Source organism: Chiloscyllium punctatum, chromosome 4 (genome assembly GCF_047496795.1).
Source record: "Chiloscyllium punctatum isolate Juve2018m chromosome 4, sChiPun1.3, whole genome shotgun sequence".
In the NCBI taxonomy this organism is placed as follows: domain Eukaryota; kingdom Metazoa; phylum Chordata; class Chondrichthyes; order Orectolobiformes; family Hemiscylliidae; genus Chiloscyllium; species Chiloscyllium punctatum.
The window spans coordinates 106,101,644-106,173,732 of NC_092742.1; the positions used below are offsets into that span (position 1 = coordinate 106,101,644).

Consider the following 72,089-nt stretch of genomic DNA (forward strand, 5'->3'; position numbering starts at 1 on the left):
GCAATGACACTGGGAAGAGGTTCTGGAAATGTGAGGAGTGCGGAAAGGAATGTCTTTACCCATCCCAGTTGAAACTTCATCAACGCAGTCACACTGGGGAGAAGCCATTTATTTGTTCTGTGTGTGGGAAAGGATTCACTCAGTCATCCCAGCTGTTGACACATCAGCGAACTCACACTGGGGACAAACCATTCATCTGCTCTGTGTGTGGAAAAGGCTTTGCTGATGTATCCCACCTGTTCAAACACCAGCGACTTCACGCTGCGGACAGACCATTCACCTGCTTGGAGTGTGGGAAAGGATTCATTCAGTCATCCGATTTTCTGAGACACCAACGTGTTCACACTGGAGAGAAGCCATTCACCTGCTCTGTTTGTAGGATAGGATTCACTCGCTCATCCAGTCTACTCAAACACCAGCAAGTTCACACTGGGGAGAGACCATTCACTTGCTCTGAGTGTGGGAAAGGATTCACTCGCTCATCCTACATGTTGATACACCAGCAAGTTCACACTGGAGAGAAAAGATTCACTTGTTCTGAGTGTAGAAAAGGGTTTGCTGATTCATCCCATCTGCTGTTACACCAGCGAGTTCACACTAGGAAGAAACTGTACAACTGCTCTGAGTGTGGAAAGGGATTCATTCAGTCATCCAACCTACACAGCCACCAGCGAGTTCACACTGGAGAGAGACCATTTGCCTGCTCCACGTGTGGGAAGGGATTCACTCAGTCAGCACACCTACGAACACACCAGCGAGTACACACGGGAGAGAGGCCATTCACTTGCTCAGTGTGTGGGAAGGGATTCACTCGATTACCCCACCTACTAATACACCAGCAAATTCACGAATAACCACAGCTGAAGGATTTGCTGTTCATCACACCAAGGAATGAACTATGGTCATTGGGCTGTTTTTACTGATGTTAATAAGTCTTGCTCTACTAAAGGTGCTGTTACTGGAGATATAATTGGAATTGAATTTTGTATAGTAATGACTGCGTCACTGCACATCAATATATAGCCACAGGGTAGAGACTATTCAGCTGGGAATTCACAATGGAATTTTCTGATATATCTGGTCTGTTGAAACACCAATAAGCAACTACAGGATTTGGAATTTAATCGATTGATGTATGTTTTCTGGGGTCTGTTTCAGATGATGTGTTTAAGCAGCACTAGTCTGGTAGCAGATTATTTTCTTTCAAATAACTCTACCTCCCCTCTCCTCCACTCTCAACTTCAACAAGTATGAGGATCTGACTGAGCATCTTTCTTAAAAAGATCGATTTAAAGCAGTCTCTGTAACTGAAGTGGCAACAGTGAAATTACCATTGAAAAGAAATGCAGATCTTAACAACAGTCTATCTTACTAAATTACTTCAGGGAAGGAGGTCTTCAGAAATTGTCTAGTCAGGCCTATACGTGACTCCAGAGCGCAATTGTTTTCTCTGAAAAGGCTAAACAAACCACTCACTTGAATAAAACTACCCAAAATTGCATAAAAGACTCGAGGAAAACCAAAAGAAACACTGGCATCAACCTGAACACCTGAAACAAGAACAACAAACCCAGTGCCATTGACTATGCAAAGTTCTCCTTCATAATACCAGAAAATTTGACACAAAATTGGGAAAGCTGTCTCACAGATTGGTTAAGTCACAGCCTGTTAGAGTCACATTCATGACATTTAACAGTACAGACAATGCCGAATTCAGTAATATAGACATTTGTCGGACCACCTACAGCGTATTGATTTAGATTTTTATTGTCACATGTACTCAAGTACAGGAGTATAGCAAAAAGTGTATAATGTTGTCATAGATGGTGCCATCTTAGATACCTACCTTGGTACCTAAATCTTCAAAAAAAAGTTATGTACAAAGTAGTAAGTGAAATGTGACTTAAAAATTACTTCATAGAATAGTAGAAAAATAAAGAAATAGGTTATAGACTACATTAAAGTCTTTTGTAGTGGATGTACGTTTGCTCGCTGAGCTGGAAGGTTCATTTTCGGACGTTTTGTCACCATACTAGGTAACATCATCAGTGAGCCTCTGGTGAAGCACTGGTGTGACGTTCTGCTTTCTATTTATGTGTTTAGGTTTCCTTGGGTTGGTGATGTCATTTCCTGTGTTTGTGATGTCACTTCCTGTTTTATTTCTCAGCGGGATCCAAATCGATGTATTTGTTGATAGAGTTCTGGTTGGTATGCTAGGAATTCTCTATTTGGCTTGTTCTAGGATGGGTGTGTTGTCCCAGTCAAAGTGGTGTCCTTCCTCATCTGTATGTAAGGATACTAGCGATAGTGGGGCATCACCGCAGGAAATGACATCACCAACCCAAGGAAATCTAAACACATAAATAGAAAGTGGGATATCACACCAGTGCTTCACCAGAGGCTCACTGATGATACCTTGTATGGTGACAAAGTGTCTGAAAATGAACCTCCCAGCTCAGTGAGCAAATTTATATCCAGAACCTCAACCTGAACTACAAATCTTCTCCAGTCTTTCATAGCTTCAACTCTGAAAATAAAAGAACAAACTGAAAGTTCCACAGGCTTTGATGAGTCCTCCACTTATCTGCTCTTCAGGAGACCTCAGCTGATTGTTCTCAGCACCAGTGCTGCAATTACTGTCACTGCTGCTGAAACTGCTGCCCTCTCCGATCTTCTCTGGCACCTCGAGAACACACCAAGGCAGGATCTACTTTCACGCCAAGTTGAGACCAGCTGACGTACCGCCAAGAAACCAGGCTGACAGTCACCAAGAATCCAGGCCAGGACCTTCCACGAGCTGCTGAGAGACCTGCCCGGCACCCATCATGAGAGTCTAGGCTGAGACTTGTCACAAGGAAGATAAACACCCAGAAGGAGAAAATACAAGCAAGGTTGAGAAAAAAAGGAAAAATGAGAAGGAAACAAAAATAAACAGAGTGGAGAAGCCCATTTTGCAGCATCCTACTGTGCTGAGTGTGTGTTCAGTTCTGGCACCTTCAGGATTTTAAATTTGAAGGTTCTGTAGTTGTTTCTCCAAAACCTTTGCAGAGTTTTGACACTAACTCACAAACCTGCACTCTCCACATATGACAAGGACAAGGGTAGCAAGTTTATGTGAACACCATCACGTCCAAGCCTCAGACCATCAAATAGTTGATGAGCTCATTAAGTGGACAAATTAAGATTGGGAAGGCTTAAAACCACTGCCATCGTATCCCACTAGAAACTGCACTTCAGTATCACTATTTTACCTCTCTCTCTTTGGCAGCTGTCTGAGGCTGAATTTGATTGTTCACAAAATATTTCACCCTACGATGACTTTCCACCTATATAATCCCATCATCACCAAGTTCGCCTATTTCCATCTAAGTAACATCATAGAACCCCACCTTAGTCTCAGCTTATCAGGTGCTCAAACTCTCATCTGTTCCCTTGTCACTACTGGACCCAATGATCATAACTGTTATGACTCCAGCTGACCGTTAACTGGACAATTCACATCTGGCTTGATAAATGTTTCTCATGTTGATGAGCATACTAGTCTATCACTGCTCCATATTCGTATGAGGCAGCAGTTTTACACAACAGAACAGAGTGTATTCCATTAAAGTTGAAAGAGAACAAGCCATCCAAACATCAAGGACAATTCTTCCTTTTCTGCTGCCACACTGCCACATCAATGTGACATTTGATGTGAAAGGCTAACACAGGTTGTCTGCATTCTGAAGAATGGGCAGCAAGTTTCCCTTAGTCATTCCTAACATTTCCCCTAGAAAATGGTGATCACATATCTGTATCAGTGCCCCCAATCAAGATGATAGCTGTTATTTCGGGCCTTGTCTGTGGACGATAGCTTCCATACTCCAATGCATCCTTGCTCTGTGCAAACAGCACAACAAGGATTTACACCTTATATACTATGTTCACGGAACCTTTCCGTCCACTCACCCAATCCATCTCACCTTTCTGTCTGCCTCATTCCTCACATTTTTGGAGATAAGAAACACTATTGTCAGTGTTTGCTCCACGTGTGCTCTATATACTATCAATTCTGTGCCTGTGCAATGAGCTCAGATTCTGTTAGTTGGACACTTGCTGAACCATGTGGAATGCTGAGTACAACAGCTGCTATGAGAACTGCAAAGATTTATCTGCAGACTTGCTCTTTTGAATGGGATGCAGATAATAATACAGATATCCATCAAACCAGAGATTAATATCATAATATATTAATTAAGAAGGAATCCATCAGTACATCATTTTTGGAGTGTGGTGTGCAAACAGCAGAAGAGTTATTATTATTTAATCAGATTCTCTAAGATCATAACTGATCTGCCCTAGGCTTCAACTCCTCTTTTGTGCCAATTCGACATAGCCTTCAACTCCTTGATATTTCAAGAATCTAGCTGCCACTTGTATAAATGCTTTTGTTGATCTAAACTCCACGATTCTGTGGTTGAGAAATCCAGGAGTTCATTTCACTCATAGCAGAAATTCTTTTGCAAATCAGTTATAGTTTAATGTACGTTCCTTAGTAAGTTGGTCCCCCAGATTGGGATTCCTCCACTAGTGGAAAGATCTTCTCATTTTCAGTCTGTCAAGACTCCCAGGAATTCTGTATGTTTCAATAAGATCTCCCTTCATTCTTTTGAAGGCTAGTTAACACATAATTTCTTGAATATATGGACAAAAACTGTAAATAGTATGCCAGAAGCAGCTTCAATAACACCTGTACAGTCATAACAAGACATCCCTAGGTTTAAGTCCAGCCCTTAGCAATTAAAGGCAAAATGCAATTTTCATAAGTTGCAGCACCATGCATTAAATACTGTCTGTTTGACGACTTGAGATAACAATGGTGCAAGCAACATATAAAGTAAATCAGCTTGCAGCCAAAATTCCCACAGGACTGTGTCGTGGAGTATGGTGATTGAGGAGTAAAACAAAACAATGAAGTTTTCTTTCCTGACTGGCCTATGAACCACTAAGCTTTTGGTTAACAGCCGAACACATTGACCAACTGTCCTATCCAAACACTTCACTTCCCACTTGTCCACATTGAATTCCATTTGCCATTGATCAGTCCATCTGACCAAGTTATGTATATTATTCTGTATGTATATTCTGTTATGTATGTTGTGTATATATATATATATATATATATGTTATGTATATTATGTATGTATATTATTCTGTTATGTATATTATCCTCTTCACTATTTAGCATACCACACATTTTGTATCATGGCATCATAGAGACTGAAAGCACAGAGTCAGGCCCTTTGGCCCAAACTGGTCCATGCTGACCAAAATGTCCATCAACACTAACCCCATTTCCCTGCACTTGGCCCATATCCTTCTAATCCTTTCCTATCCATATATTTGTCTAAATGCCTTTTAAATGTTGTTAATGTACCTACCTCAACGACTTCCGCTGGCAGCTCATTCCATATGCATACCACCCGGTGTAAAAAGGTTGTCCCTCAGGTTCCTTTATTCTTTTCCCTCTAACCTTACACTAATGCCCTCTAATCCTTGATTCCCCACCTCTGGGAAAAAGACTGCACCTGGGAATTAATAGATCAGCCTGCCCAACTTTCAAGTTGAAATCATTTATATAAAACAGTAATAGCAATAGTGGCAACACTAACCCCGATAGGACCAATGGGACACAGACTCCATGTTGGGAAAACATTACTCAACCATTACCACTGGTTCCTGCTACCTGGGCAAACTTGGTTCTAAATTGCCAAATTTCAATGCATTCCATGAACCCTTACCTTTGCTGTCAGGTCTCCAATGAAACCTATCCAAACACTTCACTTCCCAAAAGCCTTGCTTAAGTTGAAGTAGACTACAAGAAAAGCCTTGTCCTCATGAACACACTTGGACACCTTTTCAAAATATTGTGTTAAATTGTTCAGACTTGACCTCTTATTAACAACACCATGCTGACTGTTCTTGATTAATCTCTGCCCCTTCAAATGCAAATTAATTCTAACTGTCCTAATTGCTTCTAATAGTTTCACAACAACCAAGGTTAGACCGAATGGCCTGTAGTTTCTTGGTTCATACCTTGCTCCCTTTTGTATAATAACCATGAAATTGGCACTCCTCCAGTCCCCTGGTACCTCTCCTGTAGCCAGAAAGAAATTGAGAACTTTTGCAAATGCCTGTGCTCTTTTATACCTTGCCTCACCCAGCAACCTGGGATACATTCCATCCAGTCTTGGAGATTCATCTACTTTGAAGCTTATCAGACTACTGTCTATTAATTTCTTTAATGTTATCACAGAACCTAACCCAGATTTCCATATTCATATCATCTCTCTCTAGTGAACACTGAGTCAAAGTATTCATTTCAAACCAGGCCTGCATCCTTTAGCTCCACATACAAATTCCCACGGTGATTGACTTTACTCTTTCCTTCATTATTTTTTCATCATTGAGATATCTGTAAAACAACTAAGGATTTTCTGTTGTTTTACCTGTCATGCATTATGTCCACCCTTTTAGCTTCCTCTTGCACATTTGTCTGAAAGTGTCTGCTCTCAGCACATTCTGAACCAAAGCAAAACCCTTCATCTGTGGTTTCTTGTGAATTTACTGGTGTCTTAAAAGTTTGAATGACTGAGTAAATCCCTTCCCACACGTGGAGCAAGTGAATGCTTTCTCTTCAGTGTGAACTCGCGGGTTGAATGACCGAGTAAATCCCTTCCCTCACTCACAACAGGTGAATGAGTTCTCTCCAGTGTCAACTTGCTGATATAACGGTAAGTTAGATGAACGAGTGAATCTTTTCCCACACTTAGAACAGATGAACAATTTCTCCCCAATGTGAACTCGGTGGTGTATCAGCACAATGAATGACCAAGTGAATCCCTTCTCACAATCAGAGTAGGTGAATGGTCTCTCCCCCCGCGTGACTGCACTGGTGAATTTCCAGGTTGGCTGGAGAAAACGCCTTTTCCTTAATCCTCACATTTCCACAGTCTTGTTCCAGTGACTGCACTGGTCTTGGACATTCATAGACTCTTCCACACAGAAACCAGAAGACAACACAGATTGTGAAACTGCGAGAAATTAATCTGGTCATTCTGGAGCTGACACCTAGGGAAACTGCTAGATTGTCAATGAAACCAAACTGAGAAGAAGTACAATTGTTTAAAATCTTCGGAACATGCTGAGAAAAAAATAATCTTCACATTTTCATCCTGCCTTATTTGCTAATTATCTGAAAAAGCATGGATGGGAACATGGCACTGTCATATCATAGCCATTTCAGGAAAATGCCTGAGGGATAGACAGGACTGGCAACTCAATGTTCCAAGTACAGATGCTTTAGGACAGGTAGAAGGGGAGCAACGATTTTAATTAGGGAAAATATCATGGCAGTACTTAGAGAGGATATTCCTCGAGGGCTTGCTCAGTTAAGTTATATGGGTATAACTGAAAAATATGAAGGAGATGATCACTTGATGGGACTTGTATTGGTTCTCCCAATTGACAGTGAGAAATTGAGGAGCAAATATATAGGGAGATTGCAGATATCTGTAGGAATAATAGAGCTGTCATGGTAGGCGATTTTAACTTTCCAAACCTATACTGGGACAGTCATAGTGTTAAGGGTTTAGATGGGAGGAATCTGTTAAGTGTGTTCAAGAAAACTTTCTCTATCAATATGGAGATTGCCTTGCCAGAGAAGCAGCAAAACATGACTTTCTCATGGGAAATTAGACACAGCAAGTAGCTGAAGTGTTTTAGGACCAATGACCATAGTTCTATTACTTTTAAAACAGTTATGGATAAGGATAAGCCTGTTCCACAAACTAAAGTTCAATACTGGGGCAAGGCCAATTTTAGACAGGAACTTTCAAAAGTTGATTGGGGGGGGGGAGCTGTTCACAGGTAAAGAGGCTTCTGGCAACTGAAAAGCGAGACGAGAGTTCAGGGACAGAATGTTAGTGTGAAGGGAACACTGGGGGACCAGAGATATTGGAGGCTCTGGTCAAGAATAGGAGGCATGTGTCAGGGATATGTGTGGGTGGCACAGTGGCACAGTGGTTAGCACTGCTGCCTTAGCGCCAGAGACCCGGGTTCAATTCCCGCCTCAGGCGACTGACTGTGTGGAGTTTGCACATTCTCCCCGTGCCTGCGTGGGTTTCCTCCGGGTGCTCCGGTTCCTTCCCGCAGTCCAAAAATGTGCAGGTTAGGCAAATTGGCCATGCTAAATTGCCCGTAGTGTTAGGTGAAGGGGTAAATGTCGGGGAATGGGTCTGGGTGGGTTGTGCTTCGGCGGGTCGGTGTGGACTTGTTGGGCCGAAGGGCCTGTTTCTACACTGTAAGTAATATACAAACGGGATCAACTGAATTCCTTGAGTACAGAGGGGAGAGGTGTACACTTAAGAAGCACAAAAAGGGGACACGGGAAAGCTTTGGCAGATATGGTAAAGGAGAATCCAAACAGATTGTGCAAGTAGAAAAGATGAAAGAGTAATGAGGAAGAGAATGGAGCCCCTTAAAAATCAATGAGGTGATGTGGAACCACAGGGTATGAGTGAGATCCTAAATTTCATGTGAGTATTTACTGTGGAGAAAGACATGGAATGTTAGAAACGAAAATTGCTTCTTAATAATCGCTCTAGACAAATTCAGGAAAACAAAGGTTTATTAGCAAGTCTGCAGAAATGGGCACCCTTCTGAGTAAAAGGCGCGCTGAGGCTTACAAAGTTTCTCATTATATACAGTACAAGTCCCTCCCCTCCTTGGTTCTAACGAGCCATGAGGTTCACATTCTTAAAAACATCATTATTCTCCAACTTGTATCCTTATCACAAAGTCTGCAACAAATGTCTCCAGACCCTCCCCTTCCTGGCTCTTAACGAGCCATGAGGTTCACATTCTTAAAAACATCATTATTCTCCAACTTGCATCCTTATCACAAAGTCTGCAACAAATGTCTTCAGACCCTCCCCTTCATGCCTCCAGACCCTAGAGGTGTTATTTTTCTCTCCCTGTAGTCTTATCAGTCAAAGACTTATTCTTCTCTGTGCTGTAGCAGATGTCTCTGTATCAATCTGTAGCAGATGTCTCTCGAGTCGTTTCCCTGTCCTGCAGTCTTTATCAGTCAAGGACTCCTCCTTCCCTGCCTGTGTTTATGGTTTCATCAATCAAGGGCCTGCTTGTTTTACTCTGCTCACAAACTGCATGCACTATTTTAAACTATTCTAATTTTGAGTATACAAAATGTTTTAAGAAAGCAAAAGTCTAATGTTTTAGAAAAGGAGCAAAAGTTTTATCTTTTATTATAGATCAGTCTGTGGTCTAGGCACATCTTAAAGTTGCAAACCGAAATTACCTCTCACAATTCCACCCTTTTCTTTTTTTAAGATGTGCCTAGACCAAGATAAGCCCCCCCTTCTTTAAGGGCCCGGGAAATCTTTGGACTTTCGCAGCAACATCACCTTAAGTTCCCGTGTCCCATGTTGTGGAACCACCACTGCCTGGAGTTGGGAAATATTTTTCTGAATTAGAAGCTGAATACAGGGGATTAGGCAGGGTAATACGAGAAGAAGAATCATGCCCCCCCCAACCATCAGTAGCGCCGTGCGCCACCAACTACCACCTAGGAGACCATCCCACCATCCGATGCCACTAAGAGGACGCCAAGATTGTATTGGCACATGGGCCAATTTCCGAATTTCATCGGAAATTTCCAAAACCGCTTTACCATTATCGTCAATTTCTAGGCAGCAGTTAGTCAGGTTAAACTTCCCGCACACACCCCCCTCCGAGGCCAACAGATAATCCAAGGCAAGTCGGTTTTGATATATAGCAGCCCTCATCTGATCCTGCTGCTTAGCCAGCAGCTCCAGGGCCAGGGCAGTCCGGTTAGTAATAACCTCTACGACTGCTTGGAGCCTGATAATTCGATTTAACATATAGATAGGAGTACGGTATCCCCATGATCCGTCCTGTGCCCATGTAGCTGGCCCGTAGTATGCAATAACCCGGGCCGGTGGCCACTCATCCCCCCAATCACCGACTTGGATATCCCTTGGCGACCTACGGAGAGAGTCAAAGAGCTTAATTCCCAAATCGTTGCCTTCCTTCCGGGGTAATAGGAAGAACGCAGGTCGTATTAGACCTAGGAAGCATACCCCAGCCCATCCCATGGGCAGTTTGGAGTATGCCTGATTACCGCATATCCAAAATAGGCCATCTGGGGCAGGCCCTCCCTGCCTCACAACGTTATCCCACAGCTCCTTCACCCCGGGGACGCCCTCATAAGGACCGGGACCACTGCAATTCCAGTAATCAGCCCCCAGCTTGTCAGAGGAGGAATCAGTACGTAATGGAACGCACGAGCCATGATCTCGGTTTGCAATGTACCAAGTAATATCCTCAGGCCACCATACTCGCGTGGTCGCATCCAATACATTCTGACAGGGACTAATCCCTACCTCCACGGTCCCCTTGCCTTCAATACAGAACTGGCCCTCAGGGCTGTTTGTCAGTCTCCACCCCTGGCTTTTCCTTTCGTCGACATGAGTCCAAGTGGTTTGCAGCAATTCCCCTATGTCTAAGCTTTGGCCAGTCCACGGCCATTGTTCTGACATATGCGGCCCCCCACAAACCCAGCAATTGCTAACATTTAAAACAGTGGCTATTCTAGAGGTGAGATCAATAAACAGGTTTTGTGTAATATCAGGGAGTTCAATCTTTTCTTCTACCTGTTCGTATACAGATGGCACTTTAGAGAGCACGACCGTTCCCTGACGGTCTTGCTCTTTCCCCAACCCCCGATCAGTGTTCTGTATCTTGGCCTCCTTGACTCTGTCAACCTGCTCCCTGAGCAACACGGAAGATGGGTCCCACCTTCCAGTTTTGCTAATACATACCCAGCGCTCATTTATAGGGCATCCACGGATTTTGCCACCGTATCCCTTATTATACACCTGATAATAGGGTCTTCCGCCCTCCCAACATTCATGGCGTGCACTCACATCATAACACCAATCGTCCACATAGGAATGGGACACAAATGATCCCGTGTAGATTCGAATCCCAAGTCTTACTATAGTTCGACATTTGTCACATCTCCCCTCACCCTCCCCCACATACAGGAGTAAACTGATCAATATCCCCACCAATACAGTCCAAGTAGAGTTCATTATTGCTGTCTTTTCAGTTTTACCACCAACGGCTTGTCCCCTTGCTCGCATGTCCAAGTGCTTTCTTCTTCAGATGGAACAGGACCCTTTATCCTTGATGCGTGGACCCACCCTTTTTCTTTCGTCCGAACAGCTGCTTCAGTTGTTAACAGAACCAGGAACGGTCCTTCCCACCGCGGCTGGAGCTTTTCGGCTTTCCAGGTCTTAACAAGTACCCAATCTCCGGGCTCCACCTTATGCAGGAGGAAGTCGAGCGGTGGAGTCTGAGCCAGGAGACCTTTCCTCCGGAGTTCTGCAAAAGAACGGGATAAGGCCAGTAAATAGTTTCTGATAAATATATCTCCCCCTTGTAAAGTGGGACATCCGTCAACCTTACTCCAATATGGTAATCCGAACAGCATTTCATAGGGGGAAACCCCGAGATCCCGGCGAGGTGCCGTACGAATCCTCAGTAGGGCAATGGGCAGGCACTTCAGCCAAGGTAACTTAGTTTCTAACACCAGCTTAGTCAATTGGGTCTTGAGTGTGCCATTCATTCTCTCAACCCGACCCGAACTCTGAGGATGCCAGGGTGTGTGGAATTTCCATTGGATACCCAGGGCAGTACAGATCAAATGGTGTAGTTTAGAAATAAAATGTGTCCCGCAGTCGGAGTCGATAGATTCCATTATGCCATATCTCGGGATTATATTCTCTAACAACAGTCGGGCCACGGTTGGTGCATCGTCTTTGGCAGTTGGGAAAGCCTCTATCCAGTGAGTGAAATGGTCTACTATTACTAGCAGATATTTCCATCGCTGCACTGGGGGTAATTCTGTAAAGTCAACTTGGATTCTCTGAAATGGCCTGATCGCGAGGGGCTGACCACCGACTGGCATAGAACGCATGGCTTTCTGGTTAATACGCCGGCAAGTGGGGCATCCGACTACCTCTTGTTGGGCTAATGTGTGTATCCCCCTGCATACATAGTCTCTCAGGATCGTGTCGCACATGGCTTGCACCCCCCAGTGGGTCTGATGGTGTAATCGGTGCAGAATACCCCGGGTGATCTGTTTGTTCAGTACTTGTCTCCCATCAGGAACCGTCCACTTCCCGTTAGTTTCTAGCCGGGCACCTAATTGATCCATTTTATCAATCTCCCCCTGGTTGAAGACGGGTTGTTTAGCGAGCCCTTCCCTCAACGGTATTAACGTTAACAATTGGACGGATTTTTCGACCGCTGCCCGCTTGGCTTCCTCATCTGCCAGCCGGTTTCCCACCGCTTCCGGTGTCGACCCCTTCTGGTGACCGGGTACATGGACTACTGCGAGTTCCGTAGGTAACGCCAGGGCCTCCAACGTTAGGCTGATCATTTGTTCGTGAGCTAACTCTTTTCCCCGGGAAGTTATCAATCCTCGCTCTTTCCAGATTTTCCCAAAAGTATGAACGATCCCGTATGCATACTTTGAGTCAGTATATATGGTTCCCACCTTCCCTTCCAACAACTTCAGGGCCCTATGGAGGGCGTACAACTCACAGGACTGGGCTGACCACTTCCCGGGCAGTCGTCCGGACTCGATCGTCTGTTAGGTTGCACCATCTATGACAGCATAGCCACTGTACCGTATCCCACTGATGCACCGGGAGGACCCGTCGATGTACAGTTCCAGTCCTTCACCCAGCGGGGCTTCCTGCAGGTCCTCTCGGCTCTTGGTCTGCAAGTCTACAAATTCCACACAATCATGCTCCTGTTCTCCATCTGCAGGACGTCCGTATAGAAACTGGGCTGGGTTGCAACTGAGATCTTTTGCAAAATTGAGATCGTCCCCGGTCATCAAAATCGTCTCATACTTCAGGATGCGAGAGTCTGTTAACCAGCGGTGAGCCTTCTGAGCCAGTATGGCACTAACCGAATGTGGGGAATATACTGTGATCCTTCCTCCAAAGGTAAGTTTTCGGGCCTCTTCCACTAACATTGCCGTAGCTGCCACTGCCTGTATACAGGTCGGCCATCCACATGACACAGGATCTAACATTTTTGACAAAAATGCAACCGGCTGACGTTTCCCTGCCCGCAGCTGGGTAAGCACGCCCTGGGCAATTCCGCCGGCGCTATTGACATATAACTGGAACGGTTCCTTCAGGGTGGGTAAAGCCAATACCGGAGCTCGGATCAGTTTATTTTTAATAATATTAAATCGCTGCTCCTCCTCATCTGACCAGTCCACCTTTTGTACTTCTTGTCCCAGTTTGTCGTACAAGAATTTTACTAAAGTGGTGTAACTTTCAATCCATATCCGGCAATACCCTACTAGCCCCAGGAATTGTCTGATTTCCTTCTTCGTCCTGGGTATTGGCATACCCGTAATCCCTGATATTCATTCTGGCGTGATACGGCGATGCCCCTTACTGACTTGATGGCCCAGATATCTTACTTCTTGCTCCACAAACTGGAGTTTTGTCCTGGAGACGCGTAGGCCCTGTTTCCCCAGGAAGTTCAGCAGGGCAACGGTGTCTGCCCGTACCTCCTCTTCTCTTGGTCCTGAGAGTAAGAGATCATCGACATATTGAAGCAATTGATTTTCCGCGTTACACCGAAATCCTCCTAAGATCTGCTCCAGTATTTGTCCAAACAAGTTGGGTGACTCCGTGAATCCCTGCGGCAAGACCGTCCACCTTAACTGTCGCTTTCGTCCTGTGAAGGGATTCTCCCATTCAAAGGCAAAAAGGTTCCGACTTTCTTCGTCAAGGGGGCAACTCCAGAAGGCATCCTTCAGATCTATTACGCTGAACCATTCGTGTTCGGGTGAAATTTTACTCATTAACGTGTAGGGATTGGGTACCACCGGGTACCTAGCCTGGACTACTTCATTCAACCCCCGCAAGTCTTGCACCAGCCTATATGTCCCATCCGGCTTCCTCACAGGGAGTATTGGAGTATTGAAAGGGGACATACATTCCTCCAGTAGTCCATCTGTGATTAATCTTTCTATCACAGGTTGTAACCCCTCCCGTCCTTCCATAGCAATCGGGTACTGTTTCCTTCTCACGGGGCCTCTTCCTGGTAACATGGTGATTTGGAGAGGTTTGATGTTTAAACCCCCTCTGTTCCCTTCTCGGTACCATACTTCCGGGTCTATTTGTTGATCATCTTCTTCGGTGAGGGCGAACAACCTTACCACCATTTCCCCGTTACTTGGTACCGTTCCGATCCCTAGTTTGACCTGCAAGTCTCTTCCTAACAAATTAAACCCCGCCGATGGCAGTAGAAGGAGGTCTCGTTTAGTAGTTCTGTTTTCATATCCAATTTCCACGTCCTCCACCACTGGAACTTGTAATTTCTGTCCTCCAATTCCAGATACCCCCATAACTTTTCCTCCTGTTCGGGTGCCGGGGGGTATTTGGATTATACTTGATCTTTCGGCTCCCGAGTCTACCATAAATGTGATCTCCGATCCTTGGGGTCCTACTTTCAAGTTTACCAGGGGTTCCTGTCTATAGTCCTTTTGCCCCAAGGGTAGGAACCCCCGACCTCCCTAATCTTCCTCCATCAGTGCATACGACCGCACTTCCCGCTTGTAGCTGGGGCACTCCCGTTTAAAATGTCCCTCTTCATTACAGTAGTAACATCTGAGTATCCTCTTCGTTTCCCTGTCGCGGTCTCGCGTTCCTCCACTCTTCCTTTGTTCCGGCCATGGTTCTCTTTTCCTCTGCTCTTGCCACGACTCTCCCTTCTCCTGTTTCTGCCACGGCTCCCCCTTTTCCTTTCTTCCAGCTGTCATTTGTTGCACCGCTTGCATCATTATCTTTGTCGCCTTCTTTTGCTTCTCATCGTCCCTTCTCACAAACACCTTTTGCGCCTCCCGTAGTAGTTCACTTAGAGATTTACTATCCCAATCATCCATTTTCTCTAACTTCTTGCGTATGTCTGGCCAGGCTTTTGATACAAACTCTACCCGTATGAGTTGTTGCCCCACGTCCGTCTCAGGGTCCACCCCAGCGAACTGCTGCAAGTTCTTCCTAATCCTGTCTAGGAAGTCCGTAGGGGTTTCCTCCGGGTTTTGATGATTACCAAAAGCCTTGGTAAAATTGTGCCCCTTCGGGGCTGCGTGTCTTATTCCTTTTATCCAATATTCCCGCATGTCCCTCATGTTGCGCCGTCCTTCCTCCGTGTTCTTATTCCACTCGGGGTCGGTGAGGGGAAACTTCTGCTCCCCTCCTTCTCCCCCCTCTTTCTCCCAGACCAACAGCGCAGCTTGTCGTATCATCTGTCGTTCCTGGCTAGAGAACAATGTTTTCATGATGGAACACATCTCTTCCCACGTGTAAGTATTCGGACCCAGGAACTGATCTAATTGTTCAGCCAGGCCCATGGGGTCCTCTAGTAGACCCTTCATCTCCCTCCTGAAATTCCGTACTTCAGTACTCGTCAAGGGAACGTTCACATAGCCCGTCCCTCCTTCCTCGCCCCCCATGGGCACTTCCCGGAGTGGATTCATTAATGTAATTGAGGTAGGGTTTTGTCCGTGACCCCTTCCAGCTCGAGATCTGGTCTGCACCCCCGAGGTAGTCTGTGATTCCTCCCCATTTTCTTCCCCTTCCTCTGACTCGTCGTCACCCGGAGGAACATTTTGTGGGGCAGACGGGGTCACGTAGGGCGGCGGTAAGTGATCTAAAGGTTCCCATTTTTTCTGCCTTCTCGAGTCTTCACTATTTGCCTGCATTTGGCAAGATATCGTAACCGGTAGCCAACAAAAGGCATAATCACTTTCTTCCAGATTACCATCAGGTTTTGAATTGACATATAAAATGAGAGCTTGCCGGACCCAGTCTTCATCAGTACCGAATCTAGGCCACCACACGGAATCGCCCTGAATAGGTTTCTGGGACCACTTCTCACAGTATTTTACCATCTTCCTTTTAGATTTTCCTTTTCTCCCACCCTGATTCCAATCATTTAACATTCTTCCTAACGGACTATCATCAGGTACCCCGGGGTATGTGTCATTGTCCCTGTTTAAGCCTACCCTTCCCTTACTTGCCTTGGATCCCCTATTTCCCATTGCCGAGGACTTCGTATTTCTCGTATTATCCCGTGATAATCTATCACAATTTAGCCAATTCCCGGACCTTCAGTCCCGTGATCGCCCAGGTTCCTTTGCAGGCACCCCCGGTTTTTGGATTCCTGTGTCCTACGTCTCTGTGACACAGATCACAGGTACCCCGTAGGTACACGTTCCTCCTCAAACACGGTCTCTGCAAAATCCCTCACAGGCAAGCCCCGGTCTCTAGATACCTGAGTCCCACGTCTCTGTAGAAGAATCCACAGGCACCCCGTAGGTCCCCAGGCCTCCGGAAACACGGTCCCCGCAAGTTTTTTTCTTACCTGGGTTCGGTGCACCGAAATTACTCGATCGTTAACCGTCCCCACTGCCTCGGCTACACCCCTCCTTTGTTTTCCTGAGCCTCCCGGGTATCACTCGCTCAAGCCGCGCGGGGCGACAAGCAAGGAATCAGGGACTGCCGAAATCGGCAGGGTGCACCTTCTCCGATGTCCTTCCTCAGCTCCCCTTGCGGCCGGAGTGTTGACCGGATGAGCCCCCAAGTTGTTAGAAACGAAAATTGCTTCTTAATAATCGCTCTAGACAAATTCAGGAAAACAAAGGTTTATTAGCAAGTCTGCAGAAATGGGCACCCTTCTGAGTAAAAGGCGCGCTGAGGCTTACAAAGTTTCTCATTATATACAGTACAAGTCCCTCCCCTCCTTGGTTCTAACGAGCCATGAGGTTCACATTCTTAAAAACATCATTATTCTCCAACTTGTATCCTTATCACAAAGTCTGCAACAAATGTCTCCAGACCCTCCCCTTCATGCCTCCAGACCCTAGAGGTGTTATTTTTCTCTCCCTGTAGTCTTATCAGTCAAAGACTTATTCTTCTCTGTGCTGTAGCAGATGTCTCTGTATCAATCTGTAGCAGATGTCTCTCGAGTCGTTTCCCTGTCCTGCAGTCTTTATCAGTCAAGGACTCCTCCTTCCCTGCCTGTGTTTATGGTTTCATCAATCAAGGGCCTGCTTGTTTTACTCTGCTCACAAACTGCATGCACTATTTTAAACTATTCTAATTTTGAGTATACAAAATGTTTTAAGAAAGCAAAAGTCTAATGTTTTAGAAAAGGAGCAAAAGTTTTATCTTTTATTATAGATCAGTCTGTGGTCTAGGCACATCTTAAAGTTGCAAACCGAAATTACCTCTCACATGGAAGCTAGGGAGCTCGAGGAAATAAACAGTATAGAATTGAAAAGACTCCACATTACAGCAGATTGGGGGTTGCAGGTCTTAAAACATATAAGGAAATCCCAGCACTTGATCAAGTATATCCAGGACATTGTGTGCAGCTAGGGAAGAAATTGTGGGGGTAAAAACAATGACTGCAGATGCTGAAAACCAAATCCAGTATAAGAAATTGTGGGGCCACACACACAGTTGGGAAGACAACTTTTCACTTTATACATTAATGGTATGTATGAAGGAACATTTTGGTTAAGTTTGCAAATGATAAAAGTAGGTGGAAGGGCAGGTAGTATTGAGGAGACAGGGAGGCTGCAGAAAGGTTTAGACAGGAGAGTGGCAGATGAAATACAATGTGGCAAAGTGTGAGGTCATGCACTTTCATAGAAACAATAGAGGCATGGCCTGTTTTCTAAATGGGGAGAAAATTCAGAAATCTGGAGCGCAAAGGGAGTTGGGAGTCCTAGTCGAGGAACCTCTTAAGGTAAACTTGCAGTTTGAGTCCGTAATTAGGGAGGCAAATACAATGTTGTCATTCATCTTGAAAGGACTAGAATATAAAACAGGGATGCACTTCTGAGGCTCTATAAGGCTCTGGTCAGACCACATTTAGAGTATTGTGAGCAATTTTGGGTCTCATATCTCAGGAAAGATGTATCTGCCCGAGAGCAGGTCCAGAGGTAGTTCACAAGAATGATCCCAGGAATGAAAGGCTTAACATACATGGTGCATTCGAGGACTCTGGAAAGATACTTGATAAAATTTATGAGATGAGGCAGGGATCTGATTGAAACTTACAGAATACTGAACGGCCTGGACAGAGTGGACATTGGGAAGATGTTTCCAATGGCAGGAGAGATGAGGACCTGAGGGCACAGCCTTAGAGTAAAGGGAAGACAATTTACAGTGGAGACTCTCAACCATGATTCAATAGCAGGGCAGATTTGATGGGCTGAATAGCCTAATTTCTGCAGCTATGACCTTATGCTGTCTTATTTGTATCACCAAAAGCCACAGGTGGTACGCTAAAAGACTGAATGATGGGTAATGTCATTATTAAAGAAAGGCTGCAAGGAAAAGCCAGGGAACTACAGACTGGTGAGCCTTACATCAGTGGTGGGTAACTTAGAGTCATAAAGAAGTACAGCATGGAAACAGACCCTTCGGTGCGACTCGTCCATGCCAACCTGATATCCTAATCTAATCTAGTGCCATTTGCCAGCACTTGGCCCATTTCTCTCTAAACCTTCCCATTCATATACCCATCTGGATGCCTGTTAAATGCTATAATTGTACCAGCCTCCACCACTTCCTGTGGTAGCTCATTCAATACATGCACCACCCTCTTACTGCTTAAGTCCCTTTTATATCTTCCCCTTCTCACCCTGAACTTATGCCCTCTAGTTCTGGTCTCCTCCACCCCAGGGAAAAAGACCTTGTCTGTTTATCCTATCCATGCCCCTTGTGATTTTACAAAGGTCACCACCTCGGCCTCCGATGCTCCGGGAAAAAAGCCCTGCCTATTCAGCCTGTCCCTCTCGTTCAAATCCTCCAACCCCGGCAACATCCTTGTAAATCTTTTCTGAACCCTTTTAGGTTTCACCTAGATTCCAAAAGTTACCTGACCAATGTCCTCTACAGCGACAACATGACCTCCCAACTCCTATATTCAATGTTCTGACCAATAAGGAATGTATACCAAATATCTTCATCACTATCCTAACTACTTGTGACTGTGCTCTCAAGGAACTATGAATCTGCACTCCAAGGTCTCTTTGTTCAGCAACACTCCGGAGGGAGCTTACCATTAAGTATATAAGTCCTGCTCTGATTTGCTTTTCCAAAATGCAGCACGTTGTATTTACCTAAATTAAATTCCATCTGCCACTTCTCAGCCCATTGGCCCATCTGATTAAGATCCTGTTGTAATCTGAGGTAAACTTCTCCACTGTCCACTATACCTCCAATTTTGCTGTTATCTTCAAACTTACTAACCACACCTCCTATGATAATATCCAAATCATTTATATAAATTATGAAAAGTAGTGGACCCAGCACCGAACCTTGTGGCACACCACTGGTCTGAAAAGCAACCCTCCACCACCACCCTCTGTCTTCTACCTTCCAGCCAATGTTGTACCCAAATGGCTAGTTCTCCCTTTATTCCACATAATTTAACCTTGCTAACCAGACTCCCATGAGGAACCTTGTTGAATGTCTTACTGAAGTCCATACAGATCACGTCCACCATTCTGCCCTCATCAATCCCCTTTGTTACTTCTTCAAAAAACTCAAGTTCATGACACATAATTTTCCATGCACAAAGCCATGCTGACTATCCCTAATCAGTCCTTACTTTTTCAAATACATGTAAATCCTGTCCCTCAGGATTCCCTCCAATAACTTGCACACCACTGATGTCAGGTTCACTGGTCTATAGTTCCCTGGCTTTTCCTTACCACCTATGTTAAATAGTGGCACCATGTTAGCCAACCTTCAGTCTTCCAGCACCTCACATGTGACTATCGATGATCCAAATATCTCAGCAAGGGCCCAGCAATCATTTCCCTAGCTTCCCACAGAGTTCTAAGGTACACCTGATCAGCTCCTGGGGATTTATCCACTTTTATGCATTTCAAGACATCGTGCACCTTCTGTAATACAGACATTTTTCAAGATGTCACCATCCATTTCCCAAATCCTATATCTTCCATGTCCTTCTCCACAGTAAACGCTGATGCAAAATACTTGTTGGGTTATCTCCTCCACCTCCTATGGCTCCACATATAGTCTGCTTTGCTGAGCTTTGATGGGCCCTATTCTCTAGGAGAAAGTGAGGACTGCAGATGCTGGAGATCAGCTGAAAAATGTATTGCTGGAAAAGCGCAGCAGGTCAGGCAGCATCAAAGAAGCAGGAGAATCGACGTTTCGGGCATAAGCTCTCCTTTTTCTCAACCAAAATCTCAGTTTCTTGAACCAGCATTCACTACACCTACTAGTCTTTCTTTCAACCTAACTGGAATATAGGGTTTTTTTTCTTGGACTCTCATTATTTCATTTCTGAAAGCTTCCTACTTTCCAGCTGTCCCTTTACCTGCAAACATCTGCCCCCAATCAGCTTTTGAAAGTTCTTGCCTAATACCGTTAAAATTAGCCTTCCTCCAGTTAGGGACTTCAAATTTTAGATCTGGCCTATCCTTTTCTATTACTATTTAAAACTAATAGGATTATGGTTAGTAGCCCCAAAGTGCTCCCCCACTGACACCTCAGTCACCTCCCCTGCCTTATTTCCCAAGAGTTATGCATCTTCTCTAGTAGGTACATCCACGTACTGAATCAGAAAATTTTCTTGTATACACTTAACAAATTCCTCTCCATCTAAGTCCTTAACTCAATGGCAGTCCCAGTCTATGTTTGGCAAGTCAAAATCCCCTATCATAACCACCCTATTATTCTTATGGATAACTAAAAATCTCCTCTTAAATTTGTTTCTCAACTTTTTGCTAATTATTAGAAGGGGCTATACTACAATCCCAGTAAGGTGATCATCCCTTTCCTGTTTCTCAGTTCCAACCAATAACTTCCCTGGATGTATTCCCAGGAATATCCTGCCTATGTACAGCTATAGTGCTATCCCTTATCTAAAACACCACTCCCTCTCCTCTTTTGCCCCCCTTTCTATCCTTCCTATGGCATTTGCATCCTGGAATATTAAGCTGCTGTCAATCCCTGAGCCACATTTTTCTGTAATTGCTATGATATCCCAGTCCCAAATTCCTAACAATGCCTTGAATTTATCTGCTTTCCCTGTAGGGCCTTTTGCGTTGAAGTAAATGCAGTTTATTTTATCAGTCCTTTGTTCCTGCCTGCCCTGACTGTTTGACTTGACCCCTTTCCAAACTGTACCAGTGTCAGGTTGATGTCTTTCCTCACTATTTCCCTGGGTCCTAAACACCTCCCCCCCCCCCCCCCCACCCAAACTTACTAGTGTAAATCCTCCCAAGCAGCCCTTGCAAATCTCCCTGCCAATTAGTCCCTTCCAATTCAGGTGGATTCTGTCCTTCTTGTACAGGTCACTTCTACCCCAGAAGAGATTCCAGTGATCCAAAAATATGAAGCCTTCTCCCAAACACCAGCTCCACAGCCATGCATTCATCTGTTCTCGCCTCCTATTCCTACCCTCACTAGCTCATAGCACCGGGAGTAATCCAGATATTACTACTCTTGAGGACCTCCTGCCTAACTTTCTATATTTTCCCTTCAGAATCTTATCCTTTTCTCATCCTATGTCATGAATTCCAATGTGTACAATGACCTTCTATTGGCCCATCTCCCCTTTGAGTACATTCTGCACCCCCTCTCTTCTGAGCACCAGGGAAGCAATACACCATTCCATGAACCATTCTGATAAATCTTCTCTGCCCCCTCTCATGGACCCTCCCACCCTATACAAAGTGTGGTGATCTTTTGTTTGCACAGACCCAGATCATGTGTCATCTATTCTAATACTTCCTTTTCTGACCTGGTTTCAGATGCTGCATGTGATATGTCTAGTGTCTGGGAGTTCGATGTTACGGAAAAATGCTCTGTGGCCCATCGAGTCTGTGCCCATCAAAAACAACCACCTAACTATTCTAATATCATTTTCCAGCACTTGGCCCATGGCTTTGTCTGCCTTGGCATTGTAAGTGTGCACCTAAATATGCCTTAACTATTATCAGGGTTTCTGCTTCTACCACCCTTACAGACAATGTGATTCAGTGCAATTGTCACTGCAAGAGGACATCGCATCACACACAGGAATACAGAACATCTCAGTCTGTGCAAACAAGATATCACCACACATTGTAAAGGATGGAAGTGTCCCTGAAGTGGGACAGAATAGTTCATGGAATGGGAATTTTAGTTGCATGACATTGTTCATTCATTCATGGGTGTTGCTGATACACATCTAGAATATCTATCTATAATAAATGGATTCTCCTTCTCAACCTCTCCCTTCACCTGGTGCGTGGTAACCTTCAGGTTAAACCACCACCAATCATCACAGAATGGAGAACATTACAGCGCAGATGAAGATGTCAAGGGAGGATAGGAGGCCAGGATGGTGTGTCCCGGAGGATGGAATTTGTTGGAGGCGGGAGAAAGGGTCTTCGGGAGTAGGTGGAATTCACGTTCAAAGAAGTAGGCATAGATGCGGAGGTAGTGCAAAAAGTGTTCACATCTAGACGTTTGCAAAGTTCGATTGATATGTGGGAATAGTGGAATGAAGGTGAGTCCTTTGCTGTAACCAAGATGTTCACATTAGCTGATGGAAAACAGAACATGGTATACAAATTTAAGATTTTGTACATGATCGACAAGGAGGATATGATGAAGAAACTGTATGCAATGCATGGGAAACGAATACATACACTCAAAGCCTAATAATATTCAGGATTTAATCATACGTTTGATTCTATCATATTTTTATATAATGATTGGTTGCAGGTTTCTATCAGCAAACCTTCTTCAAATATTCTGGCAAATAAGTTTAGTAAAGACAATGTCAGTCTATGTTAGAAATCTGACAAATTATTCATTTTTGATTTCCTGCCTGTATACCCACTTTCAGTGAAACAGATACACAGCTGATCAAAGATCCAGCATTCGCAAGGTGCTCAGTATACCCTGTCAACAGGATGGAGAAGTGCGCAGGCGCAGTGGTGAACGTAGAACGGAGCATGCGCTGACTGATTAATGGCTGCAGATGGGGGTTTTTTTTCTCTGCTCCGTAAACGGTGAAAACGACGTAACTCGCAGAGCGCAGTGAATCTAGCGGGTGGACGGGGAGATTTCGTAAATGTCTTGTGCAAATCTCAAACCCGAAGAAAAGCTCCTGGGCTCCCGTTTGCAGCAAACGGTACGATGACTCCAGTCTTCCACCCAGGGGAGGCCTCTGTGCCGTCTGTCATCTTTATTTGGGGCACGAGACTGTGGGTTGTGTGTGTGAATGGGTGCCATGTCTGTAAGGGGCAATGTTTGCAGAGACTGTGGGTTGTGTGTGTGAATGGGTGCCATGTCTGTAAGGGGCAATGTTTGCAGAGACTGTGGGTTGTGTGTGTGAATGGGTGCCATGTCTGTAAGGGGCAATGTTTGCAGAGACTGTGGGTTGTGTGTGTGAATGGGTGCCATGTCTGTAAGGGGCAATGTTTGCAGAGACTGTGGGGAGGTTGCTGTCCATTGTTCAGAATGGTGATAGCGTGTCCATCAGGTTGCATTAGCCTCTCACAACCCATGTCTTATTGATGAGGTAGAGCGACAGACAAGGAAAGAAAAGCAAGCAAGTACTGTTATCCAGATGCCATTACTTCATAAGATAACCTGCCCGATGTGCTTTCCAAATAGAATCCCTGTAGTGTGGAAATAGGCCATTTGGCATAACAATTTAAAAGCAACTGTTTGGGTAAAGTGTTGGAAAAGGCTATAAGAGATAGGATTTATAACCATCTAGAAAATAATAATCTGATCAGGGACATTCAGCATGGTTTTGTGAAGGGTAGGTCGTGCCTAATGAACCTTATTGAGTTTTTTGACAAAGTGACCAAACAGGTAGATGAGAGTAAACCGGTTGATGTGGTGTATATGGATTTCAGCAAGGCGTTCGATAAGGTTCCCCACAGTAGGCTATTGTACAAAATGCAGAGGAATGGGATTGTGGGAGACATAGCAGTTTGGGGCATTAAGTAAAAACAATGACTGCAGATGCTGGAAACCAGATTTTGGATTGGTGGTGCTGGAAAAGCACAACAGTTCAGGCAGCATCCGAGCAGCAGCTGCTCCTTGGATGCTGCCTGAACTGTTGTGCTCTTCCAGCACCACTAATCCAAAGTTTGGATCAGTAATTGGCTTGCTGAAAGAAAACAGAGGGTTGTAGTTGATCGAACATGTTCATCTTGATGTCCAGTCACTAGCGGCGTACCGCAAGGGTCGATGTTGGGTCTACTGCTGTTCGTCATTTTTATAAATGACCTGGATGAGGACTTAGAAGGGTGGGTTAGTAAATTTGCGGGTGACACTAAGGTCGGTGGAGTTGTGGATAGTGACAAAGGATGTAGTAGATTGCAGAGAGACGTAGTTAGGATGCAGAGCAGGTCTGAGAGGTGGCAAATAGAGTTTAATGTGGACAAGTGTGAGGTGATACATTTTGGATGGAGTAATCGGAATGCAAAGTACTGGTCCAATGGTAAGATTCTTGGGAGTGCAGATGAGCAGAGAGATCTCGGTGTCCATGTACACAGATCCCTGAAAGTTACCACCCAGATTGACAGGGTTGTTAAGAAGGCATACAGTGTTTTGGCCTTTATTAATAGAGGGATTGAGTTCCGGAACCAGGAGGTTATACTGCAGCTGTACAAAGCTCTGGTACGACCACACTTTGAGTACTGTGTACAGTTCTGGTCACCGCATTATAAGAAGGATGTGGAAGCTTTGGAAAGGGTGCAGTGGAGTTTACTAGGATGTTGCCTGGTATGGAAGGAATGTCTTATGAGGAAAGGCTGAGGGCCTTGAGGCTGTTCTCATTAGAGAGAAGGAGGTTGAAAGGTGACTTACAAGATAATCAGAGGGTTAGATAGGGTGGACAGGGAAAGCCTTTTTCCAAGTATGGGGAAGGCAAACACAAGGGGACACAACTTTAAAGTGAGGGGAGATAGGTATAAGACAGATGTCAGAGGTAGCTTCTAAAGATATGGAATGCTTTGCCTGCAACGGTAGTAGATTCGCCAAGTTTAAGTGCATTTAAGCCGTCATTGGACAGGCATATGGATGTACGTGGAATAGTATGGGTGGGATGGGCTTCAGATTAGTATGACAGGGCGGCGTAACATCGAGGGCCAAAGGGCCTGTACTGTGCTGTAATGTTCTATGTATTTGAATATGAAGGGTTGAGAGGGATATGGGCCAAGTGCTGACAAACGGGACTAAATTAATTTAGGCTATCTGGTGGGTATGGACGAGTTGGACCGAAGGGTCTGCTTCTGCGCTGTACAGCTCTATGACTCTGTGAAAATGTCCTTGCTGACCCTCTGTAGAGCATCCCACCCAGATGCACCCCCCCTACCTGATCCCTGTAGCTTTGCATTTCCCATGGCTAGCCCATCTAGCCTGCAAATCCCTGAACACTATGGGAATTCAAGCATAGCCAATCGACCTAACCTGCACATCCTTGGACTGTGGGAGGAAACCCACAGAATGTGCAAACTCCACACGGAAAGTCACCTGAGGTTGGGATCGAACCCTGGTCCCTGGCACTGTGAGGCACCAGTGCCACCTAAAGATGTAGTCAGTCACATGAAAGCCCAGGGCAGTTGCTGACGAGTCAGAGAGATGTCACCAGTGAATTGAGGGACGCATTGAGGAGCAATGTGCGGTAGGGACTGTATGTGGTTGCCTGGACCAGGAGGGGGTTTGTGGATATTGTGAATTTCTGAGTAAAATGGGGTGGAATGGTGGCTCAGTGGTTAGCATTGCTGCCTCACATTATCTGGGACCTGGGTTCAAGTCAACCTTCAGGCGACTGTATAGAGTGTACACTTGCTTCTGCTGTCTGTGTAAGTTTCCTCAGGTGCTTTAGTTTCCTCCCATGATCCAAAGGTATACAGGTTATGTGGATTGGCCATGCTAAAATTGTTCAAAGTATCCAGGGATGTGCAAGCTAGGTGGATTTGTCATGGGAAATGCAGGGTTACAGGGATAGAGTGGAGGGTGTTGGTTTGGGTTGGATGCTGTTCATAGAATTGGTGTGGATTTGATGTGCCAAATGACCTGCTATACAGAAGATGCTGTAAAGACCCGATTTGGAGATGCCAGTGTTGGACTGGGGTGTACAAAGTTAAAAATCACACAACACCAGGTTATAGTCCAACAGGTTTAATTGAAAGCACTAGCTTTCTGAGTGCTACTCCACAACCACCTCCGAAAGCTAGTGCTTCCAATTAAACCTATTCAACTATAACCTGGTGTTGTGTGATTTTTAACTCTGTAGAGACCCAGTACACTGGCAGCCTTAATGGATACAGTAACAATCCTGATATTGTATTGTATTGTAGAACAAAGTGACCTTGAAAGTGGAGTCTCAAATAGGATAGTGAAGAAGACATTTTGTTTGCTTACCTTTATTAGTCAGAGCATTAAGTATAGAAGGTGGGAGGTCATGTTGCAGCTGTATAGGACATTGGTGAGACCAGGTTTGGAATGTTGTGTGCAGTTCTGGTCTCCCTCTTACAGGAAAGATGGTGTGAAACTTGAAAGAATTCAGAAAAGACTTACAAGGATGTTGCCAGGATTGGAGGGTTTGAGCTACAGGGAGAGATTGAGTAGGCTGTTTTCCTTGGAGCATTGGAGGCTGGGGGGCTCTGTTATAGAGGTTTATAAAATCATGAGGGGCATGAATAGGGTAAATAGACTAGGTCTTTTCCCTGGGCTGGGGGAGTCCACAACTGGAGGGCATAGATTTAGGGTGAGAGGGGAAAGATTTAAAAGGGACCTAAGGTGCAACTTTGTCATGCAAAGGGTGGTGTGTGCATGGAATGAGCTGCCAGAGGAAGTCATGGAGGCTGGTACAATTACAGCATTTAAAAGGCATCTGGATGGGTACATGAATAGGAAGGGTGTAGAGGGATATGGGCTAAGTGCTAGCAAACAGGACTAATTTATTTAGGATATCTGATTGGCATGGACGAGTTGGATCGAAGTGTCTGTTTCCGTGCTTATATCTCTATGACTATCCTGGACTGACAGTGATAGAGTCAGGAAAGTTCTTTCACTGAGGCTTGGAAGGTCACACATATGCACAGAAAGGTCAAACAAAGGGAATAAATTATCTGAGTTCTACCTTTGACTCTGTGCTTTCTAAACTTCTTTTCCAGAATACTTGCAGAGTATTCACACACAGGAATCTCCAACCAAAGATCACAGAAGAATCTGACAGAATTGGTGGAATCATCAGACATTGGATATCATTAGCTATTGAGTGTAAGTGTTGCCTTCCCAATCATTAGATGATACTGCATCTAATTTCTTCTCGTCATATCCTCCCTGTCAACCTGGTCCAAAATCTTAAATTTGTATTCCATGATTTGTTTCCTATTAGCTGATGTGAAAATCTTATTATATCTATCTCACTTAAACCAATCAGAAACACTTTAGGCTCTGTCATATCTCTTCAGCTTCAGTTGCACCCTCATATCACAAATCCCTCAGTCCTGAACCATTCTGGTGAATGAACAAATCTGTTCCCTCTCGGCAACCTTGCCATCCTTCACAGTGTGTGGTTATCTATGGTTTGCACATATCCAGGTACTGTGTGTTCCTGTGGATGACGTTGTCACATAACAAAAATTCACAGGGATATCACCTACTCCCTGGGGATTTCCGCAACTGAGATAGAATATAGAACAGACAACAGTACAGCACGGTATAGGCCCTTCGGCCCTTGATGTTGTGCCAACCTTTTAACCTACTCTAAGAGAATAAATTATCTGACTTCTAACTTTGACGCTGTGTTTTCTAAACTTCTTTTCCAGAATACTTAGAGTATTCACACACAGGAATCTCCAACCAAAGATCACATAAGAATCAGTGGAATCATCAGACACTGGATATTCTTGACCATTGAGTGTAAGCGTTGCCTTCCCCGAGATTGTTCACTGTCTCCAGAGTTTCTGATATCTTTCCAGCTGTGGAATCCTGGAGAGTTTCAAATTGAAAATACTGACCATTTATGAACAATTTTGAGCTTTTAGTACTCTATCTATTACCTGTACAAGGTTTGGTGGATCTTGAGCTGGTATATCTCCTTTAATGTGGTTCTGAATCCATTGCTTAAATTCAGCTCTGCCCTCCTTCTGTCCAGGTTATTTTTGTCATCTGTGTCTGGATGAGGTTTCTACCTTATACCTTGGAGTCATTCAGCATGTAAACGGGCCCTTTGGTCCAACTCATCAATGCTCACCAGATATCCTAATCTGAACTGGACCCTTTGCAGCATTTGACCTATGTCCCTCTAAACCTTTCCTATTCAATAGACAATAGGTGCAGGAGTAGGCCATTCTGCCCTTCGAGCCTGCACCACCATTCAATATGATCATGGCTGATCATCCTTAATCAGTATCCTGTTCCTGCCTTATCTCCATAACCCTTGATTCCACTATCCTTGAGAGCTCTATCCAACTCTTTCTTAAATGAATCCAGAGACTGGGCCTCCACTGCCCTCTGGGGCAGAGCATTCCATACAGCCACCACTCTCTGGGTGAAGAGGTTTCTCCTCACCTCTGTCCTAAATGGTCTACCCCATATTTTTAAGCTGTGTCCTCTGGTTCGGCACTCACCCATCAGTGGAAACATGTTTCCTGCCTGCAGAGTGTCCAATCCTTTCATAATCTTATGTCTCAATCAGATCCCCTCTCAGTCTTCTAAACTCAAGGGTATACAAGCCCAGTCGCTCCAGTCTTTCAGCGTTAAGGTAGTCCTGCCATTCCAGGAATTGACCTCGTAAACCTGCACTGCACTCCCTCAATAGCCAGAATGTCTTTCCTCAAATTTGGAGACCAGAACTGCACACAGTACTCCAGGTGTGGTCTCACCTGTACAGCTGCAGAAGAACTTTTTTGCTTCTATACTCAATCCCTCTTGTTATGAAGGCCACTCTGCTATTAGCCTTCTTCACTACCTGCTGTACCTGCATTGACTGGTGTACAAGAACACCCAGATCTCTTTGTATTGCCCCTGAACCTAAATTGATTCCATTTAGGTAGTAATCTGCCTTCCTGTTCTTGCCACCAAAGTGGATAACCATACATTTATCCACATTAAACTGCATCTGCCATGCATCTGACCACTCACCTAACCTGTCCAGGTCACCCTGTAATCTCCTAACATTCTCCTCACATTTCACCTTGCCACCCAGCTTAGTATCATCAGCAAATTTGATTAGATTAGATTACTTACAGTATGGAAACAGGCCCTTCGGCCCAACAAGTCCACACCGCCCCGCTGAAGCGTAACCCACCCATACCCCTACATCTACATCTACATCAACCCCTTACCTAACACTATGGGCAATTTGCTAATGTTATTACTAATACCATCTTGTATATCATTAACATATAGTGTAAAAAGCTGCGGTCTCAGCACTGATCCCTGCGGTACCCCACTGGTCACTGCCTGCCATTCCGAAATGGAGCCATTTATCACTACTCTTTGTTTCCTGTCAGCCAACCAACTTTCAATCCAAGTTAGTACTTTGCCCCCAATCCCGTGCGCCCTAAGTTTGCTCACTAACCTCCTATGTGGGACTTTATCAAAAGCTTTCTGAAAGTCCAGGTACACTACATCTACTGGATCTCCCTCGTCCATCTTCAGAGTTACATCCTCAAAAAATTCCAGAAGATTAGTCAAGCATGATTTCCCCTTCATAAATCCATGCTGACTCTGATCTATCCTGTTACTATTATCCAGATGTGTCGTTATTTCATCCTTTATAATAGACTCCAGCATCTTTCCCACCACTGAGTTCAGATTAACTGGTCTATAATTTCCTGCTTTCTCTCTCCCACCTTTCTTAAAAAGTGGTACAACATTAGCCACCTTCCAATCCGCAGGAACTGATCCCAAATCTATCGAACTCTGGAAAATAATCACCAACGCATCCACGATTTCTTGAGCTACCTCCTTCAGTACCCTGGGATGTAGACCATCAGGCCCCGGGGACTTATCAACCTTCAGACCTAACAGTCTCCCCAAAACCAATTCATGGCAAATATAAATTCCCTTAAGTTTCGGTCCTTCAGCCACAGTTACCTCAGGGAGATTGCTTGTGTCTTCCCCAGCGAACACAGATCTGAAGTACCAATTCAATTTTTCTGTAATTTCTTTGTTTCCCGTCATATATTGCCCTGTTTCTGTCTTCAAGGGCCCAATTTTAGTCAACCATTTTTTTGCCTTTCACAAACCTAAAAAGCTTTTACTATCCTCCTTTATATTTTTGGTCAATTTACCTTCGTACCTCATCTTTTCTCTGAGTATTTCCTTGTTAGTAATCCTCTGTTGTTCTTTAAAAGCTTCCCAGTCCTCTGTTTTCCCACTTATCTTTGCTACGTTATACTTTTTCTCTTTTAACTTTATATGTTTCTTAACTTCCCTCATCAGCCACGGCCACCCATGCCTCCTCCTAGGATCTTTCTTCCTTTTTGGAATGAACTGATCCTGCATCTTCTGCATTATACACAGAATTATCCGCCATTGTTCCTCCACTATCATCCCTGCTAAGGTATTTCATCATTGAACTTTGGCCAGCTCCATAGTTCCCTTTATTCAACAGAAATATTATCACTTCCGATTGTACCCTCTCCCTCTCAAATTGCAGATTGAAGCTTATTGTATTATGGTGACTACTTCCCAATGGCACCTTCACTTCGAGGTCCCTGATCAATTCTGGTTCATTGCACAATACCAGATCCAGAATTGCCTTCTCCCTGGTAGGCTCCAGCACCAGCTGTTCTAAGAATCCATCTCGGAGGCACTCCACAAAATCTTGAGGCACTCTTGAGGTCCAATACCATCCTGATTCTCCCAGTCTACCTGCATGTTGAAATCCCCCATAACAGCTATAGTAACGTTTTTGCAACAGGCCAATTTCAGCTCCTGATTCAACTTACATCCGACATCCAGTCTACTGTTTGTGGGCCTGTAGATACCTCCCAAGAGGGTCTTTTTACCCTTAGAATTTCTCAGCTCTATCCACTCTACATCCCCTGATTCTAGGTCCCTCTGCGCAAAGGACTGAATATCATCCCTTACCAACATGGCCACCCAACCCCCTCTGCCCGTCAGTCTGTCCGTACGACAGCACGTGTAGCCTTGAATATTCATTTCCCAGGCTCTGTCCACTTGAAGCCACGTCTCAGTTATCCCCACAATATCGTATCTGCCAATTTCCAAAATTTAGATGCTTTTTAAATGTTGTAATTGTACCTGCCTCCACGACTTCATCTGGCTATTTGTTCCATACATGCGCCATCCTCTGCATGAAAAAGGTGTGCCTCAGAATTCTTTTCAGTCTTTCCCCTCTCACATTAAACCTCTGCCCTCTAATTTTGGGCACACCACCTGGCAAAAAGACCTTGGCTTTTCACTCTATCCATGCCCCTTATGATTTTCCAAACGTCCATAATATCACCTCTCAGCCTCTGACACTCAAGGTAAAATATCCCCAGCCTATTCAGCCTCACCCTACAGCTCAAACCGTCCAGTCCTGGCAGCATCTCTGTGTGTCTTTTCTGCACCCTCTCAAGATTAAGTTTGGATCATCCCCTGACCATCTCCTGTCGACTTAGAAGCTTCACTTGCCCAGAGTATCTTTCTCAGTCAAGTTTTTGTTCCTGCAGTGCAGTCCTTTTCTGTTCTGCTTCTGAGCTTTCATAAACCTTAAATTTTACACAATGTTTGTTCTCTGTAATTTATTCAGCATAATCTGAAACATTAATTGTGTGTCTCCCTCTACAGTTATCAGTAAATATTATCAATCCTGCTACCTGTGAAGATGATGTGTGAATTTGCAGAACCGCTGCAGTCCGTGTGGTGAAGGTGCTTCTTACTGCTGTTTGGTAAGGAGTTATCAAATGATAGTGAAGAACCAGGCTATTTCTCCAAATTAATAACAATTTGTATTTTGCACAGGATAGTCGTAAAATAATATTTGCCATCAGGCCACCTATGGAGATATTAGGACAGGTGGCCAAAAACTGGGCCAAAGTGATAGGTTTTTAGGAGCAACTTGAAGAAGGAAAGTGAGGTTGAAAATCAGGGAGGTTTGGAGAGGTTTATTGTCTTGGGAAGGTGAAAGGATGGTGATAGAGATGGAATGCTTAGGTGGTTGAAATTTTAGGATATACGGTATTTCAGAGGGTTGTGAGGCGAGAGGAGGTTACCAAGAGAGGGACATGCTGTGACATAATTTCTAAATAGGGATAGGAATTTCAATATTTTAGTGCTTTGTCATCCAGGAAATATGTAGGTCAATGAGCACAGGGTGAATGGGAATGGATGTGAAGGAGCACTCGGGCAGCATAGTTTTGGATGACTTCAAGGTTACAGAGAGGTTGAATGTGGGAGGCTAGTTGGGAGTGTGGAAGGATATTTAAACCTAGAGGTAACATTGGAATGGATGAGCGTTTCGACAGAGATGCACTGAGATTAGGGTTAGACCGGGTGATGTTACTCAGCTGGAAATGGGAGACTGTGTTAATAATAATGAGGTTGTGTGGTTGGAAACACATCTTGGGTGAAATACTTCCCGATTATTGTGAACAGTCTGGTTCAGCCTCAAACAGTTATTGGGGAGAGGGATGGCGTTAGTACTAAGGGAGTTCAGTTTATAACTAGGAGTGAAAACAATGGCTTCAGTCATCCCAGAATTTAATTGGAGGAAATTTCGGCACACCCAATATCAGACAAATCAGGAAAGTGTGTGGCTGGGAGGTGATCATTGTCATGTTCACCTCATTGCATGGTCCGTTCAGATGGTGGAGCTTCATAATTTGGGAGGGAGAGGTTTGGGGGATCCCATCAACATTCTGGGTGAGTTGTAAATATTTAAAATCCTTTTCCATTCTGACTCTTCCATCTCTCACTTTGTCCTGCGACAGAAACCAGAGTCTTGTAAAGGCCCAAACCGGCTGGCAAGATCCCCTCCCTGAAGGATGTTTGTGAATGAGTTTGGTTTCAGCATATACAGCATAGAGAAAGGTTCTATGCTGACCAACAAACACCTGATTTTCTTTGTTTTTTATACTAATCCCATTTTCTTGCAGTTGGTCCATTGTCTATTATACTCTGGCATTTTAAGTACTCATTCAGATGCTTCTTAAACATTGTGAGATTACCTATTTCCACCACTCTGTCAGGTAGCATGTTGCATATATCTAACACCCTCTTGGTAAAGTTGTTTTTCTCCAGTCTGCTTGAAACTACTTGCACCTTTCCACCATGCCCACTGGTCTTAGACCTGTCTTCCAACGGGAAGACATTTGCAGAATGTACTCTGTCTATGCCTGTCATAATTTTGTAGACCTCAATCTAGACTGTGATATGCCTGTACTGTTTGCAAACAAAGAATTTCATTGTACTTAGGTACACATGACAACAAATCCAATCAATCAATCATTAATGTACGTGCAAACAGCAAGTATCCCAGCATTAGTCCCCATGGTAAATTACTGGCTTTCAATTTAAAAAAAAAACCCTCCACCCTCTTTGCCTTCTATTTGTAAGCCAGTTTTGGATCCAGTTTGCCAACTTGTCTTGGATCCAATGGGGTTCTACCTTTTGGGACCACACTTCCATGTGGAACCTTGTCAAAGGCATTTCTGAAGACCATGTAAACCACATCTACTGCACAACCCTATTTAAAATATTTAGTCACTTTTTCAAGAATCTCAATTTAGTTAGTCAAACAAGATCTCCTTCTAACAAATCCATTCTGATTATCTCTGATTAATCTTTTTCTGTCCAAATGTTGATTAATCTTGTCCCTCAATTTTTTCCAATAATTTCCCTACCACTGACGTTAGACTTTATAATTATGTGGCGTATCCCTATTTCCCTTGAACAAAGGAAACATTTTAGCTGTATCCAGCCATTTGGCAATTCACTTGTAGCCACCAAAATATTAAGTTTACCTGCCAGAGCCCTGGCAGTCTACTCCTTGCCTCCTATTGCAGCCTGGGATACATCTTCTCCAGACCCTGGGGGTTACGAACCCTTTTATCTGCGAAGACATTAAATACCACGTCATTTATTAAGCTTGATGTGGAGTTGCCAGTGTTGCACTGGGTGGACAAGGTCAGAAGTCACATGACACTGGGTTGTAGTCTAACAGGTTTATTTGAAATCACATGCTTTGAGCACTGCTCCTTCATCACTTCACCTGATGAAGGAACAGTGCTGTGAAAGCTTGTGATTTCACGTAAACTTGTTAGACTGTAACTTGGTGTTATATATAGATTTTAACATGTTCCAGAACCTCAGTATATCAATTGAAATCTCTAGCTGCAATGTCCCTCTCCTCTGTGGATGCAGATGAACAATATTCATTTAAAATGTTATCCATGTCCATTGGCTCCACATGTTGGTTGCCCCTTGAGTCTCTAATAGGTCCCATTCTTTCCTTGGTAATCCTTTCACTCTTTGTATTCATATAAAAAGCTTTGGGGTTTTCCTTGATCCCATCTGCCCAAGATATTTCCTATCCTGTCTTTTGAAACAAAATCAGACACTCATTTGAAGGTCCACCACTGTAATGGTGTTCACCTGTTGGTGTCTTCGCAGTTTAGATGAATGAGTTCCTTCCCATACTCTGAGCAGGTGAATGGCTTCTCCCCAATGTGAAAGGATTCACTCACTCAGAAGTGACTGGATTTTGCTGCTAGTCACAACAATAAATCAGGTTCATCAGGTTCTGTTTCTGCAGACCTTGGAAAACTGGTTTAGATTTTGTGTTGTTAAATGAAGCTGTTTATTACTTGTTGTCCAACAAAGTGCCCTGTAAGGTTGTTTCAGAGGGTAGTAAGGAATCACTGCATTACTGTGGGTATGGAGTCATACATAGGCCAGACCAGGTAAGGATGACAGATTTCCTTCCCTCAAGGACATTGCTGAACCAGATCAGTAGTTCCAACAATCGATGGTGGTTTTGTAGCATGACTACGGAGACTAGCTTTCAATTCCAGACTTTATGAATTGAATTTAAATTGCACCAGCTATTGTTGGGGATTGATCCTGTATCCCCTGAAAATTAACACAGGATCACTGGACCAGCAACACCCCTACTACACTGCTTTGGGAGGCTGTATCCCCTGAACAGTAACACTTGGATCACTAGTCCAGTGACATTCCTACCACGCTACAACCTCATTCTCGACTCCAGCTCAGATGTAAATGTTAGTATTCTGTATAAAATTCAAATCAATCAGTGTTGTGTAAACTGAATGTTTCTCAAGCTCTGACATATTAGGTTCTTTTGAGCGGCACTCCCTTCATCTGTATTTTGCATCCTCATCTCCAACAAATGTGAGGAGCTCATGGTGATTCTATGGCTGAGACGATCCAACAAACTGTCTCCCTTTTACTAGCCACCAGATTAAACTGTCACTAAACTTTTGCCACATCAGAGATGTGACTTTATACTTTTCTCCATACAGCCTCCATAGTCACCAGCGAGTTAATACTGGAGAGAGAGTGTAATACTTCACCTTTGGCATGTTTATTGTAAAATTCACACTCACTCAGTGTGGTTCCACTCCTTCCATCAACTCTCACTGGGAGGATGCTCAGGTGATTGTTGAACCTGCAGGAGCATCAGTGAGCTCACACCTGGGAGAGGTCATTCTGTGTGTGGGAATGGATTCATCAGGATTTGGAGATGCCAGTGTTGGACTGGGGTGTACAAAGTTAAAAATCACACAACACCAGGTTATAGTCCAACAGGTTTAATTGGAAGCACACTAGCTTTTGGAGCGATGCTCCTTCATCAGGTGATTGTCACCTGATGAAGGAGCATCACTCCGAAGGCTAGAGTGCTTCCAATTAAACCTGTTGGACTATAACCTGGTGTTGTGTGATTTTTAACTTCATTCATCAGATGTGGTTTCACACTGCTGAATTTACACTTAATGACCCCAGCACACTCACACTGAGGAGAACCCATTCACTTGCTCTCAATGAGGAAAGAAATTCAAGTCACTCATTCCTATCTCAGCAGACAGCAACATGTTCATCCTGACAAGAACCTGTTTCAAAGGCCTTTCAAAGGGACAACAAGGTAGCTCAGTGGTTAGCACTGCTGCCTCACAGTGCCAGGGATGCAGCCTCGGGTGACTGTCTGTGTGGAGTTTGCACCTTCTCGCCATATCTGCGTGAGTTTCCTCCAGGTGCTCCAGTTTCCTCCCACAATCTAAAGATGTGTAGGTTAGGTGAATTGGCCATGCTAAATTGCCCCATAGTGTTCAGGGATATGTAGGTTAGGTGCATTAGTCAGGGGTAAATGTAGAGTAGGTCTGGGTGGGTTATTCTTTGGAGGGTCAGTGTGGACTTGTTGGGCAATTCTATGAAAATGTGAGCGGAGATTTTAAAAACAAAATGGATCTGCTGAAACACAAACCTGATCACACTGGTGACAAACTCAAAACTATTCTCTGTGGATTCACTTGGTCATCTTACCTACAACACAGCACCATATTTATTCTGGCAGTTGCTGGTTGTTTCTGCTGGTATTAATAATTGCTGTAACTGAGCTGGAGTTTAGTATTCTGGATAAATATCAAATCAGCTTTGGATGAAGGACACTATTGTTGTTTTCTGTCTTTTCCACCTGAATGTTGATGATTCTTTCTTAAAATTATTCACAGGATGTGAGCATAATTGGTCAGGCCAGCGTTCATTACTCATCCCTATTTGCCCACAGGCCAGTGGAGAGTCAACCACGTTGCTGTCTGAAGTCACATGTAGGCCAGACTAGGTAAGGATGGCAGTTTCTTTTAAAAAAGGATATTAGTGAAATAAATGGACTTTTCCTAGTAATCGACAGTGGTTTTGTGGTCATCATTAGACTTTTAGTTCCAGATTTTTATTGAATTAGAATTCCGTTGTCTGCTGTGGTGAGATTGGAGCCTGTTTCTCCAGAAAATCACATATGAGGAACGTTTGAGGGCTTTGGGACTAAATATGATGGAGTTTAGAAGGATGGGGGGGGGGGGGGGGGGGGAAATCTAATTAAAACTGAGGGCTTATTGAACAGCCACAACAAGGTGGACATTGGGAAGATGTTTCCAGTGGCAGGTGAGATGAGGACCTGAGGGCACACCCTCAGAGTAAAGGGAAGAACCTTTAGAATGGAGATAAGGAGAAACTTCTTGAGTCAGAGCGTGGTGAATCTGTGGAATTCATTACCACAGAATGTGGAGGCCAGGTTATTGAGTATATTTAAAGCAGATAGATAAGTTCTTGATCGCCATGGGGAGAAAGTGGGAAAATGGAGTTGGAAACCTATCAGCCACAACTGAATGGCAGAGTAGACCTGATGGCCTAAATGGCCTAGTGTAGTGTTAATACCACCAGGCCATCGCCTCCCCTAAATATGATCACTGCCTGACTGGAGCTCAGCAAGGACAATCTGGAGGCAGGACATCAAATAGAATGTCAGTTTGGACACAATCCTTCAGGTGAATGTTGAGAAGGATAACAGGATCTTTCCCATCTCTCTTCACCAACAGTAAAGTTCCTCTTTAGGTTCATCCTGAGGTGGGGAAGGAATGTATCCCAACCGCTCTCCTCCATGGTTCACAGCTCCTCGACCTGGAACGCAGGCTGCTTTACAACTGAGTTTAGAGTCATCGAGAACAACAGGAAATGCTGCAAATGAACTGTCAGATCAGATCGGGGTCAAACAGGAATCTGTTCCTGACTGAAAGTGAAATGGGAGGTATAAGTTTCCGATCTGACATTGATACTACTCAGCATTCTGTGAAGGTGTAATATGTCTTTCTGACAGTCCTGAGCCTTACTGTTTTAACACAGGTGTTAATTCTTCTAAATTTAAACCAATTGTTTAAACTCTGTAATAAAATAGCAGATGGAGGATTATACAGGAACTTAGTCACTAGTCGTAAATCTATATAACAGATATTTGATCTCCAGACAAAGAAGAACATTTGTCATGTTTCCCAGAATTCCTTGTTTATATGATATATGTGTGTGTGTGTGTCTGTCTATTAAATGCCAGAATAAGTAAAGATCCACAACCTGAACTATCCACAAGGGATGTGATCTTAACAGTGAAGCTGAGATCAGTCCTGATGTAAACTCCACCACTGACTCCACTGAAGGTTTCAGGCTCAGGGAGTGGATTGTGAGGAAGCTGGCCTTAATATCCTGACTCATTTCTGGTGAGGAGCTAGAGGAATCCTTACTTAAGAACCGTGTGGGATTTTATCTGTCAGTGTCATTCCACAGCTGAAAAGGGGAAACGTTTCTTCCTGTTCACAATCACAATCATCTAATCCCTCAATTTCCTGTATTCCCAGGAAATCAACAACAACCTGTCCAAATTCTCTTCATAATTAAACCTCTCCAGCCCAGGCAACATGCTGAGAAATGTCCTCTGCAGTCTCTCCAGTGCAATCATATCCCTTCTCTAATGTGCACTACAGCACTGCACACAAACTCTCATTGCAGCCTGAGCAATTTTTCCTACAATTCCAGCATAATCTCCGTTTTAAAATCTATGCCTCAGCTAATAAAGGCAAGTATCCAGTATGCCTTTTAAACAACTTTGATTTACTTGCTACCCAGTGGATATGTACAGCAAGATGCTTGGTGATTCACAAAGTCTTACTGCTCATCGTGTATTCCCTTGCTTTGCTGCTTCTGCCTGAGAGCATCACGTCATATTTATCAGAATTTTTGAATACTAATTGTCACTGATCAGCCCATCTGACCAGCCGATTTATACCCCTAAATAATTTAAGGCTACGCTCCTCATTATTTTCCACTCCCCAATTTCTTTATCATGTATGAACGTACTGATATATTCAATTTTAAATTGTTCCTTTATGCCTTCCATAGCAAGAGCTTCAATACTGATCCCTGCAGAACTTTAATGTGCACAGGCATTAAGTCACAAATACATCCCTCGATCGTCACCCTCCACTTCCTGCCATGTAGGCATTCTGGATCTAATCTGCCAAATTTCCTTGCATCCCATGGATTCTTTCCTTCACTATCAGTGTCTCATGCAGGATCTAATGAAAAGCTTTGCTGAGGTTCAAGTAGACTACCTCAAATGCATTTCTGTTGTCTACGTACCAAATTATCTCTCCGAAAAATTGAATCAAGTAGATTAGACATGACTCCCCTTTGACAAAACCGTGCTGTCTGTTCATGATAAATCCCTGCTCTTCCAAGTATACCTCTTTACCCCCAAAATACATGAATCTTAGATTCATAAAGTCAGACCCTTCAGTCCACCTCGTCCATCCCAACCAGGTATCCCAAACTGAACTAGTCTCATGTTATGGACCAGACCAAATGCCGTAAAAATATCTGAAGAAGATAGTTTAGTCGCTAGCTTTTTTTCATTTGATGGATAAGCGTAAGGCGTTGTGTTCTGGAAGCAATTCAACCGATCAAACTACCAGGCTTGAAACAAAACACACTTTATTCATATGCTGTAATTAAAATAAAAAAGAATTGGCTTAACTGTAACTCTGTCAAAATGCTTAACATCATAATATATTATGTTTACTACTACTAATCAACTGTTCCAGTATAGCAACATCCCAAAAATACACCCTTGGCAAAGGTAAATTCAGTAAAATACATGATTTCAGATGCAATTCTAGCAGTTGGAAGATAACCCAAGCTTTTTGCTGTAACACGGAGGAATAAGAGCTTCCTCATCCAACTTCAAGACCCCAGCAACTGCTACTGAAAGTTAAAACTAAAACAAAATCCTGCTTTGTGGGAACTTGATCCTAACCATTCAAGCAGCTTTTATTGTTCCAAATTAAAACAAAAAAGGCCTCACAAGCTGTTTATTAGCTTTGGAGCAGACCGCTCTTCAGCTCTGTTGCAACCTTTCTTAAAAAAAGACAATACCCTTCTTAAAGCCACAGTATTGTCACACCCATTTGCCTGCCTTTGGCCCATATCCCTCTAAACCCTTCCTATTCATTCCCCCATTTAAGTGCCTTTGAAATGTTAAAATTGTACCAGCCTCTACCACTTCTTTGACAACTCATTTCCATACACACACCACTCTGTGTATGAAAACTTGTCTCTTAAATCTCTTTTCAATCTTTCCTCTCGCACCTTTAATCTACGTCCTCTATTTTGGAACTCTCCTAACCTGGGAAAAAGATCTTAGCTATTCACCCTATCCATGCCTCTCATGATTTTATAAACTTCTATATGGTCATCCCTCAATCAAATAGTTCTCCTTCTCCATTTAGAGTCATAGAGATGTACAGCATGGAAACAGACCCTTTGGTCCAACCCATCCATGCCGACCAGATAACCCAACCCAATCTAATCCCACCTGCCAGCACCTGGCCCATATCCCTCCAAACCCTTCCTATTCATATACCCATCCAAATGCCTCTTAAATGTTGCAATTGTACCAGCCTGCACCACTTCCTTTGGCAGCTCATTCCATACCTGTACCACCCTCTGTGTGAAACATTGCCCCTTAGGACTCTTTTATATCTTTCCCCTCACCCTAAACCTATGCCCTCTAGTTCTGGACTCCCCGACCCCAGGGAAAAGACTTTGCCTACTTACCCTATCCATGCCCCTCATAATTTTGTAAACCTCTATAAGGTCGCCCCTCAGCCTCTGACGCTCCAGGGAAAACAGCCCCAGCCTGTTCAGCCTCTCCCTGTAGCTCAAATCCTCCAACCCTGGCAACATCCTTGTAAATCTTTTCTGAACCCTTTCAAGTTTCATAAAATCTTTCTGATAGGAAGGAGACCAGAACTGCACACGATATTCCAACAGTGGCCTAACCAATGTCCTGTACAGCCGCAACATGACCTCCCAACTCCTGTACTCAATACACTGACCAATAAAGGAAAGCATAGCAAACGCCGCCTTCACTATCCTATCTACCTGCGACTCCACTTTCAAGGGGCTACTATGTTGATTTCAGGGGCCGATCTGTAAATCCTCTCCTTACACCTTGGAAATGTGAGTTTACAAGATGGTTATGTGGGAGCACAACTTAAAAGTTCAGAACACTTTTCCTCTGGTCCCCAAAATTTGTAAATCTATAATCCAAACTCCCCCTCATGCCTCAGTTGAAATGTGCCAAAGCACCAGTTTCAGCACGTGTTCTAGATCACTGTGGGGGTGGGCTGATTGGGCTACAAACCAGTAGGATGAGGGGGGATAAGACTGACTGATCCAGCATGTGCAATTGATGCTTCAGCTAAAGGGTGAGGATGAGGGTGGGGCTTGGTTAGAGATATGAATTTCCCCCATGCTGCAAGTGCTGTGACTTCATGACAGACATTGGATGAAGGAGGAATAGAAGGTAAAATTGGTGAACAGTGGAGGTCGAGAGAAAATTAGAGGTGATGTAGGGGAGAGTAGGTTCCCTTCTTGGAAAGACATCACCAAACCAGTTTGATTGTTAATAACAATTCAGCAAATTTTGTGGTTACGTTTCCTAAGTGTCAACCCTGTAAAATTACCAGATTCATTCAGCCCAATTTCAACAACTAACGTTTTGTTTGTGTTTTTTTTGTGAGCTTTCTCACTTTTGTTTTCTGTCTTACATCAATGTTACAGGATATTGATTGGACAGTGACTGTTTAGTGTCTGGAAATTGAAATCACAGATTCTGATGGATCGAATTGAATTTATTGCAACTTGAATATAATCAGATTTGAACATGGAAGTAAAAAGCATTAACAGCACTAAGAAACTGAACACATGTTCTATGTGTGGACAAAGCTTCAGTCAATCATCTTTACTGTGGAGTCACAAGTGTGGTCACACTGAGAAGATACTGTGGAACTGTGAGGAATGTGGGAAAGGATTCAATTACCCATCCCAACTGGAAAAGCATCAGCGCAGTCACAATGGGGAGAAGCCATGGAAATGTACAGATTGTGGCAAGGGCTTCAATTACCCGTCTGAGTTGGAAATTCATCGGCGCACCCACACTGGAGAGAAGCTGTTCACCTGCTCTCAATGTGGGAAGGCATTAGCTCATTTACAGAGTCTGCTAGTACACCAACGAGTTCACACTGGGGAGAGACCATTCAACTGTTCTGGGTGTGGTAAGGGATTCACTACGTCATCCAGCTTGCTAATACACCAGCGTGTTCACACTGGAGAGAGACCTTTTAAATGCTCAGACTGTGGGAAGAGCTACCAAAGTTCTGGGGAATTGATGTCCCATCAACGTGTTCACACCGATGAGAGACCATTCAGATGCACTCACTGTGGGACTGGATTCAAGCGATCATCTCAACTCACTGTGCACCACCGAGTTCACACTGGAGAGAGACCATTCACCTGCTCAGAGTGTGGGAAGGGATTTACTCAAACATCTGACCTGCTGAAACATCAGCGAGTTCATACTGATATGAGACCTTTTAAATGCTCTGACTGTGAGAAGTGCTTTAAAAGACTGGGAGATCTGAAGTCTCACCGGCGTGTTCACACCGATGAGAGACCATTCTGGTGTTCTTACTGTGAGACTGGGTTCAGGCGATCATTTGATCTCACTGTACATCAGAGAGTTCACACTGGCGAGAGACCATTCACCTGTTCTGAGTGTGGGAAAGGATTCACTCAGTCATCCAACCTCACTGCACATCAGCGAGTTCATACTGGAGAGAGACCATTCATCTGCTTGGAGTGTGGGAAGGGGTTCACTCAGTCCTCCAATCTTACAGTACATCAGCGTAGTCACAGTGGGGAAAGACCATTCCCCTCCTAAAAGTCAGTGTAAAAGTATTGATTAATTTATCATAATTGCTTGAGAGACCATTGAGTTCACAAGTAATGACACTGAATGTTGGTGTTAATCACATCCAGGACTGAACCATGTTCATTAGAGTCTATTTCTGCTGATGTTAAATTACTTGAGCTGAGTTGTTGGGGTGACTATTCCAGATAAAATTCAAATAAATCAGCTTTGTTTTAAACACATTGCGTTCAGCATTTTTAATATTTCTAACACAGTTTAGTTTATTTTGAAAGGCTCACTCTGTCACCCTTGACTCCTTCATCCTCACCTCCAACAATAAGTCTGTGCAGTTCATGGAGCTTCTTTGCCGCAAAGATTGAGACAGTCTGATCAGCTGCTTTACTCTCTGCCACTAGCCCGCTGAGCCAGACTGTCTTAAGATCTCCTTTGCCAGAGCCCTGAATCCACATTTTTCTCCCATTACTCCCCCATCTCTTCTCATGACAATTTCAGGTTCATCTTGGAGATGAGCCACATCTCCTGATCCATCAACTCAATTTGCACTAAACTCTTGACAACCTAATTATCCCATCTTTGATGTTATCATTATCTCTCCTCTCTTTTGGGTTGTCCAACTTTTTTTTTCAAGTCTGTCGTCATTATCGTTCCGCTGTCTGAGCAAAACACTGTCCAATCTCCAAACTCCCTTTCCTTGCTAGATGTCTTGGAATACTTCATCATCTCTCAAAGCCCTGTCCTTTACCAGAGTCCTTTACCATGTTTATAACACTGAAATCAGGTTTCTGCCACTAGCATAGTATTGAAAAACCTTGCTAAAGCCACAAATAACATTATACATATCTGACTTTTAAAAAAAACTATCCCTTCTCAGCATTCTTGACCAGTCTGCAGCCTTTGTCAATGTTGACCACACCATGTGGTTCCAAAGCTTCTTCACTGTTGCCCAGCTGCTTCATGTAGTCTTAATACTCTCTATCTAATTGTAGACAAGTTATCACTGGCTACAGTTTGCTTTCCAATTCCAACAGGTTCCACTTGTGTCTGCAAAAAATCCAGCTTTGGCCACCTCTTATGGACATGTTCCTATCGCAACATTATCTGGAAATACTGTCACTTTTCACCTCCAGGGTGCATAGTTCTTTGAAAGTAGAGTCGCAGCTAGACAGTGTGGCAAAAACGTCATGCTTCCTGGCATTGGTCGTAACATTGAGTGTAGAAATTGCGATGTCAGAGGAAGTGGTGGAGGTAGGTACAATTACAACATTTGAAAGGCATCTGAGTGGGTATATGAATAGGAAGGGATATGGGCCAAATGCTGACAAATAGGATTGACGCAGACGAGTTGGAACAAAGAGTCTGTTAGCGTGCTGTATGACTCTGATGATGTGTCTCGTAGAAGCTGTCCATCACCAACACTCCATTTTACTGGTTACCCCATGTAAGGTTATTCATTGCCCAAGAATGTACATCAAGGGTCAACACAGACTTCTTTTTTTTGAACTGAAATCAACTTTTTAAAAAAACATTTCGGGCTGAAAAATTGTATTTAACCAAAACAACAGCTTTATTTATGATACAAAACAGATTTTTGGAAATAGGAGCCAATGTATCATTAATATCATTAATTGATTGGAAATAATAAGTCGTGACTGAAAAAAAAGTTACTTCGGTTTAAAACAATGTTTATATAGTAAGAATTCAGTTTGCGTTAACTTGGAAATCAAAGGTGAAGAAACATAAAATCACAGAGATCCTTGATTGCTGACTGTAGTCCAACAACTCTAACTACCAAATGGTGCAGCTTATGGCAACAAATCATTGGGTGGTATGTGAGCTATGCACTTGCTGTAGAGAACATAGACTGGCAAAAGACATTTGATAAAATGCTACAGAACTATCATGTGAGGAATATTGGAGCTCAGTATAAAAGTGAGAGGAACGGCATGGAGATTGAATTGCCTGGATGACAACAAACAGAGTAGCTTTTAACAGTTGGTCTTGGACTGAAGGACGGTTTCTAGTGAAGTTCTGCATGGATTAATTTGAGGGTCTCTCCTCTTCCTGATATATATTTTAATGACATAGTCCTCAGTGTACAGAGCACAACTTCAAAAGTTGTAAAGAACGCAACTAGACATTTTGTGACTTGAGAGTGTGGAACTGTGAGAACAAGAGAATTGTGAATGCGGTGTGCTGCCATCTGAATGAAGATGGGGGCCATTAAATTGGCCTTGGTCACAGGAGTGCTTATAGCCTGTGCTGGCGGGTGTTTCTAAAGTTTCCCCAGCCACATACTCCCTCCGTTCCTTTTCTGTTGTCATGAAGGTGTTCACTGCGAATCGCCCACTGCTGAAAACCTTTGATAATTTCTTATGCAAATTTCACTGTCACTTCCTCAGCATCCTTGGATTGACTTTATCCAGCCCCAGTGCCTGAACAAACTTCAGGGCAATGTCTCATATCTCCTCCTCATCAATTATAAACCTTCTCAGAACCTGAAAAAAAGCAATTAAATTCAATCACTGTGGTTTCTGGTGAACGCAGCAGGTGAAATAACTGTGGGAATCCCTCCACACACTGTAATCAGGTGAACAATTTCTCCTCAGTGTGAACTCACTGGTGTGCAGTAAATTGAAATGATCATCAGAACCCAGTCCCAAACATTGATGGGCGATCAGGTCCCAGAAACATTGATAACACTTCCAACACTCCAGGCATTTAAAAGATGTCGCATCAGATTGAATTTGCTGGTACCTGTGAAGGGCTGAAGAGACAGTGAAAGCTCTCCCACATCCGGAATAGTTAAACGGTCATTCCCCAGCAAGCTAAATGACTAAGTGACTCGGCAGTTGAATGGTCCCTCTGCAGTATGAATGCACTGGTGTCTCATTAGGTGGGATGACTGAGTGAATCCCTTCCCACACTCAGAGCAGGTGGATGGCCTCTTGCCCCATGTTCTTAGCTCAGATGGGAATCTGAATAATTTCCAAGAGTCACTATATATCCACAGTTTCTCCCTGTTATAACTGCAGTTGTGTCTCAACAGGACAGATAGTCAGCTGAAAAAATACATGTATGGTTTCTCCCCTCTGGACTGTACTTGTTCCTTCCATGTTCAAAATCTAATGATTTTCCAGTTACAATAAATTGACTGTACTTGTTCCTTCCATCTTCAAAATCTAATGATTTTCCAGTTACAATAAATTGACAACTCCCTCAGATTCTGATGTGATGTCTGGTTTCTGTTTCTGACTGCAAATCTTCCTGTTGTGTAATTTATTTAAAATAGAAAAAGGCAGAGATAAAGAACTGACAAAAATACCAAAGCAGATTGTGAAACTGAACTGAATGATTGTTGTAGTTTGTGAGCCTTGCGCAAGGAGATATGACTGTGAAAACTGCTGGGTAGTCACAAAACCCCAAGTGGTTTCGGGGAATATTTCAGGGAACCACCCAGCTTGAACTAGATGGGTTTTGACCAGCAAGTGAGCAGGAGCAATGAAAAGAGATAGAGAGAAACAAGAGGGGAGATTGAAGGAGAGGGGTTTTATATATCCACCACTTGATGTGAACTTTCACAGAATCTCCCACATCCTCAACTACCACAACAAGCAGTGATAAAGTATTGGGGAATCAACGGTTAAAAGCTTCTATTTGTAGTCATGATTTGCCTTACAAGTTTGCAATGTGAACTTGCAGGCTGGCAGACTAGAGGTCAGACCAGAAATCACAAGTGGCTGTGAGAATCACAAATCAAAAGAATGCAGGCGCCTTTGTGTAGAAATGTTACACACATCATTCCATAACTTTGTTTTTGCATATAAATGTTTTGTTTGGACTAAAAGTATTTCAAAACATTGTGAGGAACCGTTTAAAAAAACCTTGCCAAGGTTAGTGAATTCCGCCTGTGTCCTGTTTGCTAAGTACAGCACTGTTTCTGACCTTTTGCCATAGTCCTTTAACTTATTGTTCTAACCTGGGAGTTGGCCAATTTTCTCATCAGGCAATCTTAACTGTTGCCCACAATTCCATATTTGCATAATCTTGGAGATATTCCTGTGTACGCTTCTTCCCAGTACAAGGATTGGGCTATTTTTATTTTAATCAATAGCGCATTGCTAGCTGCTTTACTTGATCTACTTTTGACTTATATGAACAACACTAGACGTAGTAACATTTAAATCAACTGCTTTGCTTATCTACTTTTGACATATGAGAACTCTACTAGAAGTAGAGTTACATTAAATCATGTGGGAATGAAAAAATATATGAATTAGTCAGGCATATGAGGACTATAAAACTTTTATCTAGCTTTTATGCTAGAGATCAGAGATCTGTTAAGGGTCCACCACGAGATTGCTTGATTGCTCTGGGGCGTCAACTATTGATCTCTTGCCAGCTGATCTGAAGTAAAGGTTGTGTTGAAACTGAAACTTTTGTGTGGTTCGATACTAGTACCTCGAAGGGATCAAACGAACCACCTGGACCAGATGGTTAGAAAGGTTTGGCTATTCTGTAATGTTCCTGAGGTAAAGAATCGGGATTGGGACCACCGGTCAGGGAAGTAGTAGCCACTACGTGACGGATTTGGCTTAGAGGCCTGCCTTCCTCGGATATGGCTGGTTGAAATGATGAGATAATAGAAAAAGGAAGGCAGGCTTGGTAAACTTCTCACTCAATACTATTAATATCGCCAGTTGAAATTTATTTATAGTAGAGCAAGGAGTCATAAGGTCCAATGGGTCAGTCCCTCTATGTAGTCGGAAAGGGGACTCCCTTTTAGGCTGTGTGTCAGAGAATACCTGATCAGGAAAATGATTTGTAGGGGTTAGAGGCTCTTCAGGTAAATTGAACATTTTGATAAATGTATGTCCTTTACAGGCCTGATTCCAAAACAAAAACTTTGTCAACAAATGTGTGAAATGGACACAAAGAACTCAGAAGCCAATTTCACCTGATGGCACATTTAATTGTGATCGCATAAAACAATTGGCAAAAATTTTGACAAAATTGAAAAGGCAAAGGAAACAGAGAGAGAGAGAGAGACCAGATTTTGGTGGTGTGTTCACTGAACTAAGTGTTAACTCTTTGTGGTCTGTTTGAACTTTTGTTTGTTGGTGGTTACATGTGGTCTTGTACAATTTTTGCTTTTTGTTTGTCCCCTGGAACTCGAGATCCAGGAATGTTTTGAATTACATTTTGGAAATCCGTGGTGATTTGAAAATGTAGTCTATGCCTGTTTCAGTGTGGATCATGCATGGTTAATGTAACATCCTTTTGAGAAACTATTAGAACTATTGGAAAGTAAAATCTGCCAGGAAATGCTGATTTTAAAAATTCGGTTGTAAAGATTTTTAATATTTATCTCTTAGAATTGGAATTTATCGCGTTTGGAGTTTCATTTTCTACCCAGAGTGAATTTCCAAATACTGTTTTAATGAGTAAGCTCATAGAGTCATAGAGTCATTTCAGATGTACAGCACGGAAACAGACCCTTCAGTCCAACTTGTCCATGCTGACCAGATATCCCAACCCAATCTAGTCCCACCTGCCAGCACCCGGCCCATATCCCTCCAAACCCTTCCTATTCATATGCCCATCTAGATGCCTTTTAAATGTTGCAATTGTACCAGCCTCCACCACATCCTCTGGCAGCTCATTCCATACATGTATCACCTTCTGTGTGAAAACATTGCCCTTTAGGTCTCTTTTATATCTTTCCCCTTACACCCTAAAACTATGCCCTCTAGTTGTGGTGAAAATTGAAGTGCTAGAAATGTTATTAATGACAGCAAATTTATTATTTAAACACTTTTTAATACTATGTATATGACATTTAAGTCTTGATTCTGTACCCTCCGTATAGGTCAGGAAACTAGGGACCTGGGCTGTGGCCTCTTGAGAACAGGTGGTGAACCTAATTTGAAAGAAAAATTGTGAGAAAAAGTGGAAATTATTAATAAAGAATGGAAGGATAAAGCTGATAGTAAATGGCCAGTAGGTGATAGGGGGATAGAGGTATGTACAGCAGATGGAACTCCCAAAAGTTGAAGGAAGTGGGAAAGTACCTGCATAAGTTAACCAAAACTCTGCAAAGTTTACATTCACAGATACATTGTGCCTATCGAGATGGTGATGATCTTCCTGAAAGAGACTACCCTACTGTAGAACCTGGAGATTTTGTCCTGATTAAGACTGGGACCAGGAAAAGTTGGAGCCAAGGACCATTTCAGGTGCTGCTGACCACCCCCTTGACTGTGAACGTGCAAGGACAACTCCGCTGGATTCTGAGACCTGACTATAAATGAGTCAGTGAAGGAACAGACAAGGGTTAAGGAAGAAAAATGCATTGGATACTGGTAACTTTGGGGGCTTTTACTTTGGGGGTGGAAAGATTTCAGACTGACACCTGTTTGTTCCTGGGAGGGCAACTAAGATGATCTGTATATCATAAAGCATTTTCGTATTTGGCTTGTCAAAGTGCCCAAATGACAGAAAAAGAAACTGATTGTTGGGTATGTGCTCATGTGCCACCCTATTCACAGAGGGTATTCCTTTCTGGCCCGAAGTGACCAAATGGCTAATATGCTGAAACTCTTCTGGTGATCCTGATAAAACTGAAGACATGCAAGAATGGCGGTCAGCAGGGTATGATATGCCCCTCTTTAGAGATTGGCTATTACAGATTCCATCTACCCCTTTTCTGGCAGTCCTTAACAATACCACTAATGACACCATTTGCTTTAGTCAAGACAGGAACTTTTCCAGTGGAATTTATATAGGGTCTAGTAGATGGTCCTTTATTATCCCATGGATTGAACCTAGCCAAAATTTGGTGACTTTTTGATTGATTGGCTGCCATCCTTAATAAGACATCAGGCTCACTCTGGAATGACCCTAGCCTCAGACATGTTATATAGGGTATGCTGTGCCTCACATTCAGATTTTAGATAAGATACCTTCACCCCCAAGGTCCCTCGCTGGTCTCCTTTCCTGACTGGGGATGTCTTCTCCTCATGTTGGAATCCATTTGCAGGGCAAAGAATTAAGTAAGTTAAAGACAGTACTGGAAATTGTTGCCAATGATACTGCAAATGCCTTGACCAATATCAGTGCTGAACTAGCCATGGTCAGGACAATGGCCCTTCAGAATTGTTTGGGCTTGGACTTTATACTAGCTAAGGAGGGCAACACTTGTACTATTGTAGGAAAGGAATGTTGTACCTACATTCCTGACAAATCCACCAATATCACTGATCTCTCCAAGCACATTACCCAGGAGATCCAGAAAATCCGAGATGTTGATTATGATTTACCTGGGTTCGGTAGTAAAACGGGATGGTGGCCATTTGGGGGTCTCTTTGGGAATATTGGGGACATGTTACATTTTGGGATTATAATACTTTACTGTAATTGCCTGCATTCTTGCATTCAGATTCTTATGGCCACTGATATCTGATTGCTGTCGTTATAAACTTTAGGAATAGTTAGGTTCCAACTAGGAATAGTTGGGATAATAAAGGACCATCTACTAGACCCCATATAAATGCCACTGGAGAAGTTCCTGTCTTCACCAAAGCAAATATAGGTTGATCATAAAAATGATCAGAAGGAGGGAATGATAAAGTATTGGGGAATCAACAGTTAAAAACTTCTATTTGTAATCATGATTTGCCTTACAAGTTTGAAATGGGAACTTGCGAACTGGCAGACTAGAGCTCAGAACAGAAGTCACAAGCGGCTATGAGAATCATAAATCAAAAGAGTAATTGCCTTTGCATAACCTTGGAGATGTTCCTGTATACATTTTTTCCCAGTACTAGGACTGGGCTGTTCTTATTTTAATCAATAGGACATTGTTAGCCACTTTGCTTTATCTACTTTTGATTTATGAGAACTCTGCTAGAGGAAATATCATTAAATCTTATGTGAATGAGAAATATGTGGTCACAAACATGAGGGCTATAAAATATACTGCTAAAGGTCAGAGGTCTATTAAGGTTCCACCAAGAGATAGCTTAATTGCTACTCTGGGTTGTTGACTATCGACCCCTCGCCAGCTGATCTGAAATAAAGGGTGTGTTGAAACCGAAACTTCTGTGTGGTCCAGAACTTTTTGAGTCAACCTGAATAGCAGGTGTTTGTGAACATCATCATTTCCAATTCACAGTCCGACCTGGACAAGCAGAAATTTCCTCCATTTAAGTATTGGGGAGTCTGAAATTATTGTCTTTCCTTCCTACTAGATAATTCACTCCTTCATCATTGAGTCCGTCCCTCTCCCTGTTAACTGTTGGAGGTTGAACCAGATTGTTCAGCACTACGGCAAATATTTCATCTCAAGCCAAGCTTCCAACAATATCTGAAAAATGGACTGCAGAAATTCACCAAAGATTCTTAAGACAGAACCTTCCAAGCCCATGATCAGTTCCATCTAGAGCGACAATGGTAGCAGATTCATGGGAATACATCATTCTGACTTTGAAATATTTGGCAATTTCTTCATTGTGACTGAGTCAAAATCCTCCTTAAGGGCATTGTGTGTCAATGAATTGCAACAGTTCAAGAAGGCAGCTCAGCACCACCTTCTCAAGGACAACCAGGGATTAGCAATAAATGCTCGCCAGCCAGCGATGCCAACATTCTACAAATGAAAAACATTAAAATATAGGCAGTGTTGGAAACCATATTTAAGCAGTTGGTGGAGGTAACTATGATGCACTAAACAGAGCTAAAATGGAGCCATTATTAGAGACAGAAAATGTTAGAGATGTTGTCAGATATGAAACAGCAGTGGATGCACCAGGATTTAGACCCACAGCAAAGGAGCCATACCAGCTCTCGTGCATTGAACCACTTACAGAGAACAGCAGTAAAAATTGAAAATTCTGGACAAATTGTCAGAAATAGTCACCTCTAAAACAATTTCACCCTTTTCAATCAAAAAAAGAACACATCTGCTAGAGCCTGAAGCTGCAAAGATATCAGAAATGCTGGAGTCACAGAAAAATCTTACAGTTGAGAAAATGCCCATGATGTCACCATGCATTTGTTGCTGCGTGATGACATCACACACAGAAACAGAGCATTTTGGTCTGTGCAAACCAAAGGTCACCACACCATGTGAAGGATGGAAGGGGCCCGGAGAGGTGGCAGGGGAGATTTACCAGAATGGTTTGAGGGAGTGAGAGGTTGTTTTTTGGACACAGTGTGCTTGCACAGAGATTTGAAACCATTGTACAAGCAAGAGTGGGCCACTCGACCCTGCTCTGTCATTCGGTCAGATCATGGCTGGTCTGATTTTAACCTCAACTTTACTTTCTCGAATATCTCTGATAATCTTGCACCAGCTTGGCATTCAAGGATCTACTTACCTCTGATTTATTTGAAGATCCTGACTTAGTTGAAGAGTGTTTCTCAGGAAGGGAATTCCAAACAGTCACAACCCTCTGAGAAAAGAAAATGTAACCTCATCCGTTTTAAATGTGCACTCCTTATTTTTAAATTGTTTGCATTAGAAAGGTAGATAAAGAAAAGTTTTCACTTTAGCTGATAGTAAACGTGTTAAGGGACCCAGATTGAAGATTTTGGGTAAGCTCTATTGGGATGATGTGAGGAAGAAATAATTTGCAGTTATTAGTAAAGACTGAAATTCCATGCTAATATATAAAAAAGTCTATGTCCTGTCAGCTTCTGTTGTGATGTCTGTTTACTGTTTCCCAATTGCAATTATCTTGGAATATCCTACTAACATGGGTAGAAATTCAAAACAGACAACATTTTTATTGGTTTGGTTTTGTGTGTAAATCTTCCCCTTCTGACTGTCATCAAAGGATCTTCTAAAATCAGTCTGGGGGTAAATTCACAACATTCTACCCTGTCCCAGGATGACCATGTATGGTTTCTACTGCATATTGCCAATTGTCGTGATTTGCAGTTCCTTGATTCAAGGATGATATCTACTCAGAGTGGTGAGTTTCTGACCTGGGCATTAATGTGACTGAGGACAGTCCAGCTCTTTGGAGCAGACAGCTCATAGTATATCTAAGATCTTTATTCCCAGGGTAGAAGAGTATAGGTTGAAGGTGAGAGGGGAAAGATTTGAAAGGGACCTGAGGGCATTTTTTCACACAGGATAGTGCATGTATGGAGTGAGCGCCGGATGAAGCTGTGGAGGCTGGTACAATTACAACATTTAGAGGAAAGATTTGCTTCCTTTTCTTTACTTCTGTGCCATTGCTCTGCTTCATCGATATTAGGTGTGAAAAACAGTTTGATGGACAAGTTAAACAATGGGCAGTAAACTCCTATGGGCGGCACGGTGGCACAGTGGTTAGCACTGCTGCCCCACAGCGCCAGAGATCCGGGTTAAATGTAGGGGAATGGGTCTGGGTGGGTTGCGCTTCGGCGGGTCGGTGTGGACTTGTTGGGCCGAAGGGCCTGTTTCCACACTGTAAGTAATCTAATCCTCCCAGTCATTCCAAACATTCCCTGACAAATAGTGACTGTGCATGTGCCCTGGTGCTTACAGATGCCCAGCTGTTCCCCTGTGCCTGTCATTGGGACAAAGCTTGGAGCTGTCGTTTTCTTTATTTTGAATGGTTACCCGGGTTTTATTATTGTGATTTGCAGCCGACACAAAACGTTCGCCAAGCCTTTTCATTCACCAGATCTATCGCCCGTTTGAGGAACCAAAAAAGACCTAAACCACCTGATTCACCATCACACGGTTCACACACCGTCTGTTTGTAATTAGAAACAAAAACAGAAATTGCTAGAAAAGCTCAGCAGATCTGGCAGCATCTGTGCAGAGAAATCAGAGTTATAATTTCGGTCCAGTGACCCTCTGAAGTGAGCTCTATGTTCAAGCACTACGCTCCTGTTATGTTGATTTCTGGTATTCTTAACTGTGATGATCTCTGGGTGAGATCACCGCCATGGAATAGACTGACTATTTGTGTTCAGATGCTTTCTTTTGGAGTGAAGAATGAAGCGAGACCACCAAATTACAGGGTGACCCTCATATCTGCTGGTCTGGTTTCTGCGCTTTCACTTACCTCCTGTTTACCGTGGCCCGAACATATAAAAGAGAACGTTCTGGAACAAGGGACCAGGAAGTTGTCAGGAAGGAACATTTCCTATTTAAATGAATGGGTTCGCACCTATCCACGGTTTCCAGCTTCTGCAGTAGATCCTGGAATGTATCCCCCGCAGGTACTAGAACATAGAACATAGAACAATACAGAGCAGTACAGGCCCTTTGGCCCTCAATGTTGCGCCGATCCAAGCCCACCTAACCTACACTAGCCCACTATCCTTCATATGCCTATCCAATGCCTGTTTAAATGCCCACAAAGAGGGAGAGTCCACCACTGCTACTGGCAGGGCATTCCATGAACTCACGCCTCGCTGAGTAAAGAATCTACCCCTAACATCTGTCCTATACCTACCACCCCTTAATTTAAAGCTATGCCCCCTTGTAATAGCTGACTCCATACGCGGAAAAAGGTTCTCATGGTCAACCCTATCTAAATCCCTAATCATCTTGTACACCTCTATCAAGTCACCCATAAACCTTCTTTTCTCCAATGAGAAAAGCCCCAAGTGCCTCAGCTTTTCCTTATATGATCTTTCTACCATACCAGACAACATCCTGGTAAACCTCCTCTGCACCCTCTCCAGTGCCTCCACATCCTTCCTATAGTATGGTGACCAAAACTTCACACAATACTCCAGATGCAGCCGCACCAGAGTCTTATACAACTGCAACATGACCTCAGGACTCCGGAACTCAATTCCTCTACCAATAAAAGCCAGTACGCCTTATGCCTTCTTTACCGCACTATTTACCTGGGTGGCAACTTTCAGAGATCTGTGTACATGGACACCAAGATCCCTCTGCTCATCCACACTACCAAGTATCCGACCATTAGCCCAGTACCCCATCTTTTTGTTACTCATACCAAAGTAAATCACCTCACACTTACCCACATTGAACTCCATTTGCCACCTTTCTACCCAGCTCTGTAGCTTATCTATATCCCGCTGTAACCTGACACATCCTTCCTCACTGTCTACAACTCCTCCGACTTTCGTATCATCCGCAAACTTGCTCACCCAACCTTCTAGCCCCTCCTCCAGGTCATTTATAAAAATGACAAACAGCAATGGTCCCAAAACAGAGGCTTGCGGAACACCGCTAGTAACTGCACTCCAAGATGAACCTTTACCATCAACTACTACCCTCTGTCTTCTTCCAGCCAGCCAATTTCTAATCCAAACCTCCAACTCACCCTCAATGCCATGTATTTTTTGCAGTATCCTACCATGGGGAACCTTATCAAGCGCCTTACTAAAATCCACATCTACCGCTTTACCCTCGTTCACCTTCATAGTCACCTTCTCAAAGAATTCAATAAGGTTTGTGAGGCACGATCTGCCCTTCACAAAACCATGCTGACTATCCTTGATTACATTATTCCTATCCAGATGTTCATAAATCCTATCCCTTACAATTCTCTCTAAGACTTTGCCCACAACAGAAGTGAGACTCACCGGCCTATAGTTACTAGGGTTATCCCTACTCTCCTTCTTGAACAGGGGAACCACATTTGCTATCCTCCAGTCTTCTGGCACTATTCCTGTAGATAACGAGGACATAAAAATCAAGGCCAATGGCTCTGCAATCTCCTCCCTTGCTTCCCAGAGAATCTTAGGATAAATGCAATCAGGCCCAGGGGACTTATCTATTTTTACCCTTTCCAGAATTTCCAACACCTCTTCCCTACATACCTCAAAGCCGTCCATTCTAATTAATTGTGACTCAGTATTCACATCGGCAACAATGTCCTGTTCCTGAGTGAATACTGACGAAAAGTATTCATTCAGTGTCTCCCCAATCTCTTCAGCCTCCCACCCAACTTCCCACTACTATCCTTGACTGGACCTATTCCTACCCTAGTCATTCTTTTATTCCTGACATACCTATAGAAAGCCTTTGGGTTTTCCCTAATTCTACCAACTAAGGACTTTTTATGTCCCCTCTGTGGTAATGTGGAGGTGGGGGACGGGGGGGTTGGGGGGGGGGGGGGGGGGGGGGATGGGGGACGGGGGCTACATTGGTTCTGGATAGATTATACTGACAATTAGCTGAACCAGAGACCGACACCATGATGCAATACACATCTCTTTTAAGAATCACAGCATTGTTACTGTACAGAAAAAGTCCAGTAATCCTATGTGGCAGATTTACAAATGACCATCCAATCTAAATTCATGCTCCTGCCTTTTCTCTTTATTGCTGCCTCATGTATTGTTTTATGCACCCTAACCACCCTAACCTTTGGAGGCTGGAGATGTAAAATGAATACAGAAGGTCATAGAACAGTGCTGCTGGAAGAGTCATGTCAGACTGGAAATGTTAATTCTGTTTCTCCTGACACAGATGCTGCCAGACCAACTGACGTTCTCCATCACATTTTATGGAACATTTTTAAATTCTTGAGAAAATAGATGTTTGACAACATTTCAGACAGATGTGGAAGGTGTTTTATATCTTTCCTCTGGGAATTGGGTTGAAATTGATGTTGAGTTTGGAAATCCATCAGGATTACACTGCAAGCTCGAGGCATATATGACTTGTGATTCCTGCTTCTTCTGACTATAATCTGTTTGATTGATATTGCCAGCCAAATTAATAATCTGAAACACAGCCTACCTGGAAGTGTGGTAAGACTGTAGCATGAGGGAAAGTGGTAGAACACTGCAACAGGTTATGTTGCCCTTCCTGTAGAAGAGCAAAACATAGAGTGCCAAATGTTCATCTTCGATCTTACCTGGGGTCTTCCCTGAATGGGACTGAGGTGCTGGAATATCAAAAGTGCAATGAGACTATTTGAAAGAAGAGCAGGGGAGGTAGAATCCCTACAGTGCCAATAGAGGCTATTGGCAATGCCAATCAAGTCTGCACCAATGCTGTGAAGGGGATCCCAGCCAGACCCACTCCGTTCCCACATTGCACATGACTAACCTCACTAGCCTACACATCCTTAGACACTATGGGACAATTTATCATGGCCAATCTACCAAACCTGCATATCTTTCCACTGTGGAAGGAAACTGGAGACAGACACAGAGAGAACATGCAAACTCCACACACACACAGGTCCGTGGCATTGTGACACAAGATTGCTGTGAGGGGAAATTGAAAATGTTGTTGTCTGCAAAAATCACAAGGTTGAATAATGAGGGGGGGGGGGGGGTGTAGGTTAAGCTAGATATGCTTGTACAAACAGTTGTAAGCATCAGTTTCCCGCTTCTGCAAAAACAAAAAAAAACCACAATCAAGAGGTCATAAGGCTCTGTGAACGAAGAATGGGAGGAAACGCTGCTTTAGCAAGCAAGGAAGCAGACGGCAGTGAAGGAGAATATACGCTAACAAAAGACCACAGAGGGATGTGGTGAAACAGCCAAGCAAATACCTGCACTTTATCACGCACAAGGCCGGATGAGGCAAGAGATAAAAAAGAGTAATGGGTGCCAGGTTTAGAGAAGTGGGAGATATAAACAGGGGAGGAGCAATGGAATAAGCGGGGGAAGGAGTAAAGAGAAATGAATTGTATAAAAATTAAGTACTTGTTAAACTCGGGGTGCCTATCTTGTAGACACCACTCTTGCAGGAGTGTAATAAACATACTGCTGCTTCAGATCTTGTCTGTACAGATTCTGTATTTGAACCAACAGTTTGTGGTAGTTGGCTGAGTAGATGTTGGCTGCCATGTTTCCATATTAGGGCAATATTCACATTTATAATAGGAGTTCCTTATCTGGAAGATGCTCTGAGATGTCCACTGGGGATGAAAAGCATTTTCTGAAAGCGAGCCAATCTTACTTGGATTTTCCGAAATCTCAAACCTCTAGTCATGTGCGCAATTCCCGAGCTTCAGTCGGGATATCTTGGCTGGTGCAACTTGTGAAAACCTGTTCCTCATGAATGGATTTTTCTGTGTGAAAGAAGCAAAAGTCCTTTTAAATTTTACAACAGCTATAGCAGATTATTCCTGTCCTTTACCTAACTCTGAAAGTCCAGCCCCTAAATGAGAAGCGGCAGAAGTTACTGACACATAGAACAAAGAAAGTGCTGACTATGTTGATTGTGACTCGGCAGACAGGTAAACATTTCTTATTGAAGAGACAGCGTTTTGTGAAGCAGATTCACAGATTTGTTCACCGTCTGACAGTGACTGAGTGACTGTGGTGTTTAAAGTTAAGGAATGTTATAACTTTGGGATTTTCTAGGTTGATGAACTTCAGCACCTTGAAATTCAGAGGCTTCAAAGGGATATGAAAAAGAGGAAATTAAATTATGAACATATATGCCTATTAGTCTCAGGAAAAAGGGGGAAAATTAATTCACGACTGAACATGCCTAGCTAGTTCAGTAGGTCGCGCATGCGTCTATTAATCTCACGATCGTGGGTTCACCCCCAAACTGGGCGCCTTTACTTTGGAACTTCACTTTCTGAGTTGATACCTGAGTTGAAGACATTCCTCTGGCAGTGTGATCATTCAACAAGATTTTTCTCCTGCTGCTTTTGTTGCCAGTCTCTGGGTGAAAACTCTTTTCACTTCATAGGAAGGGCCAGAGACAAGTTTGTAGGCGCAGCCTCATGTGCAATAAATGATAGCACTTTCAAAGGGCAAGTTCTACTCCAGTCCCTGGACCAAGAAAACCGCTTAGAGTCACAGATTGAGAACAGAGACTCAGAGGCGTGAACTGATAGTAGTAGTGGATCCATGTCAAATGGAGCCAAACCATAATTAACTGATTCAGAAGCTTAGGGGAAACACATCATTGATGTCCTCTTAATATTGTCCATTTCCCAACAGAAACATATCATTCTGTTTGACCTGTTTGTGTTTGGTCAATGAAATGCTTGTTCAATGAAAGGATTTTAAGTTTTCCGGGATGGACAAAAGAGTTCTGAGTGAATGGGGAATTATCTCAGAACAGAGAGCTGATTGGTCCAGAAAGACTCTCCCAACTTCTGTTTCTTGTGCAATTCACATTTCCTTTTACCTTTCACCATCTTCCCTTTTGTTAATTCAATCTCTCCTGTCTTCCACCCTATTCACAGAGCTTCTTCATTATTCTTTCCTCTTCTCCCCTTCCCCATCTTTGCATTTGTTTCAAACTTGTTGCAACTCCCGTTTTGTTCAGTTCTATTGGAAGGTCTTCATACCGAAATGTTATTTCCCTTTCTCTCTCTCCACAGGGGCTGCATGAACGGCTGAGTATTTGCAGCATCTTCTAATTGTAAAGTCAAAATCCAAAGATGTGCCGGTCAGGGGAATTGGCCATGTTAAATTGCCCGTAGTGTTAGGTGCATTAGTCAGAGGGAAATGGGTCTGGGTGGGTTACTTTTCGGAGGGTCGGTGTGGACTGGTTGGGCTGAAGGGCCTGTTTCCACACTGTAAGGAATCTAATCTAATCTAATCTAAAGAGCCACTCTGCAACAAGAACAATAGAGAAGTCTGTGTTTCGCTATGATACAGGAAGGTAACCAACTGAAGTAATGAGTCAATCGTCAAATTGTACCCATCACTCACCGCTATCATATCTGAGGTTTTAAGGGGTTCTGGGGAAGGATCACTGAACTCAAATTGTTAACTCTTTCCTTCTACAATAGATGCTGCCAGACCTGATGTCACAGCAATTTCTGCTTTTGTATCATCTCAGAGTTTATGGATCTGGAAATGAACACTGGTATCAATGGCACTCTTGTCCCACGGTTTTATTTTAAATCGAATAGAGATGTCAAAGGATCTCCTTATGGCCATAATTTTACTGTTTTGTTTTAATTCAATGTCAATCCCAGATAAAGCACTGGGTAAAGTGAAGTGAAGTGGCCTGGCTGAGTCAGTCAGGCATTTCAGTCTCGATAATAGTGTTAATTAACATCCCACCCCCGTTAACATTTCAGGTTAGTTACTAATCAGGTGCTCGCAGTGCTTAAGGATTCTCAAACAGCAGCCGCTGTGTGTGGGGGTTCTCTCCTGGCAAAATGATCCAGGTCACGTGGTGTATATTGCAGCGTGACTGGGAATTTATGGGAGAATGGCACCAACAGGACTGTCCTTTGTATCTGCTGGGACCATTCTCTGATTGAAATACCAGAAATACTGGTGTAAACATAGGTCTGGCGTCATGCGAAGGGTTAAAGTGATCTATTTGCAATTCCTTTGTGATTTCCCAGCAGACGTTTCAGAATCGCAGAATTGTAATGTTGCAGATGGAAACCATTCAGTCCAACTTGACTGTAATGGTTCTCTGAGGATTTTTTTTAACTTATTGTCAATCTTCAGCATTTTCCTTGGAACATTGTTTCTGTTGAACTAATTATCCAATGCCCCCTGGAATATGACAATCAAACTTTTCTCACATATGTGTTGCTGCCTTCATGTTAAAATGTTACAGAAAACAACGTATCAGAACGAAAAATATACAAGAGGATTTATTGTCTCTTTTGGTTTATGTTTCACAAGGAGAACTCAGAATGATCTCGACTTTAGCCTAATGAATCATCCCTAGGCACTGAGACACATTTGAAAAGTAACAAAAATCTCAGGTAAAGAGTTCAGACTTCAGGAACTGTCCTAAAGAAGGAAAATGTGGATTCCATGTTCCAGTGAGCTGCAATGGGTCTTTGTACAGACTGAAGGAGGGAATTGTTTCTGTTCCATTGTTAGGCATCGTTTGCAGGAGAAAATTGTCTCTCGTGAAAATGGTTGGAATACAAACACCAAATGCTGAAAGCAGCGACAATCGGAGTGGTTGCAAAAACAAAAGCTTTGAGCAGCTTCTCTGGTGGTCTGGTTAGGAATCAATACTTGCACTGCTGTAGCCTGGGTTTGATTCCCTAAAGGGAAATGAGGACTTAGAACATAGAACGTAGAACAGTACAGCACAGAACAGGCCCTTCAGCCCACGATGTTGTGCCGACCACTGATCCTCATGTATGCACCCACAAATGTCTGTAACCATATGTATGTCGAGGAGTCTCTTAAATGTCCCTAATGATCCTGCCTCCACAACTGCTGCTGGCAACGCATTCCATGCTCTCTCAACTTTCTGTGTAAAGAACCCACCTCTGACATCCCCTCTATACTTTCCTTCAACCAGCTTAAAACTATGACCCCTCGTGTTAGTCATTTTCTGCCCTGGGAAATAGTCTCTGGCTATCGACTCTATCTATGCCTCTCATTACCTTGTATACTGCAATTAGGTCCCCTCTTCTCATCCTTTTCTCCAATTAAAAAAGTCCGAGCTCAGTCAACTTCTCCTTATAAGATAAGCCCTCCAGTCCAGGCAGCATCCTGGTAAACCTCCTCTGAACCCTCTCCAAAGCATCCACATCTTTCTTATAATAGGGCGACCAGAACTGGATGCAGTATTCCAAGTGCGGTCTAACCAAAGTTTTATAGAGCTGCAACAAGATCTCACGACTCTTAAACTCAATACCCCTGTTAATGAAAGCCAAAACACCATATGCTTTCTTAACAACCCTGTCCACTTGGGTAGCCATTTTAAGGGTTGCTTTGGTTATTGCTTTGGTTGTGCAATAGGACAATCCTTTAGGGAAAGAAATCTGCCATCCTCACCTGGTCTGGCCTACATCTGACTCCAGACCCACAGCAATGTGATTGATTTTCACTTGTCCTCTGAAATGGCCTAGCAAGCCATTCGGTTGTATCAATTGCTACAAACTTTCAAAGAAATGAAACCAGATGGATCACCTGGTATTGACCTAGGCATCGGAAAAGACAATGGAAGAAACAGTTGTGCCTACCCTGCAAAGTCCTCCTTACTAATATCTGGGCACTAGTGCCAAAATTCAGAGATGTATTTCACAAACTGACATAGTCATACTCACAAAGTCATACCTTGCAGACAATGTCCCAGACAGCAACATCACTATCCCTGGATATGTCCAGTCTCACAGGCAGGACAGACACAGGGGAGGTGCTGGCATAATGGTATCCAGTTCGGAGGGATATGCCCTGGGAGTCCTCAACATTGTGTCTGGACCTCATGAGGTCTCATGCCTCCAAGTTAAACATGGACAAGGAAATTTCCTGCTGATGAATCAGTACTCTGACCATTGCCTCTTGATATTCAATAGTGTTATCACAACTGAACCCCCCACTAATTCTGGGGAATTATCACTGACCAGAAATGCTGTATTCACCACATAAATACAGTGACAACAAGAGCAGGTCAGAGGCTAGGAATACTGCAGCGAGTAACTCACCTCCTGACTCTCCAAATCCTGTCCACCATAAGGCACAAGTCAGGAATGTAATGGAATACTCCCCACTTGCCTGGATGTGCACAGCCCCATCAGCACCCATGAAGTTTGACACCATCCAAGACAAAGCAGCCCACTTAATTGGCACTGCTGTACTATTTATGAGATGCACTGCAGAAATTCACTAAAGATCCTCAGATAGCACCATCCAAACCCATGATCACTTCTATCTAGAAGTACAAGAGCAGTAGATACATGGAAACACTACCACCTTTAAGTTCCTGCCAAGCCACTTACCATACTAGTTTGGAAATAAATCTTCATTCTTTACTGTCACTGGGTGAAAATCCTGGAACTTCCTCCCTGATTGCATTGTGGGTCAACTTACAGCAGGTGAACAGCAGCGATTCAAGAAAGCAACCCTCAACACAACTTTCTCAAGGGCAACTAGGGCAATAAATGCTGTCCAGCATAAAAAGGACAGGCTGTACAAAGCAAAATACTGCTTCTGTACTATCTCTGTACTATCCTAGCGAGGAACAATTCTGTATTGAAATACAGAATACATCATCCTCCACACCATCCTCATCTAACAGGTCTAGGTGCAGAATAAGATACACCTCGACATTATTACTCCCTCAAGCAACATATCATTTGTCCTTCTCAGATAAAAAAAAGAGGACAAATGATTATGATTAGACTCCCTACAGTGTGGAAACAGGCCCTTTGGCCCAACAAGTCTACACTGACCCTCCAAAGAATAACCCATCCAAAGTGATTTCCTCTGACTAATGCAATTAGTCGGGCAATTTAATAGGGCCAATTCACCTGGCCTGCATGTCTTTGGACTGTGAGAGGAAACCAGAGCACCTGGAGAAAACTCACGCAGACAAAGTGAGAATGTGCAAACTCCACCAAGGCTGGAATCAAACCTGGGTCCCTAGCACTGTGAGGCAGCAGTGCTAACCACTGAGCCATCATGCCACCTTAATGGATTTATGGTCAGTATGTTCATGGCTGATTGTCTATCTCGATGCAATTTTGCTACTTTTTCTCCATACTCTGTGATGTTTTTAATCTCTAAAAGCTTTAATCATTCTCGTTCCTAAATATATTGAGTGACTTGAGCTGCATAGCGTTCTGTGGGTGAGATTGACCACTGTTGGAATGAAGAAAATTCTCTTCATCTCCATTCAAAATGGCCTAGCCCATATCCTGAGACCATGACCCTACCGAGACCAATCAACACTCCCCAATGGGGAAACAGTCTCCTGCATCTAGCCCTGGTAGAATTGGATACATTTCATTCACATCCCATTCTCCTGAACACAGGCCACGCTGACCCCATGGGACAGTTCTACCATATCAGCCTCTGCTGCCCTCCTTCTATGGCAAGGATATCCTGTCTTAGGTAGGGAGAAGCAAAGTGCACATGACCCTCCTTGTCTGGACATATTAAGGCCCCTGTTTCACTACGTTAAGAAATTCCTAAATCTTAAATGCAATCTGTTTACAGTGAAGGCCAATTACCTTCCAAATTTGTTGCTGTAGCTGCCTTTCATGGAGTGGTTTCCAGGAGGATCTCTGCAGTCTGGTGAAATGGATAGACACATGGCAGTTCACTGAAATGCTGAGAAGGGTGCAGCAATTTATTTCGGATGGAACTTTGAGGAGAGGCAATAAAACCTGAATGGTACCAATGTTAAAATGGGCACATGGCTCATCTTGTTGGTGAGTTTTTAAGAGTCACTGTGGGTCCCAGAATTTGCCATTCTAGTTAGGTTTAACAACCTGAAAATGTTGGAAAATTGCATTATATTTGAATTTGTTTATTGTGTCGTAATTCAAGGAGCTATTCATCTCAATGCATCTTCACAGTTCTCCCTCTCAGTTCTTGTCTGTCATTTTCTGACTCCCCCGTCCCTCTCTCTCTCTCTCTGTGCTTGCCTCTGTGATGCTCTCTGTGTCTTCCACCTTCCCCATCTCTGACAGTTCTCTGACTGTATATTTTAACATTGTAAATGTGAAGGCTCAATTAGTGTAACAGTGTTTGCTGTGTTCTGGAGGACATATGATTGGCTGGTAAACAGGGTCATTTCCAGCTTGGTGAGCTAATAATAGTGGAGGTGCCAGAAGAATCAGTACTAAAGACACAGCCATTTACAATCGATATTAATGAATTATACAAAGAGAAGTGCAATGTCTCCAATATCACTGATAAGACTACATTGGGTGGGATAGAAAGTTGTGGGGACAACCAAAGAAGCTTTAATCAGATAGAGGCAGGTTTACTGAGTAAGCAAGGAATTGGCAGATGGAATATAATGTGGAGACATATCCATATGCAGCAGAGATTTATAAACTAACTTATTGATATATTAAAATACCCATTCCCTGCCAAGTCCACGGTTTCAGACCCAGTGAGGTTTTGTCCTGGTGTGAAGGACTGGATATTATAACATTGCAACATGGAGGACTGAGTGTAACAGAGTTCGTTACTTCTCATCATATTATCTACTGTGCTATCTGTATTGCATGAAATATATTTAAAATATTGCAGAGAAAATACAAGGTGGTGAAAGGCAATTCACGTTTTTAGGAAAAATAGAAAAAACAGAATGCTTCTGTTTAAAATGGTGAGAAATTATTAAACATTATTGTCCAGTGTACATTGATGGGATCAGAAAACAGAACCACACTTGGAGAACATTACAAACTCACCAACGCACAGAATCAGCCAACTTTACAAATGCCTCTCACTCACACTTGAACACAGTTTCTCAAATGCAAATGTAAACTCTCACTCCTCACTGTCACACTCATTCCTTCACAGTCACACTCACTCTCTCACATGAAGTGAGCCAGCAAGTTTCTTTAATTGCAATTTTGTTTTGTTTAGTTTGTTTTTAGACAGCGGAACATTTGAAGCCACAGTAGAGTCGAGTTTTACTTGGCAGCATGGTGGCTTAGTGGTTAGCACTGCTGCCTCACAACACCATGGTTCCAGGGTTCGATTCCAGCCTCAGGTGACTGTCTGTGTGGGTTTCCTCCGGGTGCTCCGGTTTCATCCCACAGTCCAAAGATGTGCAGGTCAGGTGAATTGGCCAGGCTAAATTGCCCATAGTATTAGGTTCATTAGTCGGAGGGAAATGGGTCTGGGTGGGTTACTCTTCGGAGGGTCGGTGTGGACTGGTTGGGCCGAAGGGCCTGTTTCCACACTGTAGGGAATCTAATCTAAAACTCCGTGACAGATTCTGAACAAGGCCTCACACCAAGGCTGACCTGACATTGTCACACTTTGCATATTCCTATGTCTCTACTTGTTTGAAGTTAGACAGACAGTGCCAAAACCTTTAATTATCTCAGGGGAGTAGTTTTAAACAAATACTGGAATTTGCATCTGTTTTAACAGAATTCTTTACAACCTGCTTCTGCAAATCAAACTAATACTTCCACAATGCAGGAATGGATGAATGAAAACACTTTTGTCTCATTTGCTCTTTTTCTGTGCTCCCAGAATTCCAAACCCAAACTGAAGCCTTCTCTGTTCCTGCCCTGAGCTTAACATTATAGCTTTAGTTTATATTGTCCTTCCTCAGTCCAACATCCAAACAGCATTGGTTCACATCTTGCTGTGTTTCATCTGCAGGAGGCTAAAAGATGTACAAAATATGAGATGTGTTTTAATCTGCAAAGCCAGGATGAATGATTCAAAAGGTGTCAGTCAGTCTGACATTTTAAGTTTGTTAATGGCAGCCATTTCACATCAGCATAGCACTGACACTGACTTTATAAACAGAGAAAGGAAAGAAAGAATGATGACTTGGGAATCCATGTCCATTTGAGTGTAGCATAGATTCACCAGAAAGATCGCTGGACAGCAAGAGTTCAATGGCGAGGGAGTGAAATGACACAAACCCAGGGTTGTATTCCTGAAAGATCTGAGGTAATGAAAGTTTTTCAGACAATAATGGAATCTGCTGTGATAGATAAACAGAAAGGCTTCTTGCTGCTTCAGGACTGAGATCTGAACATCTAACAGTACTCTCAAACATTTTCAAGATGAAAATGATGGAATAAAGCCTCACAGTCAGGCAGCACGGTGGCTCAGTGGTTAGCACTGTTGCCTCACAGCACCAGGGACCCACCAAGCTCATGGCACCGTGAGTAGCTCTGCCGCACAGGTAGTAAGGTATGCAGACCGACACTCTGTGGGCACAGATGGTACATTACCTCCATGGTGCCTGGATCAGGATGTCGTGGAGTGGCTGTTGGGCATTCTAAGAATGGGAGGGTGAACAGCCAGTGGTCATGAAACATATGGACACCAACTACAGAGATAAACAAAGAGATGAGGACCTGAAAGCTGTATATAGGAAGATACATTAAAATGCAGGACCCCAAATGTAGTAATGTTATGCTTACTCCCAATGATATGTGCTTGTGACAGCAGGAATAAAAAGATAGATCTAATGAATGTGTGGCTGGAGAAATGGTGTACCAGAGAAGCTTTAGATTATTGAGGCATTGGGTCTGTCTCTGTGGAAGCTGGGTCCTGTACCAGCCTGACAGGAAAGACCTGGGCAGAGCTGGGGCAAATCTCCTTGGGAAGACTTTTGCTAGTTCTGTTGGTGAGGTTTTGAACTAGTATGGCAGGGGGTTGGGCACCAAAGTCTAGGGTTAGGTGTGCCAGATTCAGATCAGGAAGCAGGATGTAGAACATTAGTTAGTGATGTAGTCAGCGGCTCAGAAAGACAAAAGAATTAAGGATTATAAAAGGTCAAATCCCTCTTTTTACATCAGTCCTGACAACCCAGGAATCAGTCTGGTGAACTTTCTTTGGACTCTCTCAATAGCCAATGCATCCTTCCTCAGGAAAAGGGAACAAAAGTGCACACAATATTCCAGGTGTGGCCTCACCAAGGTCCTTACAGAAAGGCTGGAGATTACAACAGGTCAGGGAACATCCACAGAGAGACAGCAAGCTAACGTTTTGAATCAAGATGACTGATGCAACACAGCGGTGAACCCCTCTGTTAATTAAACCAAACATCCAGAAAAGCTCACCTCGTCTCGTAATCTGTTAAAGTATGAGTGACAGTGAGCTCTCAAATTCCACTATTTAAAGAAAATAACATCAATTTACTTTTTAACTCTAAACGTGAACACTAAACAACAACCCTCATTATTATTACCTGCTTATTACCTGCCTCGAACTCTATAACAATATACTGTTCCAATAAGACACTTATAAAAATTACATCAACTTAATTTCAAGACTACACTGTGGCTGTTGTCTTCAGTGTCTGTCTTCTTCCAGCGGAAGATCTCCCTGGGTCGTCGTCTTTCTTTTTACTGCAAATATGGTCATATGAAAAGGTACCTTTGATAAAGAGTTGTTTCAAAGTCTGGTCTTCTCTCTCGATGGCAGTTGCTGTCTCTGATTTTCAAAACTGAAAATGTGTTGCTGGAAAAGCGCAGCAGGTCAGACAGCATCCAAGGAGCAGGAGAATCGACATTTCGGGCATAAGCTCTGATTTCCAAAATACCGACTTTCCTTATATCACCAACATTGGATCGTCTCATCGTCTCAATGTTGGCAAAACAACAACAATTGATTGGGTTTTAGTATCCTGTGGCCAAATGTTACATATTTTCAATTTTCCAGTATACTCTGAGACTGCCATCCAGTCATATTACGCTGGTGCTGGCAAGCTCTCAGTTCCAAACAGCATTCACTCTCTCTTAAGTACACATCTTCAACTTCATAACAATGAATTCAGAGCCTTTGGCTCTGAGGACGAGTTATCTAGGTTCAAAACGTTAATTTGCTCTCTCTCCATGGATGCTGAGAGAAAGTGAGGACTACAGATGCTGGAGATCAGAGTTGAAAAATGTGGCACTGGAAAAGCACAGCAGGTCAGGCAGCATCATAGGGCTAGGAGAGTCTATGTTTCGGGCATAAGCACTTCATCCTCCATGGATGCTGCATGACCTCCTCTGATCTCTAGTATTTGTCGTTTTCAGTGTAGATTCCCGGATCTGCAGTAACTTGCTCCAACCTGACAGAAAGATGTCCCTGTTCCTGCACTTGAATCCTATCACTTTGAAGGCCAAGCAGTTATTCTTTACTGCTTGCTACACCTGCTTGCTTACTGAACGAGAGTCAGAGAGAATAATGAAACAAAATGGAGATAGTGACGCTGATATGAAATTGTTGAACTCAATATCCCCATCACACCCGTGCTGGTCATCAAACACCTATTTATGCTTGACCCATTTTTCAGCACTTAGTGTGTAATCTATACGAAAGTGCTTTGTATGACTATTTAAACACTTGTTCAAGGCTACAATGGTTCTGGCATCTGTTACCATTTCAAATGCTGCCAGACCTGCTGAGTATCCCAGTGCCACATGCTCATGAGAGGAGGAATAGGCGAATTTTGGAGATTAATGATGGGTGACAAGTTGGGGCAGGGATTAGCATATTTGAATCTTTGGAATCTCTTTTGCAGTATACATAACCTTTATAAGAAGGATGGGTTGCAGCTGAATTAGAAGCAGACAAGTATTCTGTTAGGGAGATTTACCAATACTACTCGGGAGTGTTTAAACTAATGGTGGGAGGAGGAGGAGGGTGGGTGGGATCTTAAAGTGATAGAGAAAATAGATCAGTCTGAGGCTGGAACAATTGAGAAGAAGAGCAAGTCAAATAGTCAAGACAAACAGGAATGATGTAAGACTGATAAATTAAATTACATTTATTTCAATGCAAGTGGCCTGACAGGTAAGGCAGATGAACCCAGGGCATGTTTGCGAAGATGAGACTGGGATATCATAGCTGTTACAGAATAGCTGTTCAAGGAACGGCAGGACTGGCAGCTTACTTTTCCAGGGTATATAAAGGATGGAAAGGTAGAGTGTGAGAATGTGGTGCTAGAAAAATAGCAGGTCACGCAGCATCCGCGGAGCAGGAGAATTGACGTTTTGGGCATAAGCCCTTCTTCAGAAATGACAGGTTTAGATAGAGGATCTGGATCAGCACAGGCTTGGAGGGCCGAAGGGCCTGTTCCTGTGCTGTAATTTTCCTTGCTCTTTGTTCTTTATGTAGACTGTTCAGATCAAATGATTCCTTTGAGGAGTATAAACGAAGGAAATCAGGAGGTAAGAAAGTGGACATGAGATAGCTTTGGTAAATAGGGTTAAGGAGAGTCCAGAGATATTTTAATATATTAAGAGTGAAGAAGTAACTGGGGAGAGAATTGAGGTCAACAAGACCGCCCATATGTGGAATGCAGGAGATGGGTGAGATGTCAATGAGTATTTCACGTCAGCATTTACTGTGAAGAAGGATGTGGAAGCTAGAGAACTTGAAGAAATAAATAGTGATATCTTGAAAAGTTTTCATATTATAGAGGAGGAGGAGGTGCAAGATTAAACACATAAAGGTGGGTAAATCCTTGGGACCTGATCAGGTGTATCCTAGAAAGTTGTGGTAAGCTAAGGAAGTGATTGCTGGGCCCCTTACTGCGATATTTGTGTAATTAAAGGCTGGAGGAGAGGGGAGGGGGGTGCGGGGTGATGGGGGAGGGAAGAGGGGAGGAACTGGGGAAAGGGGGGAGGGAAGGGGGGTGAAAGGGAGGGCGGAAAAGGGGGGAGGGAAGAGGGCAGGGGTGAAGGAGGGAGGGGGAAGGGGGCAGGGCAGTAGCAGGGGTGTAGGGGTGAGGGAAGGAGGGAGTGGGGAATTGGAAGGGGGTAGAAGGGGACGAAGGGGATGGGAGGGGAGAAGAGGAAGGGAAGGGGAGGGGAGGGGGAGGAGGGAAGTGAGAGAGGGGCAAGGAGGGAGGGGAAGGAGGTGTGGGGGCTGGACAGCAGGTGGCGGAATTCCCCTCCTTGAGGCCACGGTGGGATATGGGCAAGACTCAGGACGGTGCCTTCTGTCAACAGTACACATGGAGGGGGGGGGGGGGGGTGCAATGAAGAGGTGGAATTGAGGATCGAGGGGTTTTGAGAAGGTGTCACAACTTGGAGTCACATCTTGGTCAGCCCGATGTGGACACCACCGGTGGAAGGTGTAAAGTGTATGAAGAGAAGAAAGCCAGGCTCTAGGATCTGCATTCCATTGGGTCCCAGAGTGCATAAGTCCATTTCCTTTGGGATCTCAACCATGGCTTCCCCTTCTTCTATTTGCTGGGTTCACCGGCAGCTCCTTTTGCTGCTAGCTGATGCTGGATCCGTCTGGTCAGATCTGGAAGGCATCAAGGCCCAAGTGAAGGACTGTTAATGGGCTGTCTTCTCTCTGGATCCGTTGAGCGAGGAAGCTTGCAGAGTTCGATGGGAGGACCACCCACTGGGTGCTAAAGGCTCAACCCCACTCTGAGCTTGGAGGAGCTGACTGATGCCCTCAATCATCGTTTCAAGGGTAAGTTCACAGGGCTGGACAGCCTGACTGTTGAGTTCTTCACGGCATTCTGGGACATCCTGGAGGAAATGTATCACAACTGGAGAGATGGCCCTTTCTTGGTGCAGGGCCAGTATCACTCTGTTGCTGAAGAAGAAGGATCTCCATTTGTCAAAGAAGTGGTGTCCTGTCTCCCTCCTCAGCACAGACTACAGAATCTTTACCAGGGCACTTTCGACTTGCCTTGGCACCAGGCTGGACCACATGATCCACCCAGACCAGTCCCACACTGTCCTAGGCCAGTGCATCCATGACCACATCCACCTGATCCCAGACATGCTCCATTATTCCTGGAATGCTGGCCTGCCAAGCTCCTTTTTCTCCCTTGATCAGAAAAAGACTGACAGAGTGGATCACAGGTCTCTGGACACTGCAAGCTTTCAGATTCGGAATGCACTTTTTTGCCTGGATTTGGGTTCTTTATGCGGTTGCACAGTGCTTAGCGAAGGTTAATATGTCTCTGATGGTGCCCCTGAGAGGAGTGTGTCAGAGCTGTCCCCTGTCTGGCCAGCTTTATTCTCTCTCCGTGGAGCCCATTCCTGTGCCTCTTATGTAAGTGGCTTTCAGGTTTCATTCTGCTTCTGGGTGAACTGACCCCTGTCCAATCAGAACTTGATATTGGTGTCATGTGGTGAACCCTCCTCCATGACATAGTGCCCCCAATCTGAGCTGGCTCAGGGATATCCTCTAAGTGCCCTTCTGGATGGCACTGGAGACATTATTTGTGTGGGCTGATGCTGCGACCACTTCATTGCTGTGTTTTCATTCGCTGCCCGAACATGCCTTAGCTTGATGTTTTGCCCTCTGGTGCCGGAGATCCCCAGTGAAGGGCTCTCCACAAAGAGCTCCTCCCCTCTGACATCAGGGATCTGGAATGGTGGAGAGTGTTGCACGCGGAAATCCCATGCAACCACCGACTAAGCAAGTTTCCCAGGTGCCAGACGAAATGCACTTTCTGTCACCTGGTAGAGACTGTCATCCACTTGTACATTGAGTGTGCTCATCTGCAGTCCCTTTTTAGATTTTTCAAAAGAATGCTGTTAAGAGTTTGTTTGCACTTCAGCCCCACACTCCTGATATACGGGCACTCAATGTAGGGAGGGATTGAAAAGTCTATGAGCCTTCTCGTGGCTTTCCTCCTGGGCCTGGTCAAGATAGCCATTAACAGGTAAAGCCAGTGGGCTGAAAGAGGGGCTTATCTTTCCTGCCTGTCTGCCACTCCTTTGCAGCTATGTCTGTGCTTGGGTGACCCTGGAGAGGGAGCATGCGGTGCTCACTGGCATGGTGGAGGCCTTTTGAAATCGCTGGAGTGTGTTATTAACCTGAATAATGATACTCTGAGATAG

At 43.6% G+C, this 72,089-nt stretch overlaps 2 protein-coding genes across 6 annotated transcripts in view; both read left to right on the forward strand.

The window, feature by feature from the left end:
• LOC140476623 (uncharacterized) overlaps positions 1 to 2,341 on the forward strand; it is a 6,344-nt gene extending 4,003 nt beyond the window's left edge. For both annotated transcript variants that reach the window (XM_072569516.1, XM_072569514.1), the window contains exon 2: positions 1 to 2,341. This exon is cut by the window's left edge and continues 143 nt beyond it. In XM_072569516.1, coding sequence (XP_072425617.1) covers positions 1 to 854 — 854 coding nt within the window. In that variant the 3' untranslated portion in view covers positions 855 to 2,341.
• Positions 2,342 to 23,161: 20,820 nt separating this feature from the next.
• On the forward strand, positions 23,162 to 43,194 carry LOC140476622 (uncharacterized). Of its 4 annotated transcripts, none has more exons than XM_072569510.1 (6): positions 23,162 to 23,346; positions 27,353 to 27,458; positions 31,989 to 32,089; positions 36,890 to 36,999; positions 37,754 to 37,962; positions 41,826 to 43,194. In XM_072569510.1, exon 6 carries the CDS (start codon positions 41,929 to 41,931, stop codon positions 42,982 to 42,984), a length of 1,056 nt encoding a protein of 351 aa, XP_072425611.1. In that variant the 5' UTR covers positions 23,162 to 23,346; positions 27,353 to 27,458; positions 31,989 to 32,089; positions 36,890 to 36,999; positions 37,754 to 37,962; positions 41,826 to 41,928; the 3' UTR covers positions 42,985 to 43,194. The 4 variants fall into 4 exon arrangements, with proteins under 4 accessions (XP_072425611.1, XP_072425613.1, XP_072425612.1 ...); XM_072569512.1 differs by having other exon boundaries at positions 36,946 to 36,999; XM_072569511.1 differs by lacking the exon at positions 37,754 to 37,962.
• The last annotated feature ends 28,895 nt before the right edge of the window (positions 43,195 to 72,089 follow it).

What these genes read in the sequence shown, in the direction of transcription:
- LOC140476622 (XM_072569510.1), top strand. Translation starts at nt 41,929, where the DNA reads ATGGAAGTAAAAAGCATTAACAGCACTAAGAAACTGAACACATGTTCT.